This window comes from Vanessa cardui, chromosome 27, assembly GCF_905220365.1.
Source record: "Vanessa cardui chromosome 27, ilVanCard2.1, whole genome shotgun sequence".
NCBI classification, from domain to species: domain Eukaryota; kingdom Metazoa; phylum Arthropoda; class Insecta; order Lepidoptera; family Nymphalidae; genus Vanessa; species Vanessa cardui.
This window is the reverse complement of record NC_061149.1, coordinates 7,955,757-8,027,845: the sequence shown is the minus strand read 5'-3', so window position 1 is coordinate 8,027,845 and position 72,089 is coordinate 7,955,757. Positions and strand designations below refer to the sequence as shown.

The 72,089-nt window shown below is 34.9% G+C and overlaps 4 protein-coding genes across 4 annotated transcripts in view; 1 reads left to right on the top strand and 3 right to left on the bottom strand.

Moving 5' to 3' along the window:
- The window catches only part of LOC124541005, a 3,631-nt gene extending 2,191 nt beyond the window's left edge, over nucleotides 1-1,440 (bottom strand). Inside the window, exon 1 of the mRNA XM_047118778.1 lies at nucleotides 1,405-1,440. Within this exon, the coding sequence (XP_046974734.1) occupies nucleotides 1,405-1,440 (36 nt within the window). The remainder of the gene's footprint in view (nucleotides 1-1,404) is intronic.
- A 16,860-nt stretch (nucleotides 1,441-18,300) lies between these two features.
- LOC124541004 lies at nucleotides 18,301-19,534 on the bottom strand. The gene is made up of 2 exons (XM_047118777.1): nucleotides 19,462-19,534; nucleotides 18,301-18,636 (listed from the first exon to the last, which is right to left on the bottom strand). The coding sequence occupies exons 1-2, from the start codon at nucleotides 19,510-19,512 to the stop codon at nucleotides 18,301-18,303; spliced, it is 387 nt and encodes a 128-aa protein (XP_046974733.1). The 5' UTR covers nucleotides 19,513-19,534.
- Nucleotides 19,535-35,587: 16,053 nt separating this feature from the next.
- LOC124541003 lies at nucleotides 35,588-36,987 on the bottom strand. Its single transcript, XM_047118776.1, has 2 exons — nucleotides 36,946-36,987; nucleotides 35,588-36,040 (listed from the first exon to the last, which is right to left on the bottom strand). Exons 1-2 carry the CDS (start codon nucleotides 36,985-36,987, stop codon nucleotides 35,588-35,590), a joined length of 495 nt encoding a protein of 164 aa, XP_046974732.1.
- Nucleotides 36,988-44,849: 7,862 nt separating this feature from the next.
- Nucleotides 44,850-71,841, top strand: LOC124541272 (ITG-like peptide). The gene is made up of 6 exons (XM_047119177.1): nucleotides 44,850-44,875; nucleotides 48,119-48,266; nucleotides 50,605-50,737; nucleotides 64,015-64,122; nucleotides 69,238-69,374; nucleotides 70,549-71,841. Exons 2-6 carry the CDS (start codon nucleotides 48,126-48,128, stop codon nucleotides 70,666-70,668), a joined length of 639 nt encoding a protein of 212 aa, XP_046975133.1. The 5' UTR covers nucleotides 44,850-44,875; nucleotides 48,119-48,125; the 3' UTR covers nucleotides 70,669-71,841.
- Nucleotides 71,842-72,089: the final 248 nt, after the last annotated feature.

Below are 72,089 nucleotides of genomic sequence, written 5' to 3'. Positions count from 1 at the left end.
AGCATAATTAACTTTTATAAAGTTAGTGTAGGTCATGTTGACGTATTCCATTTATGTAATGTGACGTATACGCAAAATTTATGTATTTTTTTTTTAAATAAGTATGCTGTTGGTCCTGACAACCTCTGCAGCGTCACCGAACAGGGGGGTGAGTAGAAATACTCAAGCTTGGATGTTGAGAAACCACTTAAGGGCTCAGAGTACGCGGGCCATACGAGTGCCTGCTATGATGCAGGACTTAGACGTAGGACTTTGTCGGCCTTCGTAGGGAGATTTAGGTATTACTGCTTTCCATCATTTATAAATAATATGAGTACTGAGCTTTCCTGATTGTTCCCCATAATATTATGAATGAAATTCGAGTTAAAAAACAAGTAATAAATCAAATCGTTTAGTAATTGATGGAAAAACGAAAAAGGAATCTTGGGTTTCATCCCCGACATTTTAATTCATGAAAGAGTTTATTATTATTGTTACATAAAAGCTTACTTGACTCTACATTAACGGTTCTACATTACTGACCAAAACAAATATGTATAAATATTATAAATGTGAAATGTTAGAGTTATTTTTGTTATAAATTGTATAACTATAATTTATTAGAATAATTTAGTTAATAATATGTCGTTTGACTATTTTTAGAATATGTTGTAATGTAATATTTTAATTATTCACGATGAATACTGGCCGATTGTCTGATACTGGCCGGTAAGAAAGAGAATGTCAAGAAATCGAATGCGACGGCAATGTTTGGTGATTTTTAGATTATTGATTTGGAAATAATGAGAATGAGAAGCTAAATTTAGATATAAAATACGGGATGTATTGTAAAACATGAAATAGTGGATAAAATGAATGTGAAAATAGCGCTAATAAATGAATCTGGAAGAATATCGTTGTTTAAACTCGTGACCATCCTAAAAGTTCAGAAGTGGGATTACGACAAGGATAAATAAAATTTCCTTGCGCGCCCACCATTAAAATTGTTAGCAGCAACTTAGAATTAATATTCAGTTGAAAGGATTTGGATTGGACCCATTTGTCGATTGTTGATTGAGGTACGATATGAGTGTTTTTAAATTTTGAATAATAATGTGATTGTAAAAGTGAAACGATGTGGTGATGGCACCGGAAAGACTCTAGGAAATGACACTAAAAAAATAGATTTCATAGTATTTGTTGTCTTTTCTTGGGTTAAATTAAGATTATTAATTTTTTTTTTTTTTAATTGCTATTTATATTAATACCTTCGTTGTTACTCGCATATTTTTGGTATGTTATTATTGTTGAGCGTAGACTACATGAAAAAAATATTCTTATTTCCTACACATTAATTTTATTTATTTATTTAAAAAAAAAAAACCAATCATGCATAAACGTTTTAATGTCACACATAATACTAACCCATTTTTTTTTCTTTTTCTTGAGCTTCAGTAACATGGATCAATGCAATGCCTGAGGACGAGGGCTGCATGATTATGATGGTACCCGAGGATGAGGGTTGGATGATGATGATACCCGAGGACGAGGGTTTGATGATGATGGTGCCCGAGGTTAAGGGCGTGATGATGATGGTGCCCGAGGTTAAGGGCGTGATGATGATTGTGCCCGAGGATTAGGGCGTGATGATGATTGTGCCCGAGGATTAGGGCGTGATGATGATTGTGCCCGAGGATTAGGGCGTGATGATGATTGTGCCCGAGGATTAGGGCGTATTGATGATTGTGCCCGAGGATTAGGGCTTGAGGATGATTGTGCCCGAGGATTAGGGCGTGAGGATGATAATGCTCGAGGATTAGCTCATAATGATGATTGTGTCCGAGGATTAGGACATAATGATCATTGTGCCTGAGGATTGGGGCATAGTTATCATTGTGCCCAAGGATTAGGGCATAATGATAATTGTGCCCGAGGTCCTTGGCCAGGATTGATTGGAATTTTCAGATCACAACGTGAACTTAAGGTGCAAATGGACAGGAGACTAGGGAAGAAAAGAACATTATCTTCTGCTGAAGTTAGAAAGGAAGACCATGGTGAATAGAAGCGGAGTGGCGGACACAGCACGAATTGACATAGAAAACGTAGGGGAAGGTGTTCAAGTTCATCAACTGAATAATCTGGTCGGTCAGTCGGTAAGTCGATCGAAATTCATCCAAAACCTAAGCATTCTTATAATGATTCTGAAAACGATATCAGCCAAATACTTGATAAATTTCTGTCAATTATCGAGGACGTTTAAGTTATCTTACGAAAATAATGTTGTCCCGGAGTTTGATCCTATGAGTAAAGAATAACTATTTTAACTTAGATAAACAAAGTTGACGAATGTGCGAAAATATATGGTTGGAATGAAAAAGCTATCATTTACTATGCGCTTCAAAAATTATGCGGTATTGCTAAGTCATGGTACCAGGGCCTGCTTTCTTTACTGCTTAGTTGGTCGGAATGAAAAATAAGCTTATAGAGTCTTTCCTTATCCGAGCGGATTTTGTTGAACTAGTAACTGAAATACTTAATAAATGGGTACGTTATGGGGAATCTAGAGTATTGTGATTGTGCAAAGATAAACCTTTTAAATCACGGGTTAGACGATTGCGTGGTTAAAGTAGGAGCACGAGCAGCTAATCTCTCTGAACCTGAGCACGTTTTAAGATACTTTAGGTCAGTTAAAATAGGAACGCACGGGGACAATGGCGATGGCAAGCTATTTTGAAATGGCAAGTCTGAGCTTAACAAAGTTTAAAGCTATAAAAAAATAGTCAGAATATTAAGCCCAACAATTAGATGTTTTAGCTGTAATCAGATGGGTTATTCTAGCTTAGGGTTATTGCGACAAACCATTTATTTGAAATTCAAAATCAAAAGAAATGAAAATTTATAATTAGTACATTTCCATATTCACATATGCACAGAACTAACATATTTATGAATTAAATGTAAGTTTATACAATTTGACTCGACATTGTAGCAATAATGTCATGTTATTTGATATTAATAAATTCATTTATAGATTTAAGTTGATAGAGGGTACTATGTACCTACCAATTAAATCCTGAAGACAACTTGGTAACCTAATTGCTTACAATATTGATAATTATTTTATGTGTAATGTTACCAAGGATCATATATATGATAAAAATAGTAACTTAAGTTATATTAACACCGACAAAAGTAAAAATATTAAAATTTATAGTTTAAAGTATATAAAATGACAGTACCTATGTCCATTCTTAAATATTATACATCAAAATATACAGGGCATAGGTGGCAAAGATCATGAAATAGAATTATTTTCGGAGTGTTATAAAACTAATGTATTTTGTTTCACAAAGCATTGGATTAGAGTTTTGACATATTTAATATCCCAAACTTTAAATAGTAATAAATATGTAATTGTATGTGGCAATCTTTTACGTCGACTTATTAAAAGTAACTTCGTTAAGTGTTCGCTTTGCCATCTTGTTTAAGTCATTTAATTTAACGCAAAGATTTAATGAACCGACAGAAGTTTTTTTTGGTACACAAATAAATTATTCATTAAAAAATAATGTACAGGCCAATAATGTTTTAAAGATATTGTGGCGTCTAAAATATGTAATTTAGATCAAACGACACAAGATCGAAATTAACTTTTATTATTTTTTTGAATTAATATTAAAGGAATTTAATAGGATATTCAAAATGAAATCCTTTTATAATAGCACAAAAATGAAGTTAAGTGAGTGGGCTAATATTGGTATATTTAAAAGTAGAAATAAATTATATGATCTAAATGGTATGAGGTTGGGATATTATTGGAAGTGTTTGTGGAAATACCTAAAAAGGAAATTATACTAATCAAACTGTACACAGGTAGTAGATACTAAATTATAAAACTAATACTAAACTAATATTATAAGTTGCAAATTTATTTGAAATATTTCTTTTTTTTTTGATAATATACCTGATAAAATAATATCTCATTTAAAATCATCAACATTAGATGCAGCAAGATTATTAAATGCGTTATTGAAATTTCCTTTGAAACAGTTTCTGTAATTTATATCATAAAAATATTTAAAGCGCTCAATATTAAAAAAAAAACTAACGACATATGGAGCATTTCGGTAAAATTCATTAATAGTATCATATACGATATTGCTCCGTATATAGCATTAATTTTTAAAAAAGTTTGCTCACGGATTCCTTGCCTTACTTGTTAAAATGAAGTAGTTTTACCACTTTTTAAGAATGGAAACAGAAGCGATCCCAGTAATTACAGGCCTATTTCAATATATTTATGTAAAATCTAATAAATTTAAAGTAAATTCTATTTTCAATCAAATTCTCATTAATTTCAGTACAAATACTATTTTAATAGTGAGCAATTTGGTTTTATACTTACGCTCGACAACTGATGCGGGAATAGCGCTTCTATCGGAGTATTCTGTGATTTATCTAAAGCATTTGATTATGTAGAACACGAGACACTTCTTTATAAGCACAAATATTAAGGTGTATTAAGTAAGGTTAATAGAATTAAGGCTTTGGATCCACGTTACTAATAAGTTTTCCACAAGGTTCAATTTTCGGCCCCTTTCTATTTCTAGTATATATAAATGATATCCATTTCTATGTTAAGGGTATTTGTGATATAATTGTTTTCTGAAGATACTTTTTAATGTTGACAGGAAAAATTTACTATGACAATGTGAACGGTGCATTATCGCAGAAACATGATTAGTTTAAAATAAATAATTTGGTTTTGAATGATGAAAATACAAAATATGTAATTTTTTTTTCACTACCCAATGTGAGAAAGCAAAATTATGATATATTTTTAAACGGTGGCCGTCTTGATGTAGCCGATACTACGGTGTTCTAAGGAATAGAATTCCAGACTTCTGTAGAGTCCCCATTATTTTTTATCATCCCTAACAGGAAGACGGCAGCATACGCGATTAGAAAAGTTAGACTACTAACTGATATTGATACTGCTCGTCTAGTTTATTTCGGTTATTTTCACACTATTATGTCATATATATATTTTTTTGATATTACTTTGGGGTGACGTTGCAGATATTGAATCTGTTATTATTTTATAAAAGAAAGTAATCCGGTCTATTAATTATCTTTAAACTAGAGACGGGACGGGATGTTTTTAACAAAGTAAGAATACTCACTGTTGTACAATAGTTTATTTTGATTGATAGATTGGTCAAATGTACAAATTGTGATAGGATTGGCCATCAGTCTACTGATGACTGACTGCTCTGGAGTTAGTTTTTATAAACAAACTGAAAATAGGACAGACAAAACAGTTTCTGAAGTCAATGATAAAGATATGAAGACATCATTGTCGTAGATAAAATACAACCTTGGATGAGTTTCGACCGAAATTTCGATGATTCCACAGACGATGATACCAGCAATGATAATGATAACGATGTAAATAATGTTGACAATGTCGATCGAGGCGATTATGTTAATAACACTAGCATATATATGTAATTAAAAAGATATTGTATGGTTCAAAATATCTCCATAATATCCAGTACTATTTGTATGAAGCTTAATTTAGTTTTTGTATTTTTTTTTATGTCCTATGTAGGTATTTACTGATATTTAAAGAATAGTGTTTGTAACGCGTGAGGACACGCGCTGGACAGGAAGGCCGAGCTGTTAGAGTTATTTTTGTTATAAATTGTATAACTATAATTTATTAGAATAATTTAGTTAATAATATGTCGTTTGACTATTTTTAGAATATGTTGTAATGTAATATTTTAATTATTCACGATGAATACTGGCCGATTGTCTGATACTGGCCGGTAAGAAAGAGAATGTCAAGAAATCGAATGCGACGGCAATGTTTGGTGATTTTTAGATTATTGATTTGGAAATAATGAGAATGAGAAGCTAAATTTAGATATAAAATACGGGATGTATTGTAAAACATGAAATAGTGGATAAAATGAATGTGAAAATAGCGCTAATAAATGAATCTGGAAGAATATCGTTGTTTAAACTCGTGACCATCCTAAAAGAAAGCAGCTCTGTCTGTCTTTCTATCTGTCTGACGTTCTTTCACGGCCAAACTACTGAACCAAATTTAATGAAATTTGGCCAGACCCAAACTTGAACTCCAAAAACACAGGCTACTTTTTTGCTTAACACATGACAACCAGCAGACTCAAACGCGAGACTACTAGTACTGTTTATATGAGAAATTATTCTAATAAAAATATATATGTAAATAGCAACATACCTGACAGAACGTCACGAGGCAGGTGAAAACTAGAATAATGTAGTCCATTGTGGTTTCAGAAGTGACACACATGACACAGTGATACCGTTTATAAAGGTTGCCGTGCGCAACACTCGGCGCCGGCGTTGCATCAAAAGATGGACGTGAAATTCGGTTAGTATGAAACAAGTTAATTGTTACATTATTTCTGTAAATGTTAAAGATTACATTAGTTACAGTTAGTGATATGTTTACTTGCAGGCAGGCGGGCAGGCAGCGCTCTGTGGAAGCCGTGTAGGATGGGTATCCATCACATATTCTAGCGCCGAACAGTAATAAGTATTGTTGTAGCCCGATTTGTGTATGTGAGTGTTATTACCAAGGAAGGCGGAAGGAAGGACGCCGCTTTGACATTATAGAGGCCATTCAGAAAAAGTTCATAAGTTTTCTATGTCATCTCGGGCCTGGATGTTTGTGGTACCGTCGTTTCTTCTGATTCATCCATAACACAAGCGCTTTAGCTGCTTACATTGGGATCAGAGTAATGTATGTGATGTTGTGGTAACCTCTGAATATATGAACTCCATAACAGTCGGAGCAGAGGAAATATTGGCTAATATTATTCTTTTTCTTTTTTTTTCTTTATGGTATAGGATGGCGGACGAGCATATGGGCCACCTGATGGTAAGTGGTCACCATCACCCATAGACAGTGATGCTGTAAGAAATATTAAATATTCCTTACATCGTCAATGCGCCTCCAACATTGGGAAATAAGATGCTATGTCCCTTGTGCCTGTAGTTACGCTGGCTCACTCACCCTTCAAACCGGAACACAACAATACTGAGTACTGTTATTTGGCGGTAGAATAACTGATGAGTGGGTGGTGTTACCCAGACGGGCTAGCACAAAGCCCTACCACCAATTGATTGTTATTAACTGTTATATAATATCTGATGGGTAATAAAATCTACAGCTATCGATCTGCAAACCCTTAGGGACAATATAAAGTTTACTTTGAAGTCAAATTGACGGGAAGTATTCCGCAGCAGCCTGAAGTTTGGAAGCCCGTCTGTTTGTATTATGTATGACTTATTACTTCCGGCGGATGGGCAAGGATTCTGCTATAGATTTCTCTCCTTCCAACCGGGCCATTAAACGTGAGAGAATTGTTACTGCACATTCTCGTGCATATACCTAAGCAGTATATCAAAGAGCAATATTATTGTGTTATGTAGGTGTGTGTTTTACTTTAAAGGGTGAGTGAGACAGTAACTACCGGCATATGAGTCATAATCAAAATCAAAATCAAAATCAAAATCAAAATAAACTTTATTCAAGTAGGCTTTTATAAGCACTTTTGAATCGTCATTTTACAATTAAGTGAAGCTACCACCGGTTCGGAAAGTAGATTCTACCGAGAAGAACCGGCAAGAAACTCAGTAGTTACTCTTTTTTAACATTTAAAAAATACAACGTCATGTTAATTAAATACAATTATTTCAATTAATATCTTAGATTCCAGGGTTAGTGGCGAATTGGTGTGATGTAGGCACTGGTTATTAGTTCTTAGTCAATGATCAGATATGGTCAGTAGTAACACTTAACATCGAATAGTTAATATTTGTATATCAATTGTTAGTAGTTGTCGGTGGTGACCACTTACCATCGAACGGTTCATTTGTTCGACGGTATACAATCCCAAAAAAAAAACACATCTGCATAATTTAATTGACCCTGTTAAGAATAGCTATGTCGGTCACAGCGGTAATCAATCAGGAAAATATATATAAAATAAGTAGGCATTTTATTTAATTAAAACTGAATTAACACATCGGCAACAATAGTTTGCCCTTTAAGGTTAAACTGACGAGACGCGTGGGTAGCGATACAATCAAACCGTCACCCTGGCGATCCCGGGCTCGACAGCGTAAGCTCGCAGACGGCGCGTGTCAAGACAACAAATCGCGGTGTTCTATGACAGCGGTGTACTGATTTATCGCTTTCTATCATCACTATTTTATCATTTGAAAGAAAAAGACAAAAAATTGCATACAATAATACATTTTGATAATTGCTTAACATTTGTAATTAGATAATTTCCCTAATTAATATAAATAAGAATGCGCGTTGTTTAGGGTGTGGCCTGTCGTGTGTTAGGCAACAAAAGTAGCCTATGTCCTCTCTTGGAGTTCATGATTGCTTCATATAAAACATCATCAAATTCGGTTCAGTGGTTTGGTCGTGAAAGAGCGACAGATTGAGTTTACTAGTTGCAGCTTACACATTTATAATATTAATATAGATTTGTTACGATTTAAAAAGTTTTTGTATAAACACATTGTGTGGGTTACAGAAAAGGGCAAGCGCCTCCCCCCACACTCTACCGAGACCGTGGGCGGAAACGTGAACTACACATTTTTTTCTCATTTGTATATTTAATTATCTGATTTTGCCAAAATATGCTAATGTCAGATTCTTGTTCAGAAGATAAATGTGAATCATGTAGGCTTTGTGTTCAATTCTCTCATTATCGTGGTACATTTATGTAACGTTGTTCCTGTACTTAAGGTATATCACGTGACCAAAAGTAGAAGCAATGAATTAAATAATCTGTTCGAATAGGCTTTCTCTCTTCCTTCAGAAAAAAAACATATTATTTTAATACAAACATACAAACAAGTTTGGGCTGAGAAAAAAAAACTACTTCCAAAAAGAAATACACATTTTTTTAAAATTAAACAGCAATACTCTAATTAACATTTATTCAATAAATAACAACAATAAATTAGTTACAATAAATAATTAAATTATCGACTAGATGACATACAGCTTCAAAAGAAATCCATCGAGAAGAGGTCTCTATTCAAATCTGCCGCCAGTATCGCAGCGTACGGACTTTGGAAGTCTTTTTTTGACAAATAGGATGAGGTGATGGCGTCCGACATCGGCACAGTGCTCGCGATAGCGTCGTAAGGTGACATCAGGCTGATACCGGATCTAGAAAACGGCGCTGAGTGCGTACCTAAGGAACCCAAGCCTATTATACCCTTAGACATCACATCGTTACCAAAATTAGAAGACCCTAAAAACTTGGAGTTCGGCATTTGAAACGGTACCTCGTGTTCTTGGACGCTGAGCTTGTTCAAAGGCAGCGCCATTTCCAGCATTGTTTCCGCTAAAGGTAAAGCCAGTTGATTCGGCTCGGGTGGTGGGTTGTTTATAATATTATTAACGATTAGGAGCTGCAAGGCGATGGCTAAATTATTAAGCACCTGAGAGTCCAAGTTTCCTGGACATTTGTTTGGTACTTCTAAACTATTCGGCGTCGGAACCGTCTTGATACTTGAGACGTCTGGTGTTCGTGGTGGATTAACAACTTGTACTAAAACTGGTTCAGACTTCTTGTAAACAGGATGAGCGTAGTTCGGTGGATAGTTTTGGTGGTATGCGCGTTCTGTTAAGTAAGGCTTTTGAGCGATTTGCGGCGATTCTCTTGTGATGTAAGGACTGAGGGAATATGGGACTCCATATGACGCCATAACCTAAAAAAAAGATAAATAATATGTAAATTGATCATAAGCACAATCATTAATTAAAAAAAAATAATCGTGTAGTAATTATTTCAATAAAAGATTTCAATATTTCTTAAACAATAAACAAATATAATATTACTAAATAAATTATGAATCAATACCTTAACAATTAGTAATTGCGTTAGAATGACTTGAAATAGCTGTGTAGTCATATCGCTCGGTGTCTATGAGAGTAATATTAAAATGCTATGATTTGTTAGCACATTAGCTCATATAGATTCTGATTTATCTGTTTCCGTTATCAAGCACGTCTTCAAATCGTTGTATCAGCGTTTGGGAACGTTTCGCGTTATCACTTTCGATATTAAATATTGTTTTACAGTGAATTACGCGTAAGCGATTTTGTAAAGCACTGCATTGAATATTACATCATTCTCGTAAAAGAAACGTAATAATATTTAATTAATAGATATCGTGCTTTGTATTATGTACAATAAGTAGTTGGTTTCAATAATTCTTATACTAAAAATAATTTAATTTTTTTCTGCCATAATTATTTCAACATCAAAAACATAATGCTTTTGTAAATTTCCAAACATCGTTTTACTACCTTGGCGGTGGACTTTCCTTAAATTCGGTCTCAGTGGATGTCTACACCCTATAAAAAACCTACTTGACAAATTTCGAGCTTGTATTTCGCTTCTATATAGAAATATATAATACAACACAACTTAGATGTTGCATCGGCACATTCAATAAAACTATTGAATGTGCCGACTTGACGAAGCGAAAAATCCGTAAAACCGATCACATCCGAATTGAGTACGCCATCCCAAAAATAATCAATATTAATTTCTCGTGTGAATATGATCTTTACACAAACGTAATAACTTGTAATATCATATGTCCTATTATCTCGTGAATCTATAGCGACGAATAGCGTCGACTGGCACGATCGGGAGCTATTCCTATTGCTTGTGTAAATCGGCAATAATCGGTTTTATTGAATTTGCCGATGCTACATCTAAGTTGTGTTGTACTATACCTAGATTAAATAAATGAAAATGTAGAATATTGATAAACTTTAGGTAATAAATAATTTCAATGATATTATCGTTTGCACAACGATTTTATTTATGAAAAAGATTACCTAGTAATTCCTTGGCCTTTGTTCTCAGCAGTATCAACGTTTCGAAACGATGACAGCTTAACATTTAATTTAATTATGTAAAATGATTATTTATGTCTCGTAAGATCTTAATGATTGTTTGAAATGTCTTGTGAGATCCTATTTGAGTAAGGAATATTCTGATCTTATTATGTATTCGCTAATTAATACTGAAATATTTAATACAAACCGTGCCCGTGTTAAATAGTCAAGACGTTGCATCACACTAATGCCCACCAATCTTGGGAGCTAAGGTTTTAAGTCTTTATTCCTTGCAATTACACTGGCTCACTTCTGGTTTCAAACCGACAGTACTAAGAACTGTTTGGCTATATCAATAAATAGATTAAGAATAAAGCAAACCTTGTCTATAAGTATGCAAAACTCCAGAGATTTATTCTCAATTAGCAATAAAAGAGCACCGGTGCTTTATTGCTAATTGAGATGTTTCCGTGGAGAATGGATCCCGTGCCTGATATCGGTCAGTAGGACAGCGTTACATAATGTATATCCAGAGCAATGAAATACAACCCAAACGACACAAAAGATCGAGATGGCCCAGTGGTAAGAACACGTGCATCTTAACCGATGATTACGGGTTCCAATCCACGCAAGCACCGCTGAATATTTATGTGCTTATTTTGTGTTTATAATTCATCTCAAGCTCGGTGAAGGAAAACATCGTGAGGAAATCTCCATAGTAATTCTGCCACATTGTGTATTCCATCAACCCGCATTGGAACCGAGTGGTAGAATATGTTACAAACCGTCTCCTCAAAGGGAGAGGAGGCCTTAGCCCAGCAGTGGGAAATTTACAGGCTGTTGTTTTTGTTGTTGATTTTGATATAAAAGACTCCCATTATCTACACGAACAAAGTAAATTGTTGTTGTAAATACAAATAAAACCCGCAAAACATTTGTACAACACGCTGGCAACGTCGCAGCGCGTTGGAGCCCGTGTCGGAAATAATGAAGGTTTCAAGTTGTACAGTATGAAATGCGAGTCATGTTAAAATATAGATGTTACCGTTTGGAAAGGAACAACTGATTGGTACCATTAAAGAAGCCAAATGGGTACACACATTTGAAATTAGCAGTTTAATGTAAAAATTATGTTTGTGATTATTACACAATTCTACAGCGGTAATGACTCTTTTGTGAGACGATGTATACGCTTTTACAATAGGATCCCATTCAAAATTTAGTTCAATTAAATTAAATAATATTGTATTCTGTAATTATGATTACAAAAGAACATGAAATTCAGGCTTGTCACATATGTTGTTTTAAATGAAAGCGAGTAAAACCTAAGTATGTAGCCGAATTCGTAATTCGGCTACATATAAACTAAGACCTCGAAAACGCGTTGTAACTTCTGGTGTAAGTTTTAAGTATATTGGTTTAAGCAGACTTTTCCGTTTCATTACAAGACAAGACGAGGAAAATATGATATCCCTCTATTTATCGCATTGGGGATGGTGGTGGGTCCTCTCTATCTACGTGACGCTGTGCTACTCATAATATTGAATTAAAAACACATTGCATCATATTTTTATTCGTATGCGCATTTTTTATCTGTAATAATAATAATACACATTATTATTTATTTATATTTTGAATTATCTTTAATTCCTTAGTAATAATAATAATAATATATTCTTTTTCTCATTTTAATTACGGAGGCGGAGACCTATTACTCCTCGAGAGGTCCGTGAGAGAAAAAGTGGAGTGGGATGGAGATACCACTTTTTCTTATCTTGAGCTGTTCTCTGTTCATCTACTTGTGATATAGTATATATGATAGTGTATAACTATTCATATTATAGTGATATTTTTTCTATAATAGAGGTCGGCTGACGCGCAAAGGCCGCTTGATGGTAACCACCCCCGATCATAAGCCTCGAAGAATAAAGAATATTGATAGACGTAGATCCTGGTTCAATATAACCATTCGTATGTCAGAATTCTAGAGACAGACGTCCTGTATCGTGAATAAGGGCGCCGCACGTCTCGTATGAAACCTATTTCATTTTGAAGATGTATCGCCTCGAGCTCGTCAGCAATCCGAAGCGATATCCGAGGGTGAATGGACGCGACGTGACGCGAAATATTAACAACATCGCATTCATATTGATCTACGTGTATTCTGTGTCGGTGGTCAAATATTTGCTGCGGATCCTGGTGTGCGGTTCAAACTCTAATCCCAGTAGACAACAACAAGTAAAGGAAAACAAGTCCTCAGTCATAATTTGTATTGGCTCATTTAGATATTGATCTAAAAATATGATTTTACTTAGTATATAAATAAACGTGACAAAGGTAAAATACTAGGAAAAGTAACGGCTTGCAAGTTAATTGTACGAAACCGCTGTCATCGGCTAAATTTACTGAGTTTTCATAATTGTATTGACATGTACGACGAACGTTGACATCAGCGTCATCTATTGTGTAACTCGCACAGCTGATCGAGGCAGATAGCTGAGCTCAAACTCAAATAGTCATCTAAAGTAACAGCCTGAAAACTTCCCACTGCTGGGATAGGGCCTCCTCTCCTATTAGGGACAGGGTTTGGAACATATTCCACCAATGCCGGTTGTTAGAATGCACATGTGGCAGAATTTCGATGAAATAAGACACATGCAACCTGCATGTGTCCCTCACGATGTTTTCCTTCACCGCCGAGCACGAAATGAATTATAAACACAAAATAAGCATATTTATATGGTGGTGCTTGCTTGGGTTTGAACCCGAAGTTATCGGTTAAAATGCACGCGTTCTACCCACTGGACCATCTCGGCTCCAAACTCAATTAACTTTCTTCAGTGTAGAAGCATTACACTTTCTTATTGACAGTCAAATTAAACAATGTCACTGGTTTGGAAAAGAAACAACCTGACCTGAGAAGAGCCTGCGTCTTTTTTAGTCAAATTAAATTAATACACATTATATATGCCAGCAACATATATAATAGCAACAGCCAGGAGGCGATCGTTTCATTCCCAAGGTGTGCTATCAAACATAAACTCACTAATTGTATAGTAACCTTTCGCACACAAGCGTACCTTAATTTTTTTTTAGTTTGGCAACAGAAGCACGCATTTGACGCTTTCTGGGAAATTCTGGCTTTCTGAGATTCAGGTCAAAGCCTCTGCTTTAATTTCACTTATGACGCTTTTATTCCAAGCCTTATTTATTGATAAAAGTAAAGTAAAAAGATATCGCTAGTTTGATAACTACAGTACCCTAAGGGACCTTGAATAATAATGTCATATATATATGTATTGTTTAATGAGCAACCCTTAGCCCTGAGGCAAGGTGGAATTCCGGATATATTCATACCAATATTATAATATATATGTTGAAATATTTATGTATTGACAAGTAAATGATATATATGTTGTTACATTAGAATTTTGGACATTATCAACCGACTTCCAAAAGGAGGAGGTTATCAATTCGTCTGTATTTTTTTTTTTTTTTTTTTTTTTTTTTTTTTTTGTTTGTTACCTCATAACTTTTCACTGGGTGGACCGATTTTGATAATTTTTTTTTTGTTTGAAAGGTAGTGCTTCCCGTGGGGTCCCATTTTTTTTATTTTTTTTTCCGATGATGGTATCCATGTGAAAACGACATAAGTCTTAAATTTGCATTATGTATATGCGCGACAAATAGGTGAATAACTGAAAATCACGTTAACCAATTTTGATAATTCTTTTTTTATTATAAAATATATACTACAAGGGTAATTTGGTGAAAGTTTGGTAAGGTTCTAAGCACAGGATCCATGACAAAGTAACGGAACGGAAGGGAACGGAACAATTCTGAGGAGCACGTTAGCGATACTCGGTCGAATCTTTTATTTATAGGTTATTTGGATATTTGAGTCACCTTCCGTAATGTAGTTATGTTTATGTAATTATCATAGTCGAATATTATAATCAACTAGCTACCCACCCCGGCTTCGCACGGGTGCAATACTGATACTAAATATACTACAGAATTTGTTTATATACGACATCACATCGCAAACTTCTAAAATTATCAGTGTTTCTTTACTATATTGTTCATGTATTATATACAAAAACCTTCCCCTTGAATCACACTATCTTTTAAAAAAAACCGCATCAAAATCCGTTGCGGAGATTTAAAGATATAGGGACAGAGAAAGCGACTTTGTTTTATACTATGTAGTGATGGAACTCCTATACGGCTCACAGTTAGGGTGCGATATGGGGCAGAATTTCTTGCTATCTTTAATCAAATTTTGTGTATGTGATGTGATGTCATATGATGTACGAAATATAGTTGGTTTTTTTCAAAGTTTTTTTGCTGAGTTCGATTACAGCTCTTTCGAGGGATCCTTGTAGTTTACGCCGCGTGACGTATTAAATCCGCATTTTCGAAAGTCTATTTTTGCTTTATTCGCAAGTTTCCTTTGAAATTGTCCTCAAAGTAGTTTCTGACTCATATAAACGGAACGCTTAATCTATCCATACTAAAAAAAATTAGTTAGTCAACATCAGCTTCACTTAAAATCAAAAAATAAATAAAATTTTAACAAAAAGAAAAACCGACTTCAAACAAGACACTATTTTGAAACAAATAAAAATGTCCTAAAAAGTAATAAAAATAATTGAATATTTAACATATTTTTGAGAGTCCTCCTAGGTAAAATGAAATGAAAAATATTAGACTACTTAAAAGTCGATTTACGATTATATAATGTAGTTATAATTATTGCTATATTTGGAGTCGGTGTCAGTCAACCTACACTATATCTATCAAAAAACAATACGAGAATACTTTAAGAAATATGTTTCTTACAAATTACCTTTTATACGATATTATACTGGGTCAATCAAGAGGCTCGTATCGCTTCTTTCTTTTGATTGTTGAATCGTGTACCCGTGGCTGACACCGGCTCCAAATATAACAATAACTATAACTACGTTATATAATCGTAAATCGACTTTTAAGTAGTCTAATATTTTTCATTTCATTTTACCTAGGAGGACTCTCAAAAATATGTTAAATATTCAATTATTTTTATTACTTTTTAGGACATTTTTATTTGTTTCAAAATAGTGTCTTGTTTGAAGTCGGTTTTTCTTTTTGTTAAAATTTTATTTATTTTCTTGTATATTTACGTGCCCTTTTTCCATATTTCAGCTTAGTCAGATTTAATTTTGAAACTAACTATTTATACTTGTACCTTTATCTTGCTCGTAATAATAATAATAGTGGTTTTCAACCGACTTCCAAAAGGAGGAGGTTATCAATTCGTCTGTATTTTTTTTTTTTTTTTTTTTTTTTTTTTTTTTGTTTGTTACCTCATAACTTTTCACTGGGTGGACCGATTTTGATAATTTTTTTTTGTTTGAAAGGTAGTGCTTCCCGTGGGGTCCCATTTTTTTTATTTTTTTTTCCGATGATGGTATCCATGTGAAAACGACATAAGTCTTAAATTTGCATTATGCATATGCGCGACAAATAGGTGAATAACTGAAAATCACGTTAACCAATTTTGATAATTCTTTTTTTATTATAAAATATATACTTTAAGGGTAATTTGGTGAAAGTTTGGTAAGGTTCTGAGCACAGGATCCATGACAAAGTAACGGAACGGAAAGGAACGGAACAATTCTGAGGAGCACGTAAGCGATACTCGGTCGAATCTTTTATTTATAGGTTATTTGGATATTTGAGTCACCTTCCGTAATGTGGTTATGTTTATGTAATTATCATAGTCGAATATTATAATCAACTAGCTACCCACCCCGGCTTCGCACGGGTGCAATACTGATACTAAATATACTACAGAATTTGTTTATATACGACATCACATTGCAAACTTCTAAAATTATCAGTGTTTCTTTACTATATTGTTCATGTATTATATACACAAACCTTCCTTTTTGAATCACACTATCTTTTAAAAAAAATCGCATCAAAATCCGTTGCGTAGATTTAAAGATATAGGGACAGAGAAAGCGACTTTGTTTTATATTATGTAGTGATGGAACTCCTATACGGCTCGCAGTTAGGGTGCGATATGGGGCAGAATTTCTTACTATCTTTAATCAAATTTTGTGTATGTGATGTGATGTCATATGATGTACGAAATATAGTTGGTCTTTTTCAAAGTTTTTTTGCTGAGTTCGATTACAGCTCTTTCGAGGGATCCTTGTAGTTCACGCCGCGTGACGTATTAAATCCGCATTTTCGAAAGTCTATTTTTGCTTTATTCGCAAGTTTCCTTTGAAATTGTCCTCGAAGTAGTTTCTGACTCATATAAACGGAACGCTTAATCTATCCATATTAAAAAAAAAATAGTTAGTCAACATCAGCTTCACTTAAAATCAAAAAATAAATAAAATTTTAACAAAAAGAAAAACCGACTTCAAACAAAACACTATTTTAAAACAAATGAATATGCACGAAAAAGTAATAAAAATAATTGCGTATTCAACATATTTTTTAGAGTCTTCCTAAGTTAAATGAAATGAAAAATATTAGACTACTTAAAAGTCGATTAACGATTATATCATGTAGTTATAATTATTGTTATATTTGGAGTCGGTGTCAGCCAATAAAACCCTACAGTATATCTATCAAAAAACAGTACGAGAATACTTTAACAAATATGTTTTTTACAAATTACCTTTTACACAATAATATACTGGATCAATCAAGGGGCTCGTATCGCTTCTTTCTTTTGATTGTTGGGGCAAGGGCACCGTGGCTGACACCGGCTCCAAATATACCAATAACTATAACTACATGATATAATCGTTAATCGACTTTTAAGTAGTCTAATATTTTTCATTTCATTTAACTTAGGAAGACTCTAAAAAATATGTTGAATACGCAATTATTTTTATTACTTTTTCGTGCATATTCATTTGTTTTAAAATAGTGTTTTGTTTGAAGTCGGTTTTTCTTTTTGTTAAAATTTTATTTATTATGTAATAATTAACGACTTAAAATGTATTTTGTTTCGATACTATAGTCGCAAACATAAATAATAATTGTTTTTATGTGCTAGGTGGCAAGCGAGCAGGAGGCTCACCTGTTGGTAAGAGTCTACCACCGCCCATGGACATCTGCAACACCGGGGGGCTTGCAAGTGCGTTGTCGACCTAAAGGAAAGTGTACGCTCTTTTCTTGAAAGTTCCCAAGTCGTATCGGTTCGGAAAAAGCGCCGGCGAAAGCTTTTCTTTAAATTAATTCTTGCTAAGCTATTTCTTATGTATAGATGATAGAATTATTAGTATAGCCATACTTTCGTCGTTTAAAATATTAAACAAAAGACTCTTTATATCAAAACATATTTATTAATAACAATAAAATAAATATACAATATTAATTAATCAATAAACGTAATTATAAGTGGGCATCCCCACGAAGTCAATGGGGTAGTTGTCGCAGGGGCCCGGCAGGGTGCTGCTTAGGAGATTACTCACTACCAAGAGCTGCAAGGCGTTAGCCAAGCTGTTGGCCACGCTGCTGTCTTGGATCACGGTTGGGGCGTATCCAAAGCCCTCCTGTATAATGGGGCCTGTCATGAGAGGGCCGGGATAGAGGGGGCCTGGCACAGTCGGGAGAAGGGGTAGCCCTTGCTCGCGTAGCAGCAGCTGGTTCGGGAGGAGACCTTCGACTACAGTTTGTCCACAACCGACTCGGTTCACACATTGACTCAAAGCATTCTGAAATAAAATGATATATTGTTTGAGTAAAAGTTATGAAACAGGCTGTAAATATAATTTAATATAAAATTTTAACAAAAAGAAAAACCGATTTCAAACAAAACACTATTTTAAAACAAATAAATATGCACTAAAAAGTACTAAAAACAATTGCGTATTCAACATATATTTTAGAGTCCTCCTAAGTAAAATGAAATGTAAAATATTAGACCACTTAAAAGTCGATTTACGATTATACATAATATAATGAAGTTATAATTATTGCTATATTTGGAGCCGGTGTCAGCCAAAAATTATCAAAATCGGTCCACCCAGTGAAAAGTTATGAGGTAACAAACATAAAAAAAAAATACAGACGAATTAATAACCTCCTCCTTTTTGAAGTCGGTTGAAAATAAAATACTTCAATCTTCAACATTGCCATTTCAATAATCTAAATCTAAAGCAAGGCGAGGTACGTCACTTAATTGAAATTCGTTTAAATACAAATTACAATGAAGCGATATTAAATATTTCATTTTAAGTCAATATTTGGACTCTACGCTTCAAAAGCTTCAAGCGAGAAGAAATGACAAGATTTAGATTTTAAAATTAATCAATTAATAAGCTTGAACAATTGTGCGTTACGAACCGAGCTTAAAAACGAGTAAAAAATATAAGTATTATTGATTGATGGGGCTTAAATTATAATTTTATTTGTTTTAAACAATAATCTCATAACTTTTTAAATAATACAATTCGACAGTTTATATTAATGATATAAATGAATTCAATCAAAAGTTTCATTAAATTAAAATATATAATAATTTAAGGCTTAATGTGTACCTGCATCACAATCGACGCGATGCCCAGCAGTAGAACAAGACGAGCGGCCATTTTGCTAGACGTGAGTTATCACGAGTCTCGGAACTTAATGATCGATAAATTCAAATAGAATTATTTATATCTAATTATTATCAATTATTTTCGCAATGTTTTTATTTTTAATAGAATAAAACATTTGGAAATTATAATATCACGTTTTGTTATATTCCATATCGATATTAAATTATGAAATATTTTAAATGATAAAAAATGTAATCATTTTGAAATATGTAATTTGGAAAAATGTTAAATAATTTATTTTTTTGTTATAGATAATTTGTTGTATGCTAATCATACTTTACTACGTTTCAATTAAAATTATTTAAAAATATATATTTACCGGAAATCATGAACTTAGTGTACTTGAAGGGTTCGTATATGAGAACTAGCCGAGTCAGACCTTAGGCTACAATATATTATCCTAAGATATGGAAATAAATGATGTTTTATGTAGTTATTAATACACTACTTTCCAAATCGGTGGTAGCTTCACTTAATTGTTATATGACGATTCAAAAGTGCTTGAAAAAGCCCACTTGAATAAAGTATATTTTGATTTTGATTTTTGATTTTGATTCAGGACTGGCCATTGTACTTGGCACACATTTAGATCTCACTTCTTTTGTCGTTGGAGTCAACAACTAAGGCTTATATCTTAGTATTGTACTTGGCTTGCATTTTACATTTATGTTTTTGATGGGATATATCTTTAGTATTATAAGTTTATTTTATAAGATTACATAGTAGAAAACAAAGTTCTAGAACTTTCAAACTAGGCAACGGAATTAGGTAAATACGCGATTTTGGGCAAAACGTCATTAATCCTTATCAAATTAAGTATTTTAAATACATTGTGCAATTCATATAGATCAATAAAAAAAATTTTGATTACATGCTGTAAAGTTGGTACTTTTTAGGGTTCCGTACGTCTGAATACAAAAACGGAACCTTATAGGATCACTCGTGTGTCTGTCCGTCCGTCGCTTATAGTCAATTATCTCCGAATCTATTAGACCGATTAAGTTGAAATTTGGTACACATATCAATTCCTGTAACCCAAATACAGAGGTGTGACGTGAGCAGATGAAATCTGTATATGGGGGGTCATTTTTGGGGGGGAAGGAGAAAAAAAATCTGAAAACTGCATCGTGTGGCATATCAAATGAAAGGTCTTGTTGAGAAGATCTTAAATATATTTTTTTGTAATTTTAAAATAAATAGTTTCCAAGTTATTCAAGAAAATAGACGAAAATTGACCATTCCCCCCCCCCTTATCTCCGAAACTACTGAACCTAAAATTTTGAATAAAATACAGAAATTAGTTTTCTCCTTATAGATTACCAAACTGTGTACCAAATTTCAACTTAATCGGTCTAATAGATTCGGAGATAATTGACTGTAAGCGACGGACGGACAGACACACGAGTGATCCTATAAGGGTTCCGTTTTTGTATTCAGACGTACGGAACCCTAAAAACATGATAGGTAACATCGCACGGAACCCTCTTCACACAAGTTCAACTCGCACTTGTCCCCTTTTTTTAGATATAGAGGTTTATATTGTCTAATAACGAAAAGCTCTAAACGTTGCACCCGTGCAGACCCAGGGCGGCTCGCTAGTGTAATTAATATAACTAGTATTTAATTACATTGGTCATGTTCATTAGAGATAATTAAAAAAACATAATATTTAATATTAATTAAAGTAAACTTTGTTACAAACTAGAATTCTGTTGTCAAACAGGGAAGAAAAAGGTACTAAGTCGCGAGGGTGTATAAAGAATCACTATGAACCCTTATATAAGCTTCGAGCCAACAGCAGAGCGTGGGAAGAGACAAAACTTGTAGGAATATGAACCCTATACTCGTATAAGTAGAAGGAAAATCCTAAGTCAAGATAAAAATTGTCTTAAAAAAATATTAAATGGAAAAATTTGTTTGCTAGTCAAAAAACCAAACGCACCTTAAGTATTCGATTATACGAGTAGAGATTTGCAATTATATATGGCTTAGTATTTAACGTGGTAGATGGTCACTTGTAACCTTTGATAAATCAAATCAAATTATTTAAATGTCTACTTAATGACTATTAACAGCTTTTGAATCATCATGCGTGGTGTGATGTGGTGGATTCTACCGAGATGATCCAACAATAAACTCAGTATTTACTCTTTTACTATGTTACGTTACACTCAATATATTACAGATTATGTATTTACAATAAACATTTATAAACATTTTCGATATTGTTATAATAATATTAGAGCAACGCAGTATTTAGTATACACGCCACGCAGACGAGGGATTACAGATCGGCGGCGGAGATCGGGCTTAAGAGAGGGTTCCGCTGTCAGGCCCAAAGCTTTACCCCAATTATACCAATTATACAAGTTTCACATTAAAAGTCAGCATTTTTTCAGGTAACAATCATGGAAATAACGTATATCTTACTTGTATAGAACAATTTGGGCTTAAAAGTAAATGTCATCATCAGTAACAGTTTCAGAGAATTATTAGGCGAACGAAAAAACAGGCAACCTTAGGACACATTTGCTTCTAAGAGATGTGTTTCTCGTACCTGTAGTTATACTGACTCACTCGCCATTTTAACCGGAAGAAAATAACATAAAATATCGCTGTTTGACGGCTTAAAACAGGAGTGGTCAAACAGAGGTGGTGGTCGTTTGCGTACGTTAACTACGCAGGTGGGTTACACAAAATCATCTTAGTAAACATATCGCCTGAACCCAAGGTATTTGAATGGAAGTTGGTTGTCCAGTTCGATTTCCCTTCCGACGATATCATCTACTTCAATCAATCCAAGAATTATGTATCCAACTGTATAAATAATAGGAACTTGGCAGGCCATATTTTCACATCTTCGCTTACACGAGAATTTTTGCCTTTGTTATTGGTATAGTCAGTTTCCTTTTACCTTTGGACACATCTCAAGCCCGGAGTGTCTTTTGCTCTAGACAATGGTTTGAAGTGTTTTAAGTCTTTTTTGGCATATTATGTGTCATGGCATAATCAGGTCATTGACACCTGACACTTCTGGTCATTGCACCGCATCAGGCAGGCTGTCTGCCGCGGTTCGAGTTTCGCTGAGAGGTGTAAGCTGAACCGCGGCGCCTCGGCGCATGTTTACGTTGCGCGGTGGCAACAGACACGAACGCAGCGTTTGTATTGTGTTAGTGACATAGTTTTTACGCGTAAGTCGGCAGATTTAGGTTTTTAAGTGGAATCTTTAACGATTAGTACGATAGTTTTTCCCATCGATATTATATCTTTGATTGACTTTGGCCATTGAACTGCCTTTATATCTAAATGGTTATAGGTTACGGGTAGTTTTTCAAAAATTTTGATAGGAAAAAAACAAATAAACTACCGATCTCAAATTTAATAAAAATACTAGAAATATCAATGTCATGTGTCCTTTCTTATGGTTCAAGTTTGTTTAACACCAAATTTCATCAAATTCACACAAATTTATAACGTGGAACCAAATCGCTGAACCGAATTTTATCAATATTAATGTAAATTTTTCAATTTCAGTTCACATATGACATAATGACATAAAAAATACAACTTAATTGATAAAATCAAAATCAAAGCAAACTTTATTCAAGTGGGCTTTTACAAGCACTTTTGAATCGTCAATTAACAATTAAGTGAAGCTACCACCGTTTCGGAAAGTAGATTCTACCGAGAAGAACCGGCAAGAAACTCAGTAGCTACTCTTTTTCAACATTTAAAAAATACAAAGTCATGTTAGTTAATACAATTTTTTATATTAATATATCCTGTGTGGTAGTCAACAGGTATTAATTCCACGCTTTTTTATCATCTACAAAATCTTGTATCGAGTAATATGCCTTTTCTAAAAATGTATTTTTTATAAACGATTTGAATTTACGAAAAGGAAAATTTAAAATTATCTTCGGAATTTTATTATTATACTCGTCTTGATTCGTCCTTTTTCAAGTTACTTAATAAGAAATAGATTAATAATAAAAAAAAGAGTGCAATGGGGTTGCATAGATTAATCTATAAAATTTCGACAAATAAGAACGCTGACGTAAAATCATAAAATTAATATTACATTGAGTTTAAACTTCTTAGGAATAAATAATTTTCAAAGTTGCCATTTTTCCCCGTATTACTTATAGTATTAATTATAATTCAATAAAAACACTTTATTTGCTAGAAGTCGTATTACAAAATGTGTTTGACCACACCACACCGCCACACCGCACCGGTGATGTCAGAGTATTCGCGTGCCTCGCTACCGTCGTCAGCGTTGACGTTATGGGGCAAGTTTTGTTTCCGCAAAAACAATTCATCTTTTGAGCAAAGCGTTCGTGTCTATAACAACGCGAATTATTAAATAACAGTTTTATTTTCACTCAATAAAATGTAATTAAAATCATAGAAGAGTGTGGATAATAAAATGTCGTAATTATAAAATAATTGAGCTCGTAAAAGCTTAAATGTTCTTATGAGATGATGTTCTTATGATAATTTTTTAATCAAAAGTATAACACCTCGCCTCATTGCCTCCACTGATGACAAGAGGGCTGGTTTGTTTTTAGCCCAGAGGATCGGAATTGCGATTCAACGGGGAAATGCTGCTAGTATTCTTGCATGCGGTCAATATTTATACAGTATCCATTTTTAATTCATATTTGTATATGTATTTAAGTATTTAATGTTATTAAATCTTATGATTTCAATTAGAATAATAAGTAAGTTATAATAAGTCTATATAAGCCCTACCGGGCTGAGGCTTTCTCTTGAAGCTCATTCCAGCACGCTGTTCCAATCCGCACCCAAGAGGCAAATTTTTTTCTACGATGCTTTCCTTCACCCAAGTACAATAAAAAGACGTGAAAATTAATTGCCCGGAATTGAACTCGCGAACTTCATTTGTCTACTGGCTGTTACAATATGTTTATGTAATGTTAACCTGATTACGCTTTCGTTTAGTAACACTACCGGGTAACGATTTAACAAACGATAGCTGCGGTTCATAATAATCGTTTCAAGTGAATTGTGTCATTTACGCGAGGACTTTCCGATATGGTGTTAGTGGTCGCTTGCTGTTGGCTGTTAATGTGTCAGGTGAATATTAAATCCATCAATTGCTTATAGTTGGGACTTAAAAGTGGAAATAATACGTAACCGCTGGTCAGAACTAAAGCTTTGGGTTATATCTCCAAATTATTTTATGATGCAAATTTATTATGCTCTACCGACTTCTTCCTGTGCAATACTGATACTAAATATACTAAAGATTTCTTCTCATTTCTTTACTATATTGTTTATGTATTATAAACAAAAGTCTTCTGGATTTACTCTGTCTATTAAAAAAAACCGCGCTAAAATCCGTTGCTTAATTCTAAAGATCTAAGCATACTTTGGCACAGACAACGGTTTTATACTATGTAATATAGTAATAATATTTTTTTCAAGTACTGAAAAGTGTTATTAGTTTTTATAGTCTGTGGAAAAGATATGAAAACCACATTCGAAATGTAGCGTCTGTATCAAACATTTTCTATGCCAAATAGATTCACAGCTAATTGTATGTGAACTTTTAATAAACGTAATGATTTGATTTGATTTTTTATATTATTTTAATATAAATATCTCAAACAAATGTCTCAAACAAGCATTAAACTGGAATTAATTATTTCTTGTACTGTTTTAAATGTTTTGAATGACATTGAAATGCTTGATTTGTTAAAAATATAATAAATTTATTTTCAGACGGCCTCCGTTCGACCAGATGGAATAACTTTACCCATAACATCTATAGTTTACAAATCGTCACCCATAGATCAGAAGCCGTTGTCGGTATCCTTCACACCAAACGCGTGCAATGAATCACCAACGAAATATTCGGATTCCACATCGACTGAATCTGTCAGCATACCAACGAAATCACAACAAGAATCTTGTATTGTACAAGAACCCCAATATCCATATAATACGGTGTCAATAACGACACCACTGAATCCTGCAAATGATAAGCCTTTACAAATACAAACATTTAGTGGAAATACTTTTACACCTCAAACGTCAACCTTTCCCCAAATCGACGTATCCTATTTGGAAAGTAATAATGTTATGAATGATTGTACACGCGAGCTGGTTCCGCCTGTAGTGCAATACAAACCAAGTTACGTTATGACTAGTGCAGATAACAGCAATAATAAAATTAAAATCCCCGTAGTACCTGTGGTGCTGGATAACTTACCAAGTAACGTACATAAAGTAAAAATCGCTGATTCAAAACCAATATTTATCGATTGCAGTAAACAATCAACTTACCAAATACCTACAAATCCTGTTTCGGTTAATTCTTATGTGATGCAAAGCGTAGCTAATTCAATACCGACATATGAAGTAGTCCAAAATCCAATAGCAGATTATCTTTTGAATCAAGCGAGAGAAGATTACACGATCTCTCAAGCTTCTGCTGTTTTCATAGAGAAACCAGTAACATTTTATAATCCTAATAATAATGTTATGCAACAACAACTTATAAATAAAGCAACAGTAGAACCATCTACTGAAACATCGGCCTCCACTGGTAAAGTAGTGTATCCAATCAGAAACGTTATATTCGATTACAGTCCAAATTGTTGCAATCAATTTCAGATAGCAAGTGCTCAGATCCAACCAAAAGTCACACCAGTACTAATACCACCAAAAGTTACACCGTTATCACCAGAGAACATATATTGTTACTGTAATAACGTTAATATACTTCCAAAACCTGAACCTGCATGTTACTGTACGGCATTACCGATATCATCGCCAACTTCATGCTTAGTTAATCCATCTTACACTTGCGATAACGAATTACCAATAGTTCCTGTATCACAGCTACCTAACGTCAATGCAATCAACAAACCATCAATACGACCTTCTAATTTACCATATTCTGTACCAACAAGCGCAGGTTACGAGACCACATCAGACTCATTTGCTTCACAACTGAGTTGCTCATTGAATAATATTATTTCTTTATTAACAGCGGGTTTAATATCATCAGTATTTGGGAACGCTACTCCTGAATGTATACCAGATGTACCAGCAGAGGCTGTGTATTTACAAGAACCTGTAATGGATATTCCAACTACTTTTCTGAATACTGATACATTTGTTTCAAAACCTTCCTTTGCATGTCCTTCTCCTGTTATAGATATCCCTGTTATCTTGCCAAACCCTGAAATAGATGTATCCATGAAAGATCTTGGCCCACGTGAGTGCTTAAAATCATCTTCAGTTGTATGCCCACAAAAAGCTCCAAAATGCAAGCCTTATTTAGCATCTATCACTATAAATATAATGCCGAGTTCAGACACAGCGAATGATATCATAATTGTCATTTAAACTTTCTCTTGTTTGTTAAGTTGTTGTGGTTGCATGCATTGTATGGAATAAGTTTTGTTGCTAAACGGATGTATAAATTGTTACTGTTTTCTGTTGTTATCTAGTTTTAAGTAATCTGTTATTTCATATTATAATAAACATGTTACTTACAATGTGTGTTTTATTTTCTTTACCAATACTTCACAGGTTTCACAATTGTTCTCTTATTATATAATATTACCTGACTTAAAAACGTTACATAATATTTGTAAGATTATTTTATTTCACATTGAATTATTAATAAGAATTTCGAAATATATGAATGGAATAAAAACAACCTAAAGTTAGAATATTTTTTATTGCACATCTAATATATTTAATTTGCAATTTACTTATGTGAGAATAGCCACGTGGTCTGGTATACTCAGCTAGATGCTATCACACATCTAATAGGAAGCTGAGTGTAGAATGGGAACTTTTCACGCCCCGTTTCAGTTTTTCAGCATTAATAAAATAGTTATTTTTTTATTGTCACAGGGTAGCTATTCACTTTAGTACCGGTTCTCATTGGAATCTACATTTCGAATCAGTGAACTTTTCATTTAATGATATTTCCTAAGTTATTTTCAAATTTTAGTTGAATAAAGTATATATTAAATAACATGAGTACAATTTTCCCTCTCAAACATATACAATACATAAACATAGCTCTTGCAGAGCATCGGTTGGCAAACTTCTGACATCGTAAGGAATGGCTCTTACTTCCTCGTACCGCTATCGTTGTCTGTGGCCAGATTATTTATGCCGCAGTAACAAAACTTGCTAAAGCTTTTAGTTGCGAACGTATATTTATATTTACCCATTTTTTACATCCGTACCGTACGGCACAACTTAGATGTAGCATCGGTAAAATTCGTAAAGCCGATCACGTACGAATTAAGTACGCTATCCCAAATTATCAATGTTCATTTCTTATGTTAATATGATCTATACACAAACATAATAACTTGTAATATCGTAAGACATATAAATAAATTCATCAATTTGACACATCGATTTACAGGCACTTGCTTTAGACTTAGACGCGAGAATCTATAGAGACGAATAGCGTCGTTAGGGAGCTGTTTCTATTGACTGTGTAAATCGGTAGTAATCGGTTGTATTAAATTTACCGATGCTACATCTAAGTTGTGTCGTAATATACACGTAGACGCCAGCCGGGCTGTCTTGGTATATGTATATTATAATTCCAACTTACCATAACGCTAGATTGGAGGAAAAATAGTTTTATACTAACATCTGTCATGCTATAAATCACCTATAATTACAGGATTGGCTTTATTGAGGGTTACATTTGTTAGCAAAAGAAATACGTCGTGTTATTTATTGTCTTATTATTTTTAATTAAACACTTATAAATATGTAAATTATAATTAAGTGGATCAAAGATCAATTCCGCATATGTAAAAAGATAATACAACTATAAAATGAAGTTTTATCAACGTAACTGTCATTATTTAAGAGTCAAATTCTCGTATCATCTTGAAATCGGAAAAGCACCACTCTTAATGTGCTTAATGTGAGTTTTTCAATTATTTTAAACCCACACTAGTCTTATAATTTTTGTCACATCTCACTTGCCGTCACTAGAAACTGACTTCAAACCCATGCTAAGCTTATACAATTCTTTTTCATATTTTGAACGATTATTTATTCTCTGTGATTATTTGCGAGCCTAATTGTATCACGTTGCAGTTGATTTAATGAATGATATTCAATAAAAAAAGCAGTATCATATTAATCATATATTCGACTCGATCAAGAGTCTGTAATACATAATTTTGATTGGGTACATTTAGTGACTAGTAATCGTCTGGATAGCCTAACGACCTGGCTATAACGACGGTCGTGTCTCCGTCTCTTGACAGTAGAATTTTCTCAGCGTCGATATTCGTTGGTGTTAAGTCAAATGATGACGTTTCTTTTATTTTCGGTGAAGCGCCGTATGTCGCAACCTTCGAATGCGCAAAAACGGTTTCAATTACATTATCGTGATCATCATCTTTAGACATATCATTATTGTTTGCATATTTTATATGTTCGTGTTCTATTCTAGAATCATCTCGATGCCTGTTTACCATTTCAGTTTTAAAATCTGGAAATTCAAGCGGAGGGGGAATACGAAACTTTACTTCTGAAGAATTGTCTTTGACTTTTAAAGTATCTTTATGCTTTTTCTCTTTGGTATTTTTCACAGTTGGTTTGTTATACGCATCATTGGATTTCCTCATTTTTTTTCCTTTGACGTGTTCATATCTCCGTTTCTCTCTGCTCATCTCTGCTCTATTGTCCGAAGAATAATAGTAACGGTCGTGGAAATTGTTTAGTTCATAGTCCTCTTTACTTAAGTATATATTATCTGATGTGAAATCGGGATAATATTCGTCGATAAGGTCATTTTCATCAAAATATGGAATATTTTCTCCATCTAAAACTGGAGCAACATACAAATTTTCTTCAGGAGCGACATACAAGTTTTCTTCTGAATCATCAGTGATATAAATTGTAGGCGGCTTAACAATTTCTGTTGGAGGCTTAATTATTTCGGGTACAGGCTCAATTATTTCTGCTGAAGGCTCAATCACTTCTGACGGAATTTCAATTAATTCTGGTGAAAGCTCAATGATTTTCAATTTACTATTCTCAATATGTTCAATTACCTTTTCTTTTGTTTCAGAATCTTTAACTGTTTCATCTTTAATCTTTTCTATATTTTGCGGCGTCTCTTCGGTAATAATTGGTTCATTTTTTTGTTCGATTTCTATGAATTGTGGCGTTAATTCTACTACTTTTTCACAATCATCAGAAGTTACTTCGTCAACTTGATTTTGATTCGTACATTGCTTTTCATCTGTATTACCATTATTTGATTTTTGCTTTTTTTTACCTTTTTTGCGTTTTTTATTCGATTCATTAGATTTTGTGTTAGATTGCGGTGGTATTTGATACAAGTAATTAAAATTGTAAGGGAAATTACCCATTGGATTAAAGTAATTCGTGTTTGGCATAGACATTATACTGTTCAAGTAAGAAGCTATATTTGCTGGACAGTCCCTTGGCATGGTCTGCTGATTATGACTGTGATGATGGTGATGATGATTATTATTATTACATTTACGATCGTAACAATTATTACGAGTCCTTCGACTTTCTAGGTCGGCACACTCTTCATTGATATCAAAGCATACATCGACATCTGCAGTTTTCTTGGTATTTTCGTTTGGGCTACTATTTATATTAATATCGTCATGAAGATCTTCTTTTGTTTGGGCGTCCATGGACTTTTCCTGACTAGGCTTAACTGATTTTTTTCTTTTATTCTTTTTATTTGTTACTTTTGAACCATCATCAGTTTTCCTTCTTTTTGTTTTAACTTCTTTATTTTCTTTTACTTCTTTGTCATTTTCTAAAGGTTTTACTTTTGAAGGCTGATTTCTTTGTTTATCTGTTTTCAGTACATCATCGTTCTCATCTATTCCCTTAAGAGATTCGAGTCCCTCACCTTTATTTTTATTCTTTTTAGAAGATTTTCTTTTATTTTTATTCTTTTTACTTTCTTTTCTCTTGGCCTTATTTTTCGGTACATCATCACTTTGTTTACCACTCGTTGGTGTGTCATTATTGTAATTATCACCTTCATATCTGTCAAAACTATTTTCATTTCTCTTTTTCTTATTATGTTTCTCTTTTTGTGTATGGTCATTATTTTTTACGTCAGCGTCATTTTCTGCTTGCTTCTGGTACAGATAATATACATTTTCATTTGGAATACTTTGATTGAATTTAAAATACTCTGGTGGTACTATAATGTAATTATTAACTATATTAGGTGTAGCTGTTGCTGGATTTGATACGTATCGTGTAATTTCAATCCCATCTTGATCATAAGCACGAGTATTAACATCAGCAAATGTGTTTATCATTGGACTTGGCTGGATTTTGTAATACAATCGACTTATTTGTTCGTCGGGTAAATAAGGGATTGTTTGGATCGTAGGTGTCATTTCATTTTGAACTATAACCTGTTGTTGGTAAGGCATGTAATTCTTTGACGTTATTAGAGGTCCATCGGGTTGCCCATAACTTTGTACATACTTGACTTGAGGACATGACTGTAGTCCTTGCAATGGATTAGTTGCCACCTGAAAGATAACAAATATTAAATTTCGTTATGTCAAACATATCTTTATTAGTTAAAAACTGTAACAAATAAGTAGATTGACGGATAAATTCAACGTGATCTAAATCTGAACAGCATCTCGATCAGATTGGAGACACAAATCGTCTCATGTGTTGTCTAGCTATAATTAATTAAATTAATGCACTATATGACGTAATGATATTTATGAAAGTACAGTCAACCAAACACGTAAAATATTTTTTAACCAAAATCTAAAAGCATTCGTACATTGTTTATTGTCACTGAAGGTCCATCGAAATATCAATCTAACTAAGAGTTTGTCTCGTGATATTATATAAATTGAAACCAACCATATCCGTGTAATGCTACTTACAATAAACCACACACACAGATACGAGAAACTCCAACTGAAATTAACTATAGAGTGCGATACACACATTACGAATAAAATATAGATCATGATGTCCTGACCGGTTTTGGTCACAACGCAATGTTGATAGAAACTAGACAGTTAAACAGGACGTATTGTGAAGTAGACAAACATTGCGCAAATACAGATGTACTCTTATAACTTGATATATCGAGTTCAGCCACTGGACCAAAGGCTCTACGTGCTGTCCGAGGCAGGGCAGTGTACACATTGCCTAATTTCCAAAGAAAAATCCAAAAGATTCTATTGACCTGGACCAAAAACAGGACTCTAAATGAATAAAGTAGTAAAGTACTGTTACAAGGTATTGTTATTGCTTAAACTTGTGCCATTCTTTTTCCATAAATATTGTGGAAACGAAGACCACCATTTTCTAATCCGAAGAAGCAACAGACTTAACTTTGTTTAATACTATTATTTTCCCATGACTGTTATGGAACCGAAGATCATCCCTTCGCACAAGCACCAGACTTAACTTATGCAAATAATTCATCACGTATTCAGGATAAAATTCATCAGACTCATTATTCACTAAAATAAGTGCAATAGAGAAATATGGTGAAATCAAATCCAAAAAAAGCTCTTCGACGGTAAAGGAGACATTTGACCAACTGTTGGAGATAAGCAACTAGTTACTTTCCTTTTTTTAAAAAAAAACATAAACAGTTAAATCACTAACATTCAAGTAAAATAGTCGAAACAACAAAAAAATTATAAAAAATTTTAATTCAATAATTCAACGAATTCATTTCATTAATTAAAACTATGACGTCACTCTAACACAACATGGCGTCCACGTGATAAGAAGCTGACGTCACTTTGAGGTGAGTATTGCATTATACATTTGAAGTAAAATTGAAATGAAATCGATAACTGAGTAAACAGCTTGCGACACAATATCCGTGTAATGTGATTATTTCCTAGACTGACTATCGTATATTCATTTACAAAATGGTTTAATAGAATACTTAAATTGGCTAATTAAATAAAAGCACAATCACGTTGAATAATAATAATAATATAATATCAATAACAACAATAAACCAATGCGTTGTATGGGTAGTTACTTTAAGACGAACACGAATGTTACTTTACTCTTTGTGTATTCTCATGTAAGCGACTTTTTGTCTTTTTTGAGAATAAATGTCTATAAACCTAAATTAAATTAAATAAATACAAAACGTCCCACATCCGGACTAATTCTCGAGAATATAAATAAAAACAATGGTACCACGAACACACAGACCCAAGACAACATAGAAAACTAATGAACTTTTTCTACATCAAATCGGTCGGGAATCGAACCCGGGACTTCGAAGTGACATATTTATGAAAACCGCTGTGCACACTACTCGATCACAGAGGTCGAGGTTTTAATGTGGGTTGTGGGTGGCAAATATTTACTTAAAATGCCGAATACGGGATGAATTATTAACACAAATTAGGCACAGTCATTGGTAATTGCCCGAGTTTACAATTCACACACTTCGGTGAAGAGAAACTGGGATACAACTTATAATTTCCTAATGTGTGATATCTATGTGCAGGTAATCCATGCATCCATTTGCCTTCCTATATTAAATTAAAAACAAAGTTAACACTCACCAACGTTAAACACTTCAGGATACATAGCAATTTATACATCATTAATCATCGCTTGATACTATACCCTCGAATAGAGATGAAACCACATCAAAATCTGTCAGACTAATACGTGATGCAGATTACATCTCTCGTCTTATAAGCGGAGATAACGAACTCTTTACTATCTGTGATTTATTATTTTGATAACGATTAAACACGAATGGCTATTAATTATATAATTAATTAATTGAACTAATTTAAGGACTTAAAATGGTACAAGATCACAGTGATCACAGCGATCGCGAGTCAGAAATATATATGGCGACAGGCAGGTTCTAATTAAGCAAGCCGCGTTATTTGTGTACAGTATTGTCATCTAGTTCTGCGAAGTGACGATGAAAGACTATGACATTAATTCGTGAACACACATTGAAGCAGGTTGGCGGAATAAGCTGTAACCTTATGTTTATGAGGAGAAGAGGTCGCAAAGTTATCATTGAAAGACTTTACTGAATAAAGTATTTAAGTTGAGAATACATTGATGACGCTATCAAAAGACAGACAGTCAAGATGAGTTTTTGAAGAGCATAGATGCTGAAGTTCTGCCCATCTCAATGCAAACTACTAGTGCGGGATTATTTTGAAACACAGGTGCTCTCCATAATCTGAATATTAATATCTGTAATCTAATGAATCTGACATCTAAAATGACAGGGGAATTCAGACGCAGTACGGTTTTGACGCACAGGAATGTAAAAACCGCAAACTATTTAGACTATCGGCTGTTGCTGAAAATCGATACACTGTGCTTAGATATCCACAATAGCGCGATTTTAAGGAATTGACTGCCTCATATAATCTGGAACTCTGGATCTACGGATTTATGAGCTACTATTTGGATCATAGTTAAATATTTGATAAGAAGAATATGTTTGTGCACGTGAATCTACATGTCTGTGGGTGTGTGTGTCATTTTTTTTTTGTACCATATTTAAAAACTCCATCGGATGCCATTCAATTTCAATAGAATTCTAACTACGGGTATTTCAAAATATACAATCATTTATATAAACATCATTTTATTTTTTATAAAAGAATACTTTTCTCAACTTTATATCAACACATTTCCAAACAAGACGTGTTTACCTTGTAGCGTCGAAATTTTCCAACCAATTGGTTTTTATTCCCTATAATAATTTTACATTCAAAAAATTTAAAATGATGTTCATTTCAGTCATGTAATTTCCTTAAGGGACCTTTCATAACAAGGTAAATTAGCAAAAGGAACAAACTTGTTACTCGACTGCATAGAGTCGGTAACTCTTTTATGATCCCAGAATGCGCTTAAATTGCTTCTATAGCCGAATGTAAAATAATTGTTAATGAGCCCTTGTGTTCCGTGTGTGTGCGAAAGGTTGCTACGTTATTAGTGAATTCGTGGTTTATTACCATGAGAATAAAATTATCACCTCCTAGCTATTTCTTTGTGATATTGAATATATGTAAGTCTACATAAATTTGACCAGAAAATATCAAAATCCTGTTGTTTCTTTTACTTGTTCTTCTTTGGTCATTATTATGGGTATAATCATTTCCGATCCGCTGGTAATGTTTAATTTGATAAACAATGAGTAAGTGTATTTCAAATTGAATTAAAGAATTTGTTTTGATTTAAAAAGATCATTTATATAATCACGAATCTTACAAATATATTAAAAATCTTAGATACTTACTTATTTACTTTTTAAAATATAAATAAGTCATTAATTTTTATTATTTCATCCAAAAATTTTTTTTTTTAAATCCATCGAAAATTTTGAGTATAGAAAGAAAAATATTAAATATATACGCGTAGGAATAATTTATCAATCTGCCCTTTTAATAATTTCTTCTGATTATATTATCTACATTGTCCTCATTCTGGACTTGCACAAATCAAAGCAAATCAAATCAAAATATACTTTATTCAAGTGGGCTTTTACAAGCACTTTTGAATCGTCATTCGTCACAGAACAAGGAAATAGAGTACATAGTTGGCGGTATCAGGTGGATGAGTTTTGTTTTATTTCAGTAAGTGCTTTAAACAAGAAGCTTTTATAAGGAACCAGCTTTAATGGCGCCACCGTAATAGTGGTTTAATGGCGTCACAGTTTTAGATATAAATAAAATCATATATATTATTACATAGGTTGACAATCGGGCATATATCCCTCAGTGATAAGTTGTTATCACCGCCAATAGCTATTGGTATCGTGAGATTTTTTTTATCATATCTTACATCACCAATGCATCGCCAACCTTGAGAAGTAGGATGTTATGACGTTTATGCCTGAAGTATTGTTACTCTTCAAGCATTCAAGCTGTAATGTGAGCCTTAAGCCTTGCCACCAAGTAATAGACAACACGACCAGTTAAATAATAAACAAAAATAAATATATCAACAATATATTAATTATAACAAAATTAAATACATTATATTAACAACAACACAATTACAACAATAACTTTTCCAATTCAACAACGACGTTCGTTATCAGCTTGATCAAGCCTGATAATAGACCTGTTCCGTCTGATAATCCTGTCAGCAGGCCTAACACGAGGTTTAGGACCTGTGACACGAGACCCAGCAGCAGGCCTGGGGCTGCCAGGACATTCGATCTGAACAGCGATATTAGAACGCTTATGTACAGGAACAGGACAGAAGCCAAGTCTGTCAGCGTTGCGTAAAGCAAGGGCAGGGTGCAGCCGAAGTACGGCAATATGGCCGGCGTTAAGTTCTGGACAATATTGGACAAATTGTTCAGATTGTTGATTAAGTTAATCAAGAACGGTATCAGCAGGCAGGCCAGCTGATTGGCGATCGGCAAAATGTTTGCTATTTCGTCGAATGCGAGCCGCAGGGCTGACACCGAATATGCTGGGATCATTGCTTGACTGCTTTGTACCTGTAAGAGAAACAGTCATTTAGAACCTTGTAATTATTTTGCTCTTATCACTAACACTAATTATAAAAAAGGACATATACAAGTCATAAAAATAAATAGGGATGTATTATAAACAGGATATTAATACGGCACGGGAGTCGCAAGCGGCTTGAAGTTATTTGCTAGCGGAAAAGCGAGTATTGGTCTTCAACTGGAAATTACTAGTTGTAACCCGGCGCGCCTGTTGCCTATAGCATGACGACTTGGAAGTAGCTAGCATAAACATCAGCAACTTCACTCAGCATGAGATCTTTTGAGTACACAAATTGTTTATACCAATATCCTTCTGATTTCTTGGTTCTTGGTGCCAAGATGGCCCAGTAGTTAGAACGCGTGCGTCTTAACAGATGATTGCGGGTTCAAACCCAGGCAAGCACCACGGAATATTCATGTGCTTAATTTGTGTTTATAATTCATCTCGTTCTCGGCAGTGAAGGAAAACGTCGTGAGGAAACCTGCATGTGTCAAATTTTCATAAAAATGATGCAACATGTTTATTCCACCAATCCGCATTGGAGCAGCGTGGTGGAATATGTTCCAAACCTTCTTCTCAAAAAGGAGAAAAGGCTCCAGCCTTTTCAGGCCCAGTAGTGGTAAATTTACAGGTTTGACGGGTATTGCATAGGAAATATTGCAGCCACAAGTTTGTGCAAATGCAGGTGAACTCTCACGATCCGATAAGACGGCTATAGTTAATCTCAAGACCAGCGGTTGTACGTGCTCTCCGAGGCTTGGGAGCGAGAACGCTGTCATCTGCCAATCATCATTGCTTACAGCCGTAATGCCCCATTTATTTTGGACCCAGGAAGTTCGGGAACATTATAAGCGAAACACTAGACATAGTTAACAATGAAATGAATACTAACCAAACATAATAATGCCAGCGACACTACAATCTGTGCACGCATCTTGTATGATATACAATATATTCTAGAACTAAACTACACCGGTATTTATCTGAGACTAAATCGTTTTGTCTAAAAATTATCACATAAGTTTTATATAAGCGATTGTTATCATTGTCGTTATGTAATTAATTTGTACATAATAATTTTTAAATTGAATTTATCTCTGGTATTATGTCATTGGTTTAAAGAAACGATAATAGTACATGGATGCTTTTCGGTTACGCTATTTGTAATCAATGAAAGCAATGAAGCATGGACTTTGAACAATTTCAAATATTTCTAAGCAATATGTTTCAAAGTAAAGTAATATTGATGCCTGCTGGATTAGCTTATTATAATACTGATTGGTGAACGCACGTAGGAAATTTATCTTTCAAATAAAAAATCCGCACGATGTTTGTCCTTCACCACTTTATTTCGAATTATGAACAGTAATTAAACACCTGGAAATTTAGTGGTTCTGTGATATTATCAAAATAGTAGTCTTTCTTCTAGAAATTCTGAGTAAAGTGGTAGCTTCACTTAACATAGTTTGTTAAATGACGATTCTAAAATGCTTGTAAAAGCCTACTTGAATGAAATATATTTTGATTTTGATGTTGTCGTCATACGTGTCACCCTTCCGAGGTCGTTTATATGGATTGGAGACAGATGATGAGTGGAAGAAAGGAGTGCTTCTGTGTTAAACACCAAGAGGGCATAATTATTATCACGTCTTTTATTTCCAAACATGTAAAGGTCATCTAAAGAGGAATTTATTGCGAAATTAAATTAATATATACGCGTGTATATTATCAAAGCTTAACCAACTAAAAGTTGCATAGAATACTTTATGTAAAAATATAATTAGAAAGATTTCATTAAAATGTTTATTTATTTAACATTGAGTAATTGGGCCACCGGATGCTATGACAATCGATTCAATGAAATCACACTAATATTGTCGCATAACATGCCATTATTATATAATATAGCAATTGTCGTTTTGCTACAAGTGTATTTATTTATTTTTTTATGTCATACGTAGGCGTGATTACCGTTGATCCTGTGGCTCCTGTACCGCTGGGTTTTTAGTGAGCATTCCGGTGTACAAGGCGCACTCTGCGTCTTGGCAACCGGTGAGTCCCACACCCCCCCACTTCACGTGGAGGAAAAGCGTCTTGTTTTTTCAAGCGAGAAATAAAAATGAAACAGGCGTGGTTACCGCCATAGACATATCATATGAACTCTTAACTATCCTTTACAACTACATACAATGCGGCCCAAACTTGAAATAATATTGTGGTGGTATGTGATAAATGCATGGTACCCTGACGTCAAAGTCTTACCCCAAAGTAACAATAAATATAAAAACAATAAATAAACATCAAAAGACCATCGGATACCAGTTAAAGAAACATACATTTTGATGTTGACATAGTTAGGTAACAGTAGTTCACGATAAGATATCGAAAATATATTTATATCGCAATTTATACATATATAACGTTCTCACCGGTTCACATATTATATAGTCGATAGGTTTGGAGACGTTTTTGTCGGTAAATATATATTTTATATATTAAAATGACGAAGAAATACGCTATTGCGCTATTCGTTGTTGCTGTTTGTTCTCTAACGGTGAGTTGGGAGGGGGAAATCGCGTCACGCATTAGAAATAATTAGATATCTTAAGTAAAGTATTCATCCTCGTGAAAAGATTTAAAGTACAATAAAAGCCTTACATCCCACTGTTGGGCAATGATTATCTCACGACACTTTCTTTCTGTATTCCGAATTGTAATCTCAGATTAAGCACATGAAAATTCAGTTGCTGTTCGGATGTCAACTCGTAACTTGGTTAAGGTTCACGCGTTTTCACCACTGGGCCATATCGATCACGAGATGAATTTTAGGAGCTCTCCGTTGTTTGAACTCATATTGGATTAAAAACTCTGATCATTGGCAACGATATAAGGCTTAAATCAGAAGCCACCATTATATTCGTACTTACAAATAAAAACGCTAAGAGCAACTGATAGTTGGTTCATATTAAAATCATGATTGTGATGATATTTTACTGTATTTAAGATAAAATAATTAGAATATAACTAACAAACAATATTATAATTTCAGAGATCAGTGTCAGCGACGAACGTGCAACTTCCAGCAGTGTATCCGCTCGTGAACATACTTCTACCACTTCTAAATAACGTGTACAATCTCCTTCTATCTCTTCTATCAATCTTCGATTCCCTTCCACCGTCTATAAGCTGCCTCATTCCGGTAGACTTATCAGCTTTAGAGACGTCATTACTCAAGCTGTACTCTCAAGCTCTGGCCATCGTGAACTTCTTGAGATCGTTGCCTGAATATGCTATCGGAGCAAACCCAAAAAGTCCGTCAGCTGGTGTCGCCAGTATGCAAGGCCTCCTCACGAGCCTGGTGGCAGCTATCACGGACCTCACAGACGATGTCCTCATTGGCATTGGCGGTGGCCTTCTGCCAGGTCTTCTTCAGCTCGTGGTCTGCGTGGTCCAGGCCCTGCTTAACTTGTTACTTTAATCCAATTCAAATTGGTAATGATACGTGTTATTTATTGTCAAAGTAAAATGGTTAAACTAAACTATTTAATAAATTATTGTTAAATGTTTGCTTGTGATTTTAATTCAATGTTGTACCTACCGAGTTATTTTGATTGTGCAAGCCGATAGAAAGACGCTATATCTGATGAAATACATATTGGCATGTTTAGCCACAATTTATGGGGTCACGTGTTGTTATAAACTTCAAGCCTGTACAATAAACATTATTAAAACATATAAAAATGTTCGGTGGAAATATTATCGAAGTATATTTAAGCTACAAGCAAAGGTCGCCGGTCCGCCGTGAAAATAAAAACATAATAATAATAACTTCCAAACAACGTTAAAGCCATTCACTAGAACAGTATTTTATCGATGGCGATAGACCGTGAACCAACATGGCGGCTGAATGAGTGACGTCAATGGGGGCGGGGTAGTGTCCATTCATCGCTAGGAACGCCATCATAACGTAGCTTATAGGAAATCGTTACGAAATATTAATATTTTCAGTAATATTCCTTGGTAGGAAAATGGTGGTAAGTGATCACCACTGCTGTTAGATATTGGCGCAGTAAGTAACCATTCCTTAAATTGTCAATGCGCCAAGTGAATTTTTAAATAAGATAAGAGAAGAAGTACCTTTTTGAGTATAACTACACCCCCGCTCGTTATGTATTCCAGCGCCAAGCAGGAATACTTAGCATTGTTATGTTCCGATTTCAAGGGTGAGTGAGCTAGTGTAACAGTACTACGATGAGAATAGATTATGAGTCAGGAGTACCTAGACATATCTGAACAAAGTAAAACCACCAAGTATAGAAATCTTATAAATCTTTATTTGGTGGTAGGGCTTTGTGCACGCCCGCCTGGATATACCACCCACTCATCAGATATTCTACCGCCAAACAACAGTAGTCAGTATTGTTGTGTTCCGGTTTGAAAGGTGAGTGAGCAACTGTAACTACGGCACAAGGTACATATCATCTTAGTTCCCAAGGTTGGTGGCACATTGACGATGTAAGGAATAGTTAATATTTCTTACAGAGTCATTGTCTATGGGTGATGGTGACCACTTACCATCAGGTGGTCCATATGCTCATCCACCAACCTATATACACGAAAAAAAATATCTTTTTGGGTGACTTTCATAAGCTTTAAAAATTTAATACTTGATAGAAGCTCAAATCCGAATCGATAGTTTAAAATCACAATAGCATTGTTCAAAAATTCATAAGTGCATTTAAGAGCCAGAAGAGTAAATATATTCTAATTTAATTACATAATGAAATCGACTTTTAAAACTTTTATTTTTTTTATATAAAGATATCTGTATATAACATACCTACATTTAAAAAATAAATAGCAACTAAACAACTGACATATTTAAATAAAATAAACAACTCTTTAAAAATTGTTAGTTTCATCTAAGATGTCCACATAAGTCGATCGAATAATGCATGTCTTAATGAGCTGCGTGTCGTAATCGACATATTTCAGCGTCATCGTTTTCTATTCATATGTTACAAAATTGACGAATAGTTATTCGTTTAATTGACGCTTAGTCATTCGTCAATTTTGCGTGTGCTTTCCAACAACCCGCATTGGAACATGTGAATATGTTCCAAACCCTCTCCTTAAGGGGAGAGGCCTCAGCCCAGCAATGGGAAATTTACAGGCTGTTACTTTACTTTAGGTTAATTTGTTTGTAGGCTTTGAATATTAGTGGATAACACACGATTACTATATTAATATGTCCATTCCACTGATTTCATTCACCAAGGTCATTCTGAAACAGGCATATGTGGAGTTAGTGAAAAATTATAGATTAAAATCATAAATTATTGCGGCACGTTATTCAGTACAAGACTATTTTTTTAACGTTTTTCCTGGTTCTTCATTCCAAATCCATGGTAGATTTACGTTTCGTATAACCTTGTGCAAATATGATTGTAAAATACCTTTAATAAAATATTTTGCTCGAAATGTAAAACGTTTTGTAAGATTACACGATAACGCTGAAACAGCAGAACCGCGTCACGTATATAGCTCATTTAGAAATCGTTACGAAGTGATCTTAGATAATAAAACAAAAGGCAGGTGTAGAGCGCGAACATTTTAGTGAGACATTCACAGCGAATGAAAATACGACGTAATATCCCCGTTTTATTAAAACGTCAAAACTGACAACACATTACTACCATTAACCATATCTACTTGTTGGTAGAGCTTTATGCTAGAATGTCCGGGAAGGTACCACCCACTCGTCAGAACCTTTGTCATCAAATAGCATTACTTAGTATTTTTGTTTTCCCATTTTAAGAGTAAGACCCAGTGTAACTACAGGCACAAGGGAGATAAAACCTTAGCTCCCAAGGTTGGTGGTGAATTGTTGTGTAAGGAATGTTTATTATTTCTTACAGCCTCAATGTCAATGTGCGCTGGTGACCATTCATAACCAAAAGGACAATATTCCCCCGTCTACATAGATAAAAAAAAATTTTGACGTTTTAAAAAGAGCGAGTTTTCTCAATAGCAGTTATAGAAGAGCTTTTTCAAAAAAAAAGCTCATTTGCAACACATCAATGTAAGGCATCTAGGTAGCTATACTTATTAGACACACTCATCATAAATTTTAAATATCGTCAAACAAAAAAAGCTAATAATGTGGTATTTATGTCAGGACGTGTCACCTTACTAGATGACATGTCTCTTGTGCCCGTAGAATAAGCAGTAGATTGGGTAGTAGCCCAAGGTTGGTGGCGCATTGGTGACATGGAGAATGATAAATATACTCATACAGTACGTCGTTGGGCTGTGGTGACCATATTAACTTGGAAAGTGGGCTTTAGATCAAAATGTTTAGCGGTTATTTTTGAGATATTGCAGAACCATGGTCACCCCACAGATACTAACTTACCTATAACATATTCCATATATTAAAGTTATTGACAGCCTGTGACAATGTTCGAACGAGCCATGTGGACTTAAAGCATCAAAGCCTGTACCATTCAACGAGGCCTTTTACGCAGTGAATATATTAGTTATATAAAACAGCAACAATAAAAGATGCCTGTAAATTTCCCACTACTGGGCTAAGGCCTCCTCTCCCTTTGAGGAGAAGTTTCGGAACATATTTCACCACGCTGTTCCAATGGGGGTTGCTGGAATACACATGTAGTAGAATTTCGTTGTTATGAGACACATCCAAGTTTCCTCATGAGGTTTTCCTTCACCGTCGAGCACGAGATTAATTATAAACGCAAATTAAGCACGTGAATATTCGGTGGTGCTTGCCCTGGGTTTGAACCCGAAATCATCGGTTAAAATGCATGCGTTTTATCCACTGGGCCATCTCGACTTATATACGAAGTTATACACAACCTCTTTCTTCTCCAAAGCAGTCGACGTGGGCATTGCTTTCTATCTATATGATATGAAAACTTGTAAACACTTGTAAACAAGGATCATTGTTAAGTTTCTTTCAATTTTCTTACTAGAATCTACATTCCAAATGACTGATCTTACAAAGAATCTTTCGAAAATAACCATAAAATTGTTGATTTCTATTTAACAATTTTTGGCAAGATGTACACCATATTATCAGTTAAGAGCTCGTAGATACAGCGACGATAGCAAGTTCGAATATAAACTAACAATACTCGCTTTGATATGGTAATCTTTGTTTATGATTCGTCTCGTGATCGTGAAGGGTAATCTCGTGAGAAAACCTGCATATGGTGCTGACATTATGGCAAACTTCCGAAGTTGTGAAGCGTGGGGGGAATAAATTTGCCAAAACATCTTGGAAGACATTTACGTGTTATATATTAATTAATATTTTATTAATCAATAAACAACATTATTGATAATATCTTTCAACATTGTAACGCATAATTCATAATACAACTACGGTCGTTTATTTCAACATTAACTAATTATATTTTATTTATACGGGAATTAAATTCAACTCACGGAAATTCTTTTAGAGGTGTTTATTTTACGGGGAAGCTTAGGGTGCGTCCACAAAGCTCTATTACATAATGCGATTACAAAACAAAATCAATATATTGAGTCACAAGTGAAACTTCAAATATATGATATAGATTTCTAAAAATATGTCTCACTAGTCTAGTGGCATCATATCAGCAGATCTCGAGGTCCTGAGTTCAAACTTTGCATAATTTTTATTTTTTATGTTTTTCTATGTAATTTCTCAGCTCAGTAAGGAAGTTGGAAGTGTATTCACATACTCCCGTGCCTTTGGTTCTGCACCTGAACTTATTCCACTTTGAAATTAACGCGTATATTAATTATTTTTAACAACGTTCGTGGTCACGGGTAGTCTACCCGCGATTCAAATCCGTTATAGCTAGTTTTATTTCAATGTGTAATCGCGAAAATTTAAGACAACATTATTCCACTTTTGTCGGTTTTGCCATCCCATCGAATTGAGTGAAGCACCTGTATACTGCATCTGTGTTATCACACACGTGTAGACATTATACGTTCTACGTAGTTGTTTGGTCTCCCGTGGTCAATATCGTTATACCGATCTGAGTTAATGCCCAATATTATTATCATCAGCAGCTAGAGTCCGTCCAGCATTGGACGTACCTAAAACACAGTACTGATCCCGATTTAGTATCCAGCCATTACGCGCCACATTTCGTATCATCACTGTACTAAACCTAAGTTCGAATCTCTACTTAAGAACTCATCTTCCCCATCGGTTATAGTTTCCGTAGGTTTAACTATGGTTCATTGCAAAGTTTCGACAGCAAACTATATATATAACATAAAACCTTTAAGATTATTAAATTTTGAAGCGAAGGATGAGGAAAAATAATTAATTACGAAGTATGTATTTGTTCTTACACAACGCGACCATAAATCTTGTTTTGAGCGAGACCGTCCTATTTCATCTAACTAACTATCTGTCCCGCTCTCTTCAAAGAAGGAAAACATGGCGTGGAAGCCTGCATGTGTCTATCCACCAACTGTGTATTCCACCAACCCGTATTGGAACAGCGTGGTGGAATATGTGTGGCAAAGGGAGAGGAGGTCTTAGCCTATCAGTGGGGAATTAACAGGCTGTTGTTCTTGTTGTTGTAACTTTATGAATATTTTTGATTTTTATTATATCCATGACGTATGTAGTAAATACAACCCAGATTGTCGTCGGACGTCATCCGCCCACATCAACAGAGAAGTCGCATTTTGAACTTTGCCATTATAACGAGACCCTTGCCACCCATGCGCACTGGGCGCCCCGGTATAGATCCCCAGTTAAAAGCTGGAGGCCGTGCCGAGCAGACGTCGAACAGGTGAGAGCACATTACACTTCAAAAGATAAAATCAAACACTGTCACTCTACCGGAAGGAAGTATGTTTTGTTCCGACGCGAAGAAAATATTATTCGCGTCAGCCTGTTCCTTTTATTTAGTTATTATATGACGTCACGGTGTTATTGACAGCATTGTTTCGTATTATGGAAACACAATTTCTCCGACTTGGATACAAAACTGATTTAAATTTCCATATTTACCGCCCAAGTAGAACTCAAATAAAACACTTCGTGCGTCTCAAACAATTAAGGCAGAGTTTGTTGCTGATTGTTTTCTGTTGAATTTACATTCACGGTAGCATTGTATAAATACAATACTGTAAAATTGAGATTAAAAACTTTAAAAGCTTGCTTAAATAGAGTATATTTAGATTAACTTTGTTATGACATGTCGTACCTTTGATATTGATTTTACAACATATTGTTTAAGACATAACAGTCTTTGAATTACTAACTGTTGGACTAAAACCTCCTTTGAGGACAAGGCTGAAAGTCCACCAAGCTGTTCTCCATTGTAGATAATATATCACTAATCATACTGAGACACAGTTGTATTCTAATTATTTTCCAATACATACACGGCATATACCCATACCCATGATTAAAAATTTTATTTAAATATCAATTTCAAAAAGGTGTAATATTTGCCGCGTTTGTTTCTGTTTATATGATCACTATGGTCTGAACTATTGGATAATTGTTCTTTTACAGCGTATAAAATATATGCATGTATGTATGACGTCACTAGAAATAGAAGATTGATTTTATGATTCTTTCGATAGTCTTCTATAACGTATGGATTTGTGAAAAGGTTTTCGTTAGACATTCTTGTATTAAATTATACCTATTTTGTAATTTATTCTCATGGGGGTAAAATTATGATTATTAATTTTGGTAAAATTTAAATATATTAAGAATTATTTTGGATATTATTGCTGGATATACTTTTGTGAAATGTCATTTGTAAAATTGAATGACTGAAACGACGCTGGGAAGAGTTACGTCGTTATAATTCCATTTGAAACGAATAAGCGTCACTCTTTTGATGCTTTTGTTGATTTTCTAAAGAAACACTTCTTGTTATTCTATTTTCAGCTTAAATTCACAGATAAAATGAAATTCTTTTATAAACGGACTTTTTCTTTTTGTCCCTTTTTGGGCACTAAATACTTCGACTAAAAATTTTATTTAAACGCAACAATTATATCATGTATATATTTATGTTGGTAACTTCAGTTTCTCTATCAATAAGTGAACGCTTAGTATTAAAAGGTAGGAAAGGGCTCTGATTTGATTTAATTAATTATTTACGAATAATCATGTAATATATTGGCAACAATAGAGAGAATATTGAAAATAAGATAATTGCGTTTAAGAGTCGATTTCGCGTAGAGTGTATATCAAATCAAATCTTCTATTTACCGTATGCAAACGGAAACTGGGGGTTACAAGTTTATTCTTATTTCTTGTATTAATAGTATGTATATCAGCATTGATGAAAAATTTTTTTACATTTTTTTTTATATAATAGCAAAGCAGCCGTTAATACACCTTTAAATTTCTTTAAATTTCTCGTATAATGATGTCCTGGAGCTAATATTGTAAATAGATCAGATAGCTCTTTTCTGTAGAATAAAAACAACTTCAATATCTGAAAATGGTACGAACATGGCGTTAGGGAGATTTCTTTTTGATATAACGAAAATAATTTGCAATAGATCGCTCTTGGTTGTAGAGCTTTGTTTTTTGTAACGCCAAGCAGCCATATTTAGTATTGCTTATTCGTTACGAAATACGAATAGGGCAGTATGTGTACAGGATCATGAGGTATATTAGGATTGTTAAAATGTCTTGACCATGAGCAGAGATGACTACTGACCAGGTAGCCCACAATATTGTAGAAAATGTAATTGATTATATTTGTACAACATTGATTAATACTGAAGACTGAATAATGTTTGAACTTAAGTTAACGTATTCATTTAAACATCGACGAATGATTCACATTTATCGGCTGACGTTTATTGCTTTGTGAATCCTAATTATTACAAATGCGAAAATAAGTTTGATTGTCTGTTACGTTCTCGTCCTGAGGATTGACTATATATTTCAAATAAATACGTATTGGACAACATCACATACAAGACTCTGATCCCAATGTAAGTAGCTAAAGCACTTGTTTTGGAAAATCAGAAGTAACGACGGCACCACAAATTTCCCAGACCAAAGACGACATAGAAAACTAATGACTTTTTTACATCGACTGTGCCGGGAATCGAACCCAGGTCCTCGGAGTGGCGTACCCATGTGCAAATCAAAAACAAATCGTTATGACATTGTATATGTAACTACGCCTATTCCCAAGCTGCGAGCAGAAACTAGAATTCAATTATTTCGACATATTTGAACAATATTCTTCCGAATACAGATAACGTATAATACTTACAATATTCGGGCAACACTCCACCGGGAAGTCGCACAAAGTATTAATTTTAATAATTTCATTTCAATACGAAGTTCCCAGACATTATTGTAGGGCTTTTTCTGAAAGTTTGCAATTAATTTAACTCACAAATTCATTTTCATTGACAGTTGTTTTTCCGGTTTCTTTTAATTTATGAAGTTTTCCTCACATTTCTTGCGGCAAATCTTCTTCACCAGGGTAAATATTGTTAGTCATTCGCGGCATGATAGCTATTGGATTGGGTCGGATTACAAGGAACTCCTTTTAAGAAGGGAGCACCTGACTACAAAGGCTCGCCGTACTCTATTATCTGACAGATTCGATTATCCGCCCTGCAAAACGGTTTTCAGATTACCGCGGGTTAACTATATTTTGTTATTATTAAAATATTATTAAGCGATCCGTCTGTGATGTCATACTAATAAGAGCCTGTAAATTTCCCACTGCTGGGCTAAAGTGGGTTCTTTCCGTGGAGAAGATTTGGAACATATTCTGCTGTTCCAATACGGGTTGGTGGAATATACATTTGAAAGAATTTCTATGAAATTTGACACATGCAAGTTTCCTCGCGATGTTTTCCGTCATCGCCGAGCACGAGATGAATTATAAACACAAATTAAGCACATTGTTTCAGGTGTGCTTTCGTGGATTTGAGCCCGCAATCATCGGATAAGATGCACGCGTTCTAACCACTGGGCCATCTCGGTTTCAACATTCTCGGCTTTTCGGTGTTTTTAATGCAGTTTTATTTGTTCTTAGATTCAACATGGCTGCCATCGCGTTCCTCCTGATCGCCTGCCTGAGCTCGGCTCACGCCTGGGGCGGACTGTTCAACCGGTTCAGCTCCGACATGCTGGCCAACCTCGGCTACGGGCGGTCACCCTACCGTCATTACCCTTATGGACAGGTACGTTACTAATAATAATTACGGACAGAAATTAAACCACAGCTACCAAACAGAAAAAAAATCGTGCACAGGAAACATGATGACGATTATGTGTGAAAAAATTAATTGTCTCTGCAAGCCCGCCTGGGTAGGTACCAACCACACATCAAATATTCTACCGCCAAACAAAAGTATCTACTCAGAGCCAGTAACTACAAGCACAAGGGACGTAACATCTTAGTCCCAAGGGTTGGTGGCGCATTGGCGATGTAAGGAATAGTTAATATTTTCAACAACGCGAATGTCTATGGGCGGTGGTAACTACTTACCATCAGGTGGCCCATATGGTGGAACGCAAACCTATAGCATTACAGAAAAGTTTAAAATGTGTAAGGTTTGTTGCAAAGTCGTCAGCTATCAATGAAATTCACGTCTCCTAACCACAGGTCACATAGCACTCTCCATTAGTAGTTACTTAGTAATTATCAAGGACGTTATTCGCAGCTGAAGTCTTTAGAGGGTCTCAACTTTTCAGCTTAATTTACGTGAAGGGATTTAGTCAATTGAATAAAGTAACTTGGCAATTTTCCCGGCGGATGAAGAGCACTGCTTCACCCCACTTCAACACCTAATGCCTATAATTATAAATATAAATGTTCAGATTCAGACTTAAGATGCTGTAGCACTCTCGAAATTTCTTGAAAATAATTTTATTTCAAAAGATATTACTCTAGTTGGATGCTATAATAAGTATTGTGAAGCATCATTCAGTTTGGAGTTTTATGTAGTTAGTTTTATTGAGTTACTTTCTAAACATATTTTATGTCGGCAAATGGGCAACCAGTTCGCAAAATCTTTTTTCACCGCAGACAATGGTACTAGAAAATTAAACTACTTCCGACGTCAGTACTGAAGACAGACTGTTTTGCTACCTGTTTTTGTCATTAAGTCGACTTTTTCAACACTTATTAGTGTAATAATGATCGCAGTGATCATATCTATATAAAGTATTAGCGACCTACCACGGCTTCGCACGAGTACTTGATATCGTTATATTATGACGAATTATTATACTATGTGTAATGCTGATGTTTAACCTACATATATTACTGTTTTTGAAAGACTAACAGACATACATAAATCCATCCTGACTTTTATAATATTAGTAGGAAGTAGGATTTTGACCAGTCACTACCAGCTGGACCAATAAATGTAGCAATATTTTCTTCCATCAAATTATTGACAAAAACGTTTTTTCCACGACCTAAATTTAAACCCAATCTAGAGACTTGTAAGCTAGATCTAAACCATCGAGGATTATATTACAGAAGCATATTCAGACTATAAATATGGCCACGAATCTAAAATAGCAAGGCCAGCTGAAATAGCCCCAGCTCGCGTTAATCAAAGGTCATTTCACATCGACCTAATGGACCATGCGTGACCTTTGCGTCGGATGCTCGCTGAATCGCGGAAAGGTCGGTCAATTGGAAGATATAGGGAATACTGTTTAAACACTATCATCAGCAAATAATCTACTATAATATACGTAACATTTTTTACTTTATGTGAAGACTTCCGAGTCAAGATGGCCCAGTGGTTAGAACGCGTGCATCTTAACCGATGATTGCGGGTTCCACCCAGGCAAGCACCGCTGATTCATGTGCTTAATTTGTCTTTATAATTCATCTCGTGCTCAGCGGTGAAGGAAAACATCGTGAGGAAACCTGCATGTGACAAATTTCATAGAAATTCTGCCACATGTGTATTCCACCAACCCGCATTGGAACAGCGTGGTGGAATACGTTCCAAACCTTCTCCTCAAAGGGAGAGGAGGCCTTTAGCCCAGCAGTGGGAATTTACAGGCTGCTGTTGTTGTTGTTCTTGTTGAAGATTTCGTGGGTAGGTATCCACTCACCGTAAACTTCCATTTTAAGTGAGTGAGTCAGTGTAACTACAGGCATAAGGGCATAATCACTTAGTTCCTAAAGTAGATGTATAATTAACACGGTATATATGCACAACAAGCCATGTGTTTAACCTTGTAATATCATTATATTTATACTGATGTATATTATTGTTATAAATGCTAAAATTGCTCCGGTTTTCCACTAGTCAGGCGGCCAAAAGTTGAACAGAATTTGATGAAATTTTGTTAACTAGAGTTCCAAGAAAGGACAAAGTACTTAATCCTAGATATATTTAGAATAAATGTATTAAAATGTATATTAAATAGTAATATATAGTATACCGTTTGAATTTTCGAATGCGACTAACCAAACATCTAACGCCACAATCAATGTAGGTGCAATCAAAACGGTGTGCGCTTGCGTTGTTAAGTTATTGCATCTGTCCCCAGGTCGAGCCTGAAGAGATCTACGCGGAGGCGTTGGAAGGCAATCGCATCGAAGACGCCGAGGACACGCACTGCTACAGCGCGCCCTGCATCACCAACGGGGACTGCTGCCGCGGCCTCATGTGCTTGGAGACAGGTAAGAAATATTTGATGCTCGTGATAGGTATCACTAGTCCTCCTGACAGATTTCGGCATATATCCTGCCTCAGTTAACACGATATTATTAATTAGTTGACAAGAGTAGTGTTTCTTGGTGGTAGCGTTTTGTGCAAGCCCGTCTGGGTAGGTAACACCCACTCAACAGTTATTCTACCGCCAAATAACAGTACTCAGTATTGTTGTGTTTCGGTTTGAAGGGTGAGTGAGCCAGTGTAACTACAGGCACAATGGACATAGCATCATTGTTCCCAAGGTTGGTGGCACATTAACGACTTAAGGAATAGTTAATATTTCTTATAGCGTCATTGTCTATGGGTGTGTATGTATGGGTGTCTGATGGTGACAACTTACCATCAGGTGGTCTATATTCTCGTCTTCCAACCTATACCATAAAAAGACCAAAGAAATGATAAATAAATTGTGTGAAAGGCGATATGGATGGAAAGGATGTTACTTGTGAGATGATATCAGACAGAGAAGTTTGGAAGAAGACATGCTGCACCGACCCTAAGTAAAATAGGGATAAGGGCAGGACGATACACACGTGTGCACTGAAACATCTTTGAGCTTTCAAATCCAACAAAACCAGAAAAAGTTCAGAAACAGCACCAATGGTTTAGTTGTTTGGAGCACAAGATCACTGTTATTTTCCACACGAGTAGGTACATCCCATAAAATTTTCGTCATAAAAAAATATTTTGTACAAACTTCAAAAACAGAAGGAGATTCTCGAAACGGTTTTTTCCATATTTGTTACCTCAAAGCTTCGTTATTTATGAACCGATTACGAAAATGTTTTTATTTTATTTCGAAAGGTATCTGTCGTGCCTGGTCATGTGTAAATTTTAAGAAAAAAATGCCTAAGGGTAGAAAAATACGAGAGAAAAATTATTTATGATTGAATTTATCAGAAATTGACTTCAAAGTGGTTTGTTTTGTGTTAAAATGTTTTATTAATATTATTGCGCAACGGAGTTTGAACCTTGGGCCTCGGTACTTCGTATTATAACCAGCCAAACGAAAATAAATGTTTAAGATTTTTCTTATACATAATCTTTACACAATGTCATAAATTTAAACAAACAGGCTAAGTGTAAGAGACCCTGTGGCTCGCTAATTTGATGTTGTACAGAAGGTCGGTAGAAAGTGGATGAGATGGTACGAAGATCGTTCTCAGTGGCGCACCTTGGGGGGCTTATGTCCTTCAGTGGACTAATACAGGCTGATTATGATGAATGATGGCATTTCAAAATCTCGGAGAGAAGATTATTTTTCCAGTCGGTTGTAAGGGAATGCTAATACTAAAACAAAACATTTCTCTTATAGAATTGTAGATCTTGATAATTTATACACCTATTATATGAGCATAATAAATGATCTTCGTCTTTCCTACGGGTTAGACTTACTTCAAAGCAAATTTCATCAAATTCGGACTAGTAGTTATAGAGGCAGAGAGCCGAGATGGCCCAGTGGTTAGAACGCGTGCATCTTAACCGACGAGCTCGGGTTCAAACCCAGGCACAGCCACAATATATACGTGTTGCTCGGCGCTGAAGGAAAACATCGTGAAAAACCTGCATGTGTCTAATTTCATCAAAATTCTGCCACATGTGCATTCCACCAACCCGCATTGGAACAGCGTGGTGGAATATGTTCCAAACCCTCTTCTCACTGGGAGACATTAACCCAACAGTGGAAAATTTACATGCTGTGACTTTACTTCGCTTTTTATTTACTTTAGTTATAGAGGCTGGCTATAGAGCAACAGACTATACTTTCGTATTTATAATATGGATTCGCGTAATAATTCATCCTGTAAATAACATATTAATTTAAGAGGCTGTTAGTACCGATATATCACTGAATGTCCAGCTCACCAATCTTAATGGCATTTCGTAATATAGACAATAGAGCTCTTTGATGTTAGTTTGGCATTTTTGCTGACGTCACTCCACATATCGATGAGTTTGCTATTTATAAACATCAGGCGCCGAACGTCAGTAGCGGGGATTGATTGAATTTAGAAACTTTATGGTTATAATTAACAGCTTTTAAGTAAAGATGAAGAGTCTTGACGACCCAGTGGTTAGATCGCGTGCATCTTAACCGATGATCGAGGGTTCAGACCCAAGCAAGCACCACTGAATATTCATGTGCTCAATTTGTCTTTATAATTCATCTCGTACTCGGCGGTGAAGGAAGACATCTTTAGGAAACCTGGCAATGACTAATATTATAGAAATTCTGCCACATATGTATTCCACCAACCCGCTTTGGAACAACGTTGTGGTATATGCATTAAATTTAATTTGTAAAACATAAACTTCCAACTCCCGTTTAAGCGGTTACCAGTAGGGGTGGTTTCATAAAATCCGTTCTAAGATCTGCGTCCGTCGTCGTCTATGAGGAACCTAACTGTAAAAATAAAACAAGTTTATAGGTGTTATATGTAGCTTTTAAAATGTCGTGATTGATGAGTGATTAGTACTTTTTTAAATAGATACAGCGAAGAAGTACAAAATTACACGGAGAAACACATGACCGCATAGGAGAGCACCATAATCTTTGCTGGTACGGCGTAAGTGTCGATCTTACCCCGAGGCTTGCCGCTAGATACGTCAAATCGATCTTTATGATTCAAGTGCGCTCGTCATGAACAGTCATGTAATGTTACTCGACTAAATGTAAAAGTACCACTATAACCCAACTAATTCGCTATCATCCATAATAAACCCACATAGAGAGCATTGTTGATCTCTAGATCAACGATGCTTGCCTGGATTAGAATATCACTGCTAATACCGACGTGTTTTGTCCACTGCGGTAGCTTGTACCAACTGGCCGCAAGCCTAGCATGGTGCCTTCGTCAAATCAATTAGCGTGCGTTTCCAGCTCCCTACACACTTCCACCACTTTTCATCTCTTCTACAGATTGCAGGAAAGAAAAATTTTCGATTTTATTTGTAATCGCTGCTTTTTTTGGTGGTCAATCAGACTATACTGGTCTTCATTTTTCAAATGCCGAATTAATAATGTGCGAAAGAGATGAATCAGAGTTTTATTTTGTATTAGGGTAGGTAAGCCACTTCGAGTCGAGATGGCCCAGTGGTGAGAACGCGTGCATCTTAACCGATGATTGCGGGTTCAAACCCAGGCAGGCACCGCTGATTCATGTGCTTAATTTGTCTTTATAATTCATCTCGTGCTCAGTGATGAAGGAAAACATCGTAAGGAGACCTGCATGTGACAAATTTCATTGAAATTCTGCCACATGTGTATTCCACCAACCCGCATTGGAACAGCGTGATGGAATATGTTCCAAACCTTCTCCTCAAAGGGAGAGGAGGCCTTTAGCCCAGCAGTGGGAATTTACAGGCTGTTGTTGTTGTTGTGTTGTTTGTAGGTAAGCTATAACATGGGCTATTTCTATCATGTCTATAAAAACACTGCACATAGACACTAGTACCGTAAGAAATTTTAAGCATTCCTTGTAGCAAAATTTCGCCACATGCCTCGGAAGTGAAGATGCGATGTCCCTTGTCCCTCGACTGACCGATCCTTCAAACCGAAATACAACACCACTAATATTACTGTTCGGGGGTCGAATATATGTTGGGTTAACACTGGTTTCTGGGTACCATTACAAACTATTTAACTAAACCTTCACTGAAGGACTCTTATAAGTGAGGCGTTTCATACATATTAATTAACTGCGTCACAATATAATTATAGCCTACGTGAGGCCAGTTATTATAGTCCTTAAATCTTGCTACTGTTTGTTCGTTTTAAATTACAGCATATATTTAAAAACGTATTGAATATTGTACAGTCGGGGTAAGAAAAGGTTCGTCACCTTAAGATCTATTTTCGTGTTCTCAGTATGAGTGATAATCTGCTCTACCGATAGAGAATGACATTTTGCGTCGCGATGATTTGATGTTTAGATTCAAAAGGTACTAAGAGTTGTAAACACATTTTACTATCAAGGAGTTTAAGGGCCAATAATGCAATAGATCCGCCGGCCGCTCAGCAATTTAAAAAGTCGCAGAATCGTTCCTGACCCTTAGGCTAATGTTATCCTAACACAAGCTTTCACATTAATTAGGGGTCAATAGGAATATTAGTAATCAATTACAATAGGGCATTACTACATCTCTTTAAAAAATATGCAGCAGTATTTAGTTAATAGCTGTACTCCGGTTTATGGAGAGTGAGGTAAGTAAGCCAGTGTAACTACGGACTCAAAGGTCATAACATATTAGTACACAAAATTAATGGCGTATTGGTAATGTTGAGGAGTGTCAAAATATGGGCACTTATCATAACCATTGCCAATCACAAAGGGGTCACCTAATGATGATTCATAGACACCATTAGGTGACACCTTTGTCCTCTACCACCACTTTTTATGTTTCCTAATACTATAGTAGTCCTACCGTAATACATTCTACGAAACACTTTTATAGCTCTTATAATTACACATTGCAAGCAAAGTTACAATAATTATCGCTGAAGTATGTTAATTTAAACCCTGACATTTAGCGGAAGTTTAAATACGTTTAGAAATTGCGTGCAGTTTTGCTTTTATTTAACGCAAATAAATGATTTCGCCGACGAAGCCCACGCTAGCCTGTCAGCTTATAGTTACAAATGGAGTAACAGCTTAATTTGCATAATTACACTTCTACTAAGTGTTCTAGTAGGTTAGTACACACGTACACACTTTCAAGGTCATTTTCTAGAAAATAAACGTAACTGTTGAAATTATTACCCACCAATTATGTTATAAATTCAGTTGTAAAATTTAAGAAAATGTTCCGAGGAATTGTTCGTATTAATCCCGGCTGCTGAATATCACCTTCGGATATCTCATAAAAATTCTAAGTTTCACCCGCACCACCTTGATGTCCGAAAATCCACAACAGCGCGATTTCTTAGACATTTTCCGCCTCGCACAACCACTTTGTGGAACCAGCTTTTGCCGACGGTTTTTCCGAACCGATACGACATGGGAACCTTCAAAAAAAGAGCGTACTCCTTTCTTAAAGGCCGGCAACGCACCTGCAAGCCCCCTGGTGTTGCAGATGTTCATGGGCGGTGGTAGTCACTTTCCGTCAGGTGAGCCTCCTGCTCGCTTGCCATCTATGTCATAAAAAAAAGTACTGCCGCTGATTCTTCCACAAAAACAAACTTTGTATATAAGATATATGCATTGCTCATTGTAAAGTGAATTGTAAGGTTCTTTATGAGTAATGAAGTTCTTTAACCTGATTCCCATTGAGATTCGTTCGTTAGTTTTTCTACGGTCTGAGGTAATTAAGTATTTCCAAGACAACGATAGAGTTTAGGTAATCAGATAATACTTTTCAAACCGATCTTATTCAGACCGTCCATTCTCAAAGCATAACCAAAATTACAAGTAAAAAAAAAACCGTTCAAGTGCGAGTCGGACTCTCACACGAAGGGTTCCGTACATTATATCTATAAAAATTAATTAATATCTCCTAAAATATTGGTCGTAGAATGCTCATTATGGGCTTATTTTTTTCATTAAATATTCATCTACAAACCGATTCAACAAAACTTAACATTGGAGTTAAAAAATATGTTCTCCCACACATTCCACCTGCAAATGTAAGATGTCGCACAATATTGAGTGATTGACCATGTTATTTTAATATCATGGACTTCTTATAGGTTTTCCTATAATCTATAAGGAGAAAACTAATTTCTGTATTTTTTTCAAAATTTTAGGTTCAGTAGTTTCGGAGATAAGGGGGGAATGGTCAATTTTCGTCTATTTTCTTGAATAACTTGGAAACTATTCATTTTAAAATTACAAAAAAATACATTTAAGATCTTCTCAACAAGACCTTTCATTTGATATGCCACACGATGCAGATTTCAGATTTTTTTTTTAATTTTTCCCTTCCCCCCCAAAAATGACCCCCCATATACAGATTTCATCTGCTCATGTCACACCTCTGTATTTGGCTTACAGGAATTGATATGTGTACCAAATTTCAACTTAATGGGCACTACCAATATTCAAACTATAAATAAATATGATAAATAAATAAATATGAGACAACATCACATACATTACTCTGATCCCAATGTAAGTAGCTAAAGCACTTGTGTTATGGAAAATCAGAAGTAACGACGGTACCACAAACACCTAGACCTAAGACAACATAGAAAACTATTGGTAATCTAATCGTCTCGGCCGGGAATCGAACCCGGGACCTCGGAGTACTCGGCGTACCCATGAAAACCGGTGTACACACCACTCGACCACGGAGGTCGTCGAAACTATACGTTGCTATTGAGAATTTCTTAAGTAAGAAACCGAATTTATTGTAATGACTCCGGTTGACATAATAATAAAAAACCCAACGACACTTATAAAGCAGCTGGTGGATCAAGAATGGTTTCCCTTTTAATTGGATTTACAATTTTTGATACAACGTAGTTTTCCAGGCCTACGTTAAAATATTCTTGAAGTTATTTCTCAAATTGAAACTTTAAAAGCTTCATTACCCCATTTACTGGAAAGCTCTCGTGACTCAGAGAGAGCTTTCAACTTTCAGCGACTTGAAAGCTTTCATAAATGCCGGCTCACGTACATCGCCGGAGTTCTGAAATGTATATTTCCACAAAGTGCTGAATATATCAAAACGGTATTTCTTCGTTTTAGGGTTCCGCTTTTAAACTTGAAAAAATGATATTTTGTCTCAGAAAATCTGTCCGTCCAAGATCATCCTCCTGCCCTTATCCCAATATTATTTGGGGTCGATCTTCTCCTTAAATACTTCTCTGTCGGACGTCATCTCACAGGTAACATTATTTCTAACCATATCGTCTTTCACACAATCCATCCATCGTTTTCTTGGTTGTCCTCTACCTCTATATAAAATCTGTCCGTCCGTCACAGACAAACAAATAATCTTGTATTGTGAACCAATATGCAATTTGCAAATTGGAAATACAGTTAAAAATTGTTATACCTGAGCGTGTGAAAATGAATATGTTACCAATCAAAAGATTGTATGCTTATTGGAAATCCTGATGATATATATACGGATTGCATTAAATTCGGTAACTAAACGGTAAAAAGCGATAAACATTCTGAATTCCATATCAGAACAGAGAAAACCATTGTCACTTATAACCCTTTTCATTATAACGCAGAATTGAATTTTAGGGAAGTTCCACACAACCGGTTAAGGCCAAACTTTTCGCACACTGATTGCCCGGTGATACTAAATTGTTTGTATTTTTATAAAACTTTCCTTAATTACAATCATCATCCGAGAAAAATAATTTGGAGTAAATTTAAAATCAAAATAAGCTTAAAAGTAATTAAAACTAAAAAAACTTGAAATGAAAATCGTACGACAGTCGACGTAAAGTTTAACTTAGATTAGTTTTTATTTCCCTTTAGCAGTTAAAGGTAGAAATATACAAAAATGTACAAAGAACCAAGTTATAATTAAAGTAGTTCTCGTGCTGAGTTGAGTTTTCAAAGTAATTTCATTCGTATCGCTTTAGTTGGACTGCGAGTTGCGCGCTTTTTATTTCTCATAGCATTTTTATTATAAAGACAATTTCAACTAAATGCAAATCTTCAAACATTGAACGTTATTATTCTCTGCAGACTGAAGTTTTGGAGACTGAACCTTATATATTTCTATTAATCTGCTGGTTGAAGTTTTGTGTTTCAATAATGTGATGACTGACTATCACTCACTTATTTTTAATTATCAATAGGAGCTCCGAGCTGATAGGACTTAATTCCAAATGTGTCTCAATCTTAACCTCATGCCGCTACGTTGCAGGGGAGACGGATATCTCGTTATCTGCGTATGTAAAGATAGACTTAACTGTCGCGAGGCCTTCTCTTCTAGTAACCGACAATCTTCAACTAAGATTCTTGTTTTGCCACTGACCTATCTCAACTTCAGCAGCGATCACTTCTACTAAGGTTTCTTATCATATCATTGGAAAGGAAGGTTAACGCACCAAAATGGTGCTTTTCGGAAATGAGAAAGTTAATTTCCCAAAAGTACTATTTTGGCGGTTTAGTGTCCCTTCCTTTCCACTGGCGATATATAATAAGACTGATATGTTCCAAATATATATTTCTTCTTTTATCTTAGCCGATGATTGCAGGTTCAATTGTAATTCATCTCTTGCTCATGGTGAATTAGAAAATCGTGATGAAACATGCACGTGGCGAGCTTGAATGAAAGCCTGCCTGCTTTGGTATATATTTGGTATAATTGCATGGTGAAATAAGCTCCAAAACCTTCTCTTCAAAGGGAAAGGACGCCTTAGTCAGCCCTAGTTCTGGAACATTTACAGGCTACCAAAAAAACCAAAGAGAACCAGCACAAACTGAGGAGAAAATGTTACCAAATTATAAATTGTATGTTTTACCAATTTATATACAGTTGTATAAAATGGCAATTTAAAAGAGTTTGTTAAGAATGAACCAATGTAAGATAATAACATCGCAAACGGCCGCAAACGAGTTCCCGAACTCGGGGAAAAAGTTAAACGTGATCACAAAGTTGGACGTCGTTACTTCGACTCGAATTCATAAATACTTTTCTCATTTCGTTAAATAAATTATATTTTAAACATCAAAGAGACTTATTAATGAACTCCAAACGAAAATGAAAAAAGGAAGCGCCGCGAGCGAGACGCCTCGACAGCAACAGATTTCGTTGAATTCAGACATTTTTGATTAAGCATTAATTAGCTCTTCATATTTCACTTTGAGGTCGAATCAAGACGAGATATGTCTATTTAATTAATTAATTTCGGAGAAAATTGAAGATTGTTAGCACAGATTAAACGCCTGAATTCCTAAAATCGATACGATGTAGTCTTGTCACAGATAATATTTAAATCTCACTTTCCAAATAGTCCATTGAAGAACATAATGTTATTTTGAAGTGATAACCTTCTATGAAGATAAACCACAGTTACGTAACGCTTTATGGTTCCAGTCTGCGTGGTTTTCTTTTTCCGATACTTTAGTAAAGTAAAGTAACAGCCTGTAAAAATCCCACTGCTGGGACAAGGCCTCCTCTTTCATTAAAGTGAGAGTTTGGAACATATTCCACCACGCTGTTCCAATGCGGGTTGGTGGAATGCACATGTGGCAGAATTTCGATGGAATTAGACACATGCAGGTTTCCTTACGATGTTTTCCGTCACCGCTGAGCTTGAGATGAATTATAAACACAAATTAAGCACATATGTATAGTGGTGTTTTTCTGGGTTTGATCCCGCAATCATCGGTTAAGATGCACGCGTTCTAACCACTGGGTCATCTCAGGTCAATATCTGATACTATACTTAATTACATATCCTGGAAATGTACGGGTCCGTGTTGACACCATCATCAACATCGGCCTACTACAGCTTACTGCCAAACATAGGCCTCCCCCGGAGCACCATGTTGCTCGGCCCTCTGCCTCCTTCATCCAGCTTCTACCGGCGATCCTGTGAATGTCGGCCTGTGTTCGATAACCCATATCTCAGTATACACATTACAACAACAACAACAGCCTGCAAATTCCCACTGCTGGGCTTTGAGGAGAAGGTTTGGAACATATTCCACCACGCTGCTCCAATACAAGTTGGTGGAATACACATGTGGCAGAATTTCTATGAAATTTGTCACGTGCAGGTTTCTTCACGATGTTTTCCTTCACCGCTGAGCACGAGATGAATTATAAAGACAAATTAAGCACATGAATCAGCGGTGCTTGCCTGTGTTTGAACCCGCAATCATCGGCTAAGATGCACGCGTTCTAACCACTAGGCCATCTCGACTCCAGTATACACATTAGTTTAGTTTTATTAATTATATTACATAATCCCAGTATACCTACAACCCACTTTACTAATGTCGAGCGAAGTCGGGATGTGCGTCTAGGAATAAAATAAAACATAAAGCAATCTTGATTAAGATTAAATCCACGTGTTTTATCGCCAGGCTTTTTATTTTAGCAACACACACACACACACATTCAGAAAACATCCCGGAAATATGAATACGGCGGCTGAGCTCGCACTTGAGCGCTCAAGGGCCGAAAATACTTGCTTTTATATGAATATGTATTTGAGGCGCAGACTCCTGAGTTTCGAACGAGTGCGCACGTGACACGGTTCTTATGTTTGATAGTCGAAAATATAATATTGCATTTCGAGAGGGTTTTTGCAAAAAGGGAGAAAGTGTGGAAAATATACAAGTGTTTTTATCGTTACCATAACGAGTTAAAAATATAAATTATTTCCTTGAATATAATTTAATTAATTCGCCATTTTTTCACTGAAATTTTTGTCTCAAATCTTGTGTTATGATGTTGTTAAAATATACTTCTTGATTACATAAATTAGCTACTATAAAAGTATTATTATTGTACAAAGTTAATTTATTTCAATTATATATATTTATTGATTATTTTATGGTAATTTCAATTGAAATAGTTGTTAAATGACAATTGAACAGTGCAAAACCCTACTTGAATAAAGAATATTTCGATTTGGTTTTTTTGATATATGGCACAATTAATATACAGGGTTATTAGTAATTCGACGTATGTCCCTTATGAAGTGATAGGGGTGACTATTTGCAATAATTTTAACCCCTATGTGCATTGTGCAAAATTTAACCATTTTTAATTATCGTTAATTTTTGCACATTGCGTATCACCTCATAGAGGATATATGTCGAATTACCAATAACCCTGTATATCCAAACAAATATTCAGTGATGCTTTTACGGAATCTATACGGATTCCAGCGGTGGACGAAAAAAGGCAGTTGATGATGATTGATGAGGCTTTTACGTATTTAAACTTGTAATCATCGTTCATAATTGTTAAACCAATGGGCCGGCTCATGTAATCATCTAATGTAAGGCTAATGTTTTCACATACAATTATATATAGAGGTCGTTGACCGCCACATATAGCCCGACAGTTCATTACTTAAGCAGAGGTGCGCTCGCTATCTTGATGACTCGTAAAAAAATTGTTTGATGAGACATCACATTGGAATTAATATCGCTGAAATAAATACAAGGCCTTTCACTCGACTTCGTTTGAATAAGAAGGTAAACGAGAAATGTGATTATCGTAGATTCGAATATGTCCAAGCCAAGACAAGTTTAAATTTAATTGAGGAAATATAATCAGAAGTCTTATAAAAAGGTTTTGTGAATGGAGAATAAAAGACGTTCTTTTATTTAAGGATTAAAAAAATATGCCTTTATATGAAACATAAATAAAATTTTAACAAAAAGAAAAACCGACTTCAAACAAAACAGTATTTTAAAACAAATTAAAATGCACTCAAAAGTAATAAAAATAATTGCATATTTAACACATTTTTGAGAGTCCTCCTAGGTAAAATAAATGAAAAATATTAGACTACTTAAAAGTCGATTTACGATTATATAATGTAGTTATAATTATTGTTATATTTGGAGCCGGTGTCAGCCACAGGCACACGCTTCAACAATCAAAAGAAAGAAGCGATACGAGCCTCTTGATTGACCCAGTATAATATCGTATACAAGGTAATTTGTAAGAAACATTTCTTAAAGTATTCTCGTATTGTTTTTTGGTAGGTATAGTATAGGGTTGGCTGACACCGACTCCAAATATAGCAATAATTATAACTACATTATATAATCGTAAATCGACTTTTAAGTAGTCTAATATTTTTCATTTATTTTACCTAGGAGGACTCTCAAAAATGTGTTAAATATGCAATTATTTTTATTACTTTTGAGTGCATTTTAATTTGTTTTAAAATACTGTTTTGTTTGAAGTCGGTTTTTCTTTTTGTTAAAATTTTATTTATTTTTTGATTTTAAGTGAAGCTGATGTAGACTAACATTTTTTTCTTAATATGGATAGATTAAGCGTGCCGATTATATGAATCAGAAACTACTTCAGGGACAATTTCAAAAGAAACTTTCGAATAAAGCAAAACTAGACTTTCGAAAATGCGGCTTTAATACGTCATGCGGCATAAACTACAAGGTACCACTCTCGAAAGAGCTGTAATCGACCTCAGTAAAAAAACTTTGCAAAAGAGCTATTCGTATGCTATGTCGTACATCATATACACAAAATTTGATTAAAGACAGAAAGAAATTCTGCCCCAAATCGCACCCTAACTGTAAGCCGTTTAGGAGTTCCGTCAATACATAGTATAAAACAAAGTCGCATTCTCTGTCCCTATATCTTTAAAACTACGCAACGGATTTTGATGCGGTTTTTTTTAATAGATAGTGTAATTCAAGGGGAAGGTTTGTGTATATAATAAATGAACAATATAGTAAAGAAACACTGACAATTTTAGAAGTTTGCAATGTGATATCGTAAATAAATAAATTCTTTAGTATATTTAGTATCAGTATTGCACCCGTGAGAAGTCGGGGCGAGTCGCTAGTTGATTATAATATTTGATTATGACAATTACATGAACATAACCACGTTTCGGAAGGTGATTCAAATATCCAAGTAACCCATAAATAAAAGATTCGACCGAGTATTGCTAACGTGCTCCTCAGAATTGTTCCGTTCCCTCCCGTTCCCTTAATTTGTCATGGATCCTGTGCTCAGAACCTTACCAAACTTTCACCAAACTACCCTTAAAGTATATCCTTTATAATAAAAAAAGAATCATCAAAATTGGTTAACGTGATTTTGAGTTATTCACCTATTTGTCGCGCATATACATAATGCAAATTTAAGACTTACGTAGTTTTCATACGGATACCATCATCGGAAAAAAATAAAAAAAAAAATGGGACCCCACGGGAAGCACTACCTTTCAAACAAAAAAAAATTATCAAAATCGGTCCACCCAGTAAAAAGTTATGAGGTAACAAACATAAAAAAAAAAAAAAAAAAAAAAAAAAAAAAAAAAAAAAATACAGACGAATTGATAACCTCCTCCGTTTGGAAGTCGGTTGAAAAGCATAGCAACCTAGCGACCCGCCCCGGCTTCGCACGGGTGCAAGACTGATACTAAATATACTACAGAATTTGTTTATTTACAACATCACATTAGAAACTGAAAATTTTCAGCGTCTCTTTATAATCACTCTATCTATTAATAAAAATTGGTATGAAAAATTAATAAAATCATACATACGGACAGTAATCTGTCTAATAGTAATATTACATAGCTTTGCCGTGGTGCTCATATAGGTATTTGTTTCAGAGGATGGAGGGCGCTGCCTCCCAGCGTTTGCCGGTCGGAAGCTGGGCGAGATGTGCAACCGCGAAAACCAATGTGATGCTGGGCTGGTCTGCGAGGAAGTCGTCCCAGGTACGCCCCTCACATATATTTGTAGCTCTAACTGTTACTATTGACGACACTGTTTTGGCAGGGCTTTGTGCAAGCCCATTTGGGTAAGTACCACCCACTCATCAGTTATTCTACCGCCAAACAACAGTACTTAGTATTGTAGTGTTACGGTTTGAAGGGTGAGTGAGCCAGTGTAATTACAGACACATCTTAGTTCCCAAGGTTGGTGGCGCCTTGACGAAAGGAATGGTTATTGTTTCTTATAGCGCCATGTCTATGGGCGGTGGTGATCACTATCCATCAGGTGGCCCATATGTTCGTCCGCCAACCAATAGCAGATAAAAAGGCTTATAGTCGAAACAGTACCAGGCCGTACCTAGAGCGGGACAACTGTCATTTCTTTGCACGATTAAGACGCGATCCTGTCACGCGATTCTATGGCGACTATTTACATAAAGTTGTATAGTTTCAAGCGACACGTTTGAGTTAACTCTCTATAATCTCTTGTCACGAGTACTATACAAATGTAACAGTAGCGTAAATAGGGCGCTGCCACCGGTGCCCAGGCACAGGGCGTGGACTCTCGGGGGCGCAAGAATAGAAAGACTGGGCAGGACTATTGCTTTTTCATTTTGCTCTTGTTATGATTCCGCTGAGCCCCTAGTACTCGATTCCAATATAAACGTACTTACATGCTAGTGTCATTAAAAACATACATCGCGCTCATTTTTTTGGCATCGCCCGAGCGTAATTGTATTTAGTGTTTATCGTTAATGGGTATCGTTTATCGGTAATGTGTCTCCTGTTCTCCTCAATTTGAAGATTATTCCATGGTGCTCAAGTGCAGCTTCCATCCAATACATATCGATATTTATGGTTACAATTCACAATTGACCAAAAGCTACATTACATAGACCAAACTCTTACAAAATTAATGGTTTTTGCACACATTAGAACAGCCATCTCAAGCTGAGACCCATGTGTAACCTGGAAACGAATATGAAGAACTTGAATATTAACATTTAAGGCATGAAAAAAGGATGTATCGAAAACTTTTACCCAACATTTTAACAAATATGTTATACAAAGATACGTCGACCGTTTTATACGATCATAAAAACAGTCCCCAAAGAATAATCCTCTGATAACAAACATACATACATCACTCGTACGACTTATAAAGGTCATTGCCCTCAGTTCTTTCGCGATTATTTAGAAATAGTAATAATATTTTGTTTTGTTTGAAATTTATATACAGCGTTTGTTCTTACACAGTAATAAGCAAAGTATAAATAAAATTTTAACAAAAAGAAAAACCGACTTCAAACAAAACACTATTTTAAAACAAATGAATATGCACGAAAAAGTAATAAAAATAATTGCGTATTCAACATATTTTTTAGAGTCTTCCTAAGTTAAATGAAATAAAAAATATTAGACTACTTAAAAGTCGATTAACGATTATATCGTGTAGTTATAGTTATTGGTATATTTGGAGCCGGTGTCAGCCACGGTGCCCTTGCCCCAACAATCAAAAGAAAGAAGCGATACGAGCCCCTTGATTGATCCAGTATCATCATCATCATCATCATCATCAACAGCCTATTTTTGTCCACTGTTGGACATAGGCCTCTCCCAGTGCACGCCACTGTGGTCTTTCTCCGGCTACTCGCATCCAGCTCCTGCCTGCCGCCTTGCGTATATCGTCACTCCACCGTGCCTGATCCAGTATATTATTGTGTAAAAGGTAATTTGTAAAAAACATATTTGTTAAAGTATTCTCGTATTGTTTTTTGATAGATATACTGTAGGGTTTTATTGGCTGACACCGACTCCAAATATAACAATAATTATAACTACATGATATAATCGTTAATCGACTTTTAAGTAGTCTAATATTTTTTATTTCATTTAACTTAGGAAGACTCTAAAAAATATGTTGAATACGCAATTATTTTTATTACTTTTTCGTGCATATTCATTTGTTTTAAAATAGTGTTTTGTTTGAAGTCGGTTTTTCTTTTTGTTAAAATTTTATTTATTTTTTGATTTTAAGTGAAGCTGATGTTGACTAGCTAATTTTTTTTAATATGGATAGATTAAGCGTTCCGTTTATATGAGTCAGAAACTACTTCGAGGACAATTTCAAAGGAAACTTGCGAATAAAGCAAAAATAGACTTTCGAAAATGCGGATTTAATACGTCACGCGGCCTGAACTACAAGGATCCCTCGAAAGAGCTGTAATCGAACTCAGCAAAAAAACTTTGAAAAAGACCAACTATATTTCGTACATCATATGACATCACATCACATACACAAAATTTGATTAAAGATAGTAAGAAATTCTGCCCCATATCGCACCCTAACTGCGAGCCGTATAGGAGTTCAATCACTACATAATATAAAACAAAGTCGCTTTCTCTGTCCCTATATCTTTAAATCTACGCAACGGATTTTGATGCGGTTTTTTTTAATAGATAGTGTAATTCAAGGGGAAGGTTTGTGTATATAATACATGAACAATATAGTAAAAAAACACTGATAATTTTAGAAGTTTGCGATGTGATGTCGTAAATAAACAAATTCTGTAGTATATTTAGTATCAGTATTGCACCCGTGCGAAGCCGGGGTGGGTAGCTAGTTGATTATATTATTCGACTATGATAATTACATAAACATAACCACATTACGGAAGGTGACTCAAATATCCAAATAACCTATAAATAAAAGATTCGACGGAGTATCGCTAACGTGCTCCTCAGAATTGTTCCGTTCCCTTCCGTTCCGTTACTTTGTCATGAATCCTGTGCTCAGAACCTTACCAAACTTTCACCAAATTACTCTTGAAGTATATATTTTATAATAAAAAAAGAATTATCAAAATTGGTTAACATGATTTTCAGTTATTCACCTATTTGTCGCGCATATACATAATGCAAATTTAAGACTTATGTCGTTTTCATATGGATCCCATCATCGGAAAAAAAAAAAAAAAAATGGGACCCCACGGGAAGCACTACCTTTCAAACAAAAAAAAAATTATCAAAATCGGTCCACCCAGTGAAAAGTTATGAGGTAACAAACATAAAAAAAAAAAAAAAAAAAAAAAAAAAAAAAATACAGACGAATTGATAACCTCCTCCTTTTGGAAGTCGGTTGAAAAGCCTTAAGCGATCCCACTGTTGGGCTCAAGCATCCTCTTCTTTTTAACGAGAAGATTTCGAGCTATTCGACCACGTTGATGTAATAAGTGTTGGGATCATCGATAAATTATGAACACAAATTAACAACATTAAAACTCAGTGATGCAGTTCTGAATTTGAACCCATAGTCATAAAAGATTCGGCTTTTACAAGCACTTTTGAATCGTCATTTTACAATTAAGTGAAGCTACCATCGGTTTGGAAAGTAGATTCTACCGAGAAGAGCCGGCAAGAAACTCAGTAGTTTCTCTATTTTAGCATTTAAAAAATACAAAGTCATGTTAGTTAATACAATTATTTAAAGCACTGGTCTATCTCTAATTGTATAAATATTTGTCGACGCGGTCCTGCGGTTCAATCACCATACGTCACGTGTCGTATTTCACGTGGAATGTTAAAATACGTGACCGTTTCGACGCGAACGGTAGATATAGTATTTGACTTTTGTGGTTAATGGAAATATTTATGATTAACTAGCGGTCCGCCCCGGCTCCGCACGGTGGCAATTCTGATACTAAATATACTGCAGAATGTCTTGCAATGTTCACAGTTTTTCAGTCATTCTCTACTGTATTGTACATGTATAATACATATAAACCTTCCTCATGAATCACTTTATTAAAAAACTGCATCAAAATCCGTTGCGTAGTTTTTAGGGAGGTAGGGACAGAAAAGGCGACTTTGTTTTATAATATGTAGTGAAGAAAAACAATGAATAGAAGTACAATAATTAAAAACAGAGTTTCGTTTTAAGTAAAGTTAATATTATGAATCAGTATATGGAAAGGGGAAAACGGATGAATGAAAGAAAAATAATAACGCCATTTTGTATCCTCATTTGGTTGTCAAGTTATAGCTTTTATTGACTCGATCAATAATGACAAAAATGAGAAATAAATAATAATGATAAATAAAGCATATTACTCAATACAAGATTATACTAAAACACTTAGTCAGATAAGTGTCATAGATAAGTGTCAGCAAGTCATACCTACTGCCTACTGCATACCTACTGTCAGCCAGTAAACCTAGTCTGCACTAATAATTTTTATTGTGCAAATTATGAAATGTTTAGTGAAGCACATTGTATTGCGAGAGAGACTAGTAGTTAAAGTAGTATCGTTTCTTGGAGTTCAAGTTTGCTTCGTACCAAATTTCATCAAATTCAGTCCAACGGCTTAGTCGTGAAAGGGCGACAGACAGATAGAGTTACTTTCACATTTATAATGTCAATTCAGATTATTAACTGGTAACACATTAGCACTTAATTTACACTGCTACCTCAACGAACACGTCAGGTTCACTATCAAGAGCGGAACCAGAGGGTGTGCGTGCCATGTTACAGTCGACAGCGTGCCATTTGCCGTCACGGCTAACGACTCGGTCTTACCCCAACACGCACGTAATGTTTCATATCAAAAAAATCACAAGCCGTAAGAATAGTCAACCAGCACGACATATTTATCATCATAATCGTATTAGTCTCCTAGATTATTGTGCCCAATATTCAAACATTGTTTTCCGGCTAATATTTTCTCGGGTGTTATAATTACTAAGTTTATTATATAATATGATAGAACTATATTGAGGTCGAAATGGCCCAGTGGTTAGAACGTGTGCATCTTAACCGATGATTGCGGGTTCAAGCCAGGCCATAATTAATCTCGTGTTCGGCGGCGAAGGAAAACATCGTGAGGAAACCTGCATGTGTCTCATTTCATAGAAATTCTGACACATGTTTTCCACCAACCCGCATTGGAACAGCTTGGTGGAATATGTTCTAAACCTTCTCCTAAAAAGGGAGAGGAGGCTGTAGCCCAGTAGTGGGAAATTTACAGGCTGTTGTTGTTGTTGATTTAGAACGTTTTATGGTCGCCTCTTGGGCTCGCTCATTATTACTCGGGAATGGTTGTGTAGCATATATTTCTGCAGGTGAGATGCACGTCTGCCGTCCGCCGTCAGCCGGGCACAAGCAGTACAACGAGGACTGCTCTTCGTCTAGCGAGTGTGACATCACCCGTGGCCTGTGCTGCATCATGCAACGTCGTCACCGCCAGAAGCCTAGGAAGGTGAGATCCATAAAAAATGATTTACAGATAAAAATGACTTCTCTGGTTCTAGTTATAAGCAAAAGCCTGTGCCACAACGACCCAGTGTGCTCTTATAATTAAATATGATAACTTAAGGTGGACAGCGGCAAATTGACGACCTCCATGGTCGAGTTGTGTGTACACTTTATTATTTATCTATGGTCAGTGGATTACTTACCATCAGAGAGTCTACTAATAATGTACTATACTTTTAATAGTTCATATGTTTAAATGAGGAGATCCTTGTGTAATTACAAACATCATTATATCATCTTTCACCGATGATGACCGATGAGAACCGGCAAGAAACTTATTATTCACTCGTTTTCATCGATCGTATTATACTTGTAATAATTTCCAAACCAATCTTTCTAAAAAAAAAACAATTTATTCAAATCTTTTGTTAAATAAATATTGAACATTTTCCAATTTTATCGAAAGATAAAATCAATTTCTTTGAGAGGATAATATTTATCAAAATAAGATTATGTTTTTCTTTCAGAGGAAATTCAATTTCCCTTTCAAATTTAAGATTGCTTTCACCTCTTATCGCCAACCTTTTAATAATTTGATCATTATAATGGAATCACTTTACAACCAAAAATATAAAAGCAAAATATGTTCTTCTTTATTAATTTCAGAAAATTTGAGATATAGGGATCAGAGCAGATTTTTTACACTCAGTATTGTTGGGTTTCAGTTTGGAGGATGAGTGAGCCAGTGTAACTATAGGCACGAAGAACATAATATCTTAGGTTGGTGGAGCAATGGTGATGAAAGGAATGGATCATATTTCTTACATCTATAGGCACTGGTGATGTTCTGTCAAAATCAAAATCAAAAAATCAAAAGCAAACTATACTTTATTCAAGTGGGCTTTTACAAACAATTATGAATCGTCATTTAACAATCAAGTGAAGCTACCACCGGTTCAGAAAGTAGATTCTACCGAGAAGAACCGGCAAGAAACTCAGTAGTTACTCTCTTTCAACATTTAAAAAAAATACAGTCATGTTAGTTAATACAATAATTTAAATTAATATATACTCCCTGGTCAGGTTCATTAACCCCACCAACGTCAAATGATATATAAATACACTTATAGTAAAGTCATTACCAAAAGTAGAGACGTTATTGTGTGTAATGTTTGCAGAGCTGTGGATACTTCAAGGAGCCCCTGGTATGCATCGGACCCGTGGCTACCGACCAGATCCGCGAGATCGTGCAGCACACCGCCGGCGAGAAGAGGCTCGGCTTGTACCGAATGCATTAAATTCATCCCCAATCTATTGGCTTCGAGTAAAATGACATCTTCTATGTTCCAATTATTTATATAACGATTTCACACTTTTTATTTTTTGTAATTATTTTTTTATTTTGCTCGGAGTATTTTTAGGATTTAAATCATTTATAAATTTAAAAATCACTTTCATTTATAAATGATTTCAATTAAATTGAGAAAATTCTCTAAGTTGACAACAAGACGTAATGAAAACTTATCAAATGAGTTGACATCCAAAAAAGAAATCATTTATAGATTTTTCTCAATGGCGACATATTTTGGAAATATTGCCATTATCAATAATTTGACATCAGTTAAACATTATTTCCTAACAAAAGGAATTGACATTATTAGTTTTTGCAATGGAAATAATATCACCGAAGATTTTAAAATTACCGAAACGAACGCTTCGAAAAACGGTCACCGATCTTTTAATTTCCAAGCATAGAATATTGATTAAAAAAAAAATCAACAAAAAATGACGTAGTGCTGGATACTTTAGTTTTCGTCAAAGGATGCCAGCGTGCGTAGAGTATAAATAAATTATTATACCTAAATAGATGTTATACTATGGATGTTATAAATGTTATTAATAGTAAATTTTAAAATGTTTAATCCTTAATATTAATTAGGTTAAAAAAGTCTTCACTATCGAAACTAAACATATCATACTGGCTGAGGCATTTATAGTTTTAATAATATTGATGTTAAAATTATAATTAGACTAATTAAGATTCCGCTTGTTTTATTCTAAATGATATATAATTAAGCAATTCCATTACGATAGGTGCCTAGGAGACATATCATTGATGTAACTTTGTTTAAATATATTCCTATGACTAGTGAAAGTTTAAGATTATCACGATCAAAGCATATATATTAATTAAATATAGTGTTAAGTCTGACTTAAGTATTTTCTGATAAAGTTTAGCGTGGAATAGTAAATATTTTTCTGCCAAAATTATACATTCGAAGTTATAGCTCGTTATTATTTCGATAGTTCCGTAATGATTTCCCGATCGCCCGGACGGCCTAACGCTTCGTAACAATAGATCTAAAGTCGAAAACATTTTAAATACCTTTTATATATCTGTGTCGTTACGCTATCTGATGTTATGATACTCGTGTATTTCATATAATATATGTGTTATATTATACAGTCATATCAGCTGTTGATATTTTTATTTCTACCCCCATTTCAAAACTAAAATAAACTCTTTACCAAAAAATCAAATCAAAATCAAAATAAACTTTATTCAAGAAACGTCATTTTACAATTAAGGGAAGCTACCACCGGTTCGGAAAGTAGATTCTACCGAGAACAACCGGCAACAAACTCAGTAGTTACTCACTTTCAATATTTAAAAATACAGTCATGCTATAGTTATATATGCATGTAATATAATATCCTG

Coding starts and splice junctions, on each gene's coding strand:
- LOC124541004 (XM_047118777.1), bottom strand. CDS start 19,512: ATGGCCGCTCGTCTTGTTCTACTGCTGGGCATCGCGTCGATTGTGATG. Junction 18,637..19,461: donor TCGCGTCGATTGTGATGCAG/GTACACATTAAG, acceptor ATTTTATTTCAG/AATGCTTTGAGTCAATGTGT.
- LOC124541272 (XM_047119177.1), top strand. CDS start 48,126: ATGGCTGCCATCGCGTTCCTCCTGATCGCCTGCCTGAGCTCGGCTCAC. Junction 48,267..50,604: donor GTCATTACCCTTATGGACAG/GTACGTTACTAA, acceptor ATCTGTCCCCAG/GTCGAGCCTGAAGAGATCTA. Junction 64,123..69,237: donor CTGCGAGGAAGTCGTCCCAG/GTACGCCCCTCA, acceptor ATATTTCTGCAG/GTGAGATGCACGTCTGCCGT.
- LOC124541003 (XM_047118776.1), bottom strand. CDS start 36,987: ATGCGTGCACAGATTGTAGTGTCGCTGGCATTATTATGTTTG. Junction 36,041..36,945: donor CGCTGGCATTATTATGTTTG/GTTAGTATTCAT, acceptor TTTCTCTTACAG/GTACAAAGCAGTCAAGCAAT.